The sequence below is a fragment of the Salmo trutta genome, chromosome 13 (assembly GCF_901001165.1).
Source record: "Salmo trutta chromosome 13, fSalTru1.1, whole genome shotgun sequence".
Lineage (NCBI taxonomy): Eukaryota > Metazoa > Chordata > Actinopteri > Salmoniformes > Salmonidae > Salmo > Salmo trutta.
The window spans coordinates 64553191-64623994 of NC_042969.1; the positions used below are offsets into that span (position 1 = coordinate 64553191).

Consider the following 70804-nt stretch of genomic DNA (forward strand, 5'->3'; position numbering starts at 1 on the left):
TGTAGCAGTGGTAAGGAGTCACTCCATGGTGCTGAAAGAAATATCTGCTTTTGGGACAGCTTTATGTAGGCCCTAACAGTGTGGGCACTGTTTGTCACCGTTATAGTGTAATTCATGTATTGTTTAGTGGCTTTGCTGGCATGCATATTTGTTGTTGTTGTTGAGTTTGCCCCTTGCCACTGGATCATGCATTGTTATCTCATCAGTCAACAAGCTCAACTGCGGGGTGAGTCTTTAGCACTGTTTGTCTTCTTGAGAGAGCTAGTGGGACCATGCAGATTCAGGACCAATCTAAAACAAATTTGGACCTTAACAGTCCGTTGAAAAATTGTGCTCCACTGAAAGAGAAATTGTTGTTAAAGACCGTTAATCTGACACTGGAGAAATCAATCAAATGTATTTATAAAGCCCTTTTTACATCAGCCGATGTCAAAGCGCTATGCAGAAACCCAGCCTAAAACCCCAAACAGAAAGCAATGCAGATGTAGAAGCACGGTGACTAGGAAAGACTCCCTAGAAAGGCAAGAACCTAGGAAGAAACCTAGAGGAACCAGGCTCTGAGGGATGGCCAGTCCTCTTCTGGCTGTGCCGGGTGACAATTACAACAGTACATGGCCAAGATGTTCAAACGTTCATAGATGACCAGCAGGGTCAAATGATAGTAATCACAGTGGTTGTAGAGGGTGCAACAGGTCAGCACCTCAGGAGTAAATGTCAGTTGGCTTTTCATAGCCGATCATTCAGAGTTAGAGTCAGCAGGTGCGGTAGAGAGAGAGAGTTGAAAACAGCAGATCCGGGACAAGGTAGCACATCCGGTGAATAGGTCAGGGTTCCATAGCCGCAGGCAGAACAGTTGAAAGTGGAGCAGCAGCGCGACCAGGTGGACTGGGGACAGCAAGGAATCATCAGGCCAGGTAGTCCTGAGGCATGATCCTAGGGCTCAGGTCTTCCGAGAGAAAGAGAATTAGAGGGAGCCTACTTAAATTCACACAGGACACCTGATAAGACAGGAGAAATACTCCAGATATAACAGACTGACCCTAGCCCCCTGACACAAACTATTGCAGCATAATTACTGGAGGCTGAGACAGGAGGGGTCGGGAGACACTGGCCCCGTACGACTATACCCCCGGACAGGGCCAACCAGAAAGGATATAACCCCACCACTTTGCCAAAGCACAACCCCACACCACTAGAGAGATATATTCAACCACCAACTTACTATCCTGAGACAAGGCCGAGTATAGCACACAAAGATTTCCCCCACGGCACGAACCCGAGGGCGGTGCCAACCCGGACAGGAAGATCATGTCAGAGATTCAACCCACTCAAGTGACACACCCCTCCTAGGGATGGCATTGAAGAGCACCAGTAAGCCAGTGACTCAGCACCCGTAATAGGGTTAGAGGCAGAGAATCCCAGTGGAGAGGGGGGAACCGGCCAGGCAGAGACAGCAAGGGTGGTCCGTTGCTCCAGTGCCGTTCCGATCACCTTCACACCCTTGGGCCAGACTACACTCAATCATAGGCCCTACTGAAGAGATGAGTCTTCAATAAAGACTTAAAGATCGAGACCGAGTCTGCGTCTCTGATATGGATAGGCAGACCATTCCATAAAAATTGAGCTCTATAGGAGAAAGCCCTGCCTCCAGCTGTTTGCTTTGACATTTTAGCGACAATAAGGAGGCCTGCACTTTGTGACCATAGCGTACTTGTAGGTATGTACGGCAGGACCAAATCGGAAAGATAGATTAGAGCCAGCCCATGTAATGCTTTGTAGGTTAGCAGTAAAACCTTGAAATTAGCCTTAACAGGAAGCCAGTGTGGGCTATACTCGGCCTTGTCTTCGGACGGTAAGTTGGTGGTTGTAGACATCTCTCTAGTGGTGTGGGGGCTGTGCTTTGGCAAAGTGGGTGGGGTTATATCCTGCCTGTTTGGCCCTGTCCGGGGGTATCATCGGATGGGGCCACAGTGTCTTCTGATCCCTCCTGTCTCAGCCTCCAGTATTTATGCTGCAGTAGTTTGTGTCGGGGGGCTAGGGTCAGTCTGTTACATCTGGAGTATTCTCTTGTCTTATCCGGTGTCCTGTGTGAATTTAAATTTGCTCTCTCTAATTCTCTCTTTCTCTCTTTCTTTCGGAGGACCTGAGCCCTAGGACCATGCCTCGGGACTACCTGGCATGATGACTCCTTGCTGTCCCCAGTCCTCCTGGCCATGCTGCTGCTCCAGTTTCAACTGTTCTGCCTGCGGCTACGGAACCCTGACCTGTTCACCGGACGTGCTTGTTGCACCCTCGACAACTACTATGATTATTATTTGACCATGCTGGTCATTTATGAACATTTTAACATCTTGACCATGTTCTGTTATAATATCCACCCGGCACAGCCAGAAGAGGACTGGCCACCCCTCATAGCCTGGGTCCTCTAGGTTTCTTCCTAGGTTTTTGGCCTTTCTAGGGAGTTTTTCCTAGGGAGTTTTTCCTAGCCACCGTGCTTCTTTCACATGCATTGCTTGCTGTTTGGGGTTTTAGGCTGGGTTTCTGTACAGCAGTTTGAGATTTCAGCTGATATACGAAGGGCTATATAAATAAATTTGATTTGAGTGTAGAGGCTACCACTGGAGTAAAATGATCAAATGTTTTAGTTCTAGTCAAGATTCTAGCAGCCATGTTTAGCACTAACTGAAGTTTATTTAGTGCTTTAGCCAGAAAGTAGAGCATTGCAGTAGTCTAATCTAGAATTAACAAAAGCATGGATACATTTTTCCTGCATAATTTTGACAAAGTTTCTGATTTTTGCAATGTTACGCAGATGGAAAAAAGCTGTCCTTGAAACAGTCTTGATATGTTCGATCTCTTTGTTTCTTGGGACCTAGAACCAGCATCTCTGTTTTGTCCGAGTTAAAAAGTAAAACATTTGCCGCCATCCACTTCCTTATGTATGAAACTGACTTCCAGAGAGTGAAAAAAATTGTGGCTTCACCATGTTTCATAGAAATGTACAGCTGTGTATCGTCCGCATAGCAGTGAAAGTTAACATTATGTTTCCGAATGACATCACCAAGAGGTAAAATATATAGTTAAAACAATAGAGGTCCTAAAATGGAACCTTGAGGAACACTGGAATTTACAGTTTATTTGTCAGAGGACAAACCATCCACAGAGACAAACTGAGATCTTTCCGACAGATAAGATCTAAACCAGGCCAGAACTTGTCCATGTAGACCAATTTGGGTTTCCAATCTCTCCAAAAGAATGTGGTGATCGATGGTATCAAAAACAGCACTAAGGTCTAGGAGCACGAGGACAGATGCAGAGCCTTGGTCTGACGCCATTAAAAGGTAATTTTACCACCTTCACGAGTGCAGTCTCAGTGCTTTGATGGGGTCTAAAACCAGACTGAAGCGTTTCGCATACATTGTTAGTCTTCAGGAAGGCAGTGAGTTGCTGCATGTTACGTACACCTCTTGGAGGATGGAACGCAACACCCCACTTGATCTCAACTCCCTGTGGAGTGAAAAAAGTATGTGATCGCAGGTGCGGGGAACGACGACAGAAGCAGAGAAAAATACCATTTACAGGGAATTTATTATTCCTAACACACGGTAATGTGGGAAAAGGGGCTGGACGGAACCAAAGCAAAGAAGGATAAAGTTAAGGAATCCCCTTTCCTACCTTACCTGCCTTCCCACTTCTTACCTAACCTTTAGCACCACCTGACGCGCTAACCAAAATACAGAGGGTGGTCTGCCCAGGTCTTACCTAGTGTGCATAGACAGATTAAATACTATGGGTTATGTATGCCCGCAGGCCTCTTGCCTAAACACTCCCAAGGTGTGTTCCCCTTCTCCCCTGGGAACAAATGAAACACAGAATAATTTACCAATACTCTAAGTGTGAAATTTCAATTACCACAAACACTAAATCCTATTGTCAAACACATACCTCTGAAGGAGTGGCTACAAAATAATAGCAAAAAACATTCACTGACCGCCACAACCAACACAGGACATAAAAAGAAGCTCTCTCTGACCAAGGAACACTGGCTTTTACCAAGCTGGAGAAGGAGTTGGTACTTGAAGAAACAGCTGACGAGAGGGAGGGGTCAGAGCTCCAATCAGCAATGGAGCCGACCAAAAGCTGCTTTAGGAATCCAGGAAGCCATTGCCTGAAATAGACACACATACAAACCCACAACAACACAGAAACTGTGGAACGTAACACTGTGCAACAGCTTTTTCTAAAATGTTTGAGAAGAATGGGAGATTTGATATAGGCCGATAGTTGTTTATATTTTCTGGGTCAAGGTTTGGGTTTTTCAAGAGGCTTTATTACTGCCACTTTTAGTGAGTTTGGTACACATTCGGTGGATAGGGAGCCATTTATTATGTTCTACATAGGAGGGCCAAGCACAGGAAGCAACTCTTTCAGTAGTTTAGTTGGAATATGGTCCAGTATGCAGCTTGAAGGTTTAGAGGCCATTACTATTTTCATCAATGTGTCGAGATATAGTATTAAAAAACTTGAGTGTCTCCGTTGATCCTAGGTCCTGGCAGTGTTGTGCAGACTCAGGACAATTGAGCTTCAGAGAAATACGCAGATTTAAAGAGGAGTCTGTAATTTGCTTTCTAACGATCATGATCTTTTCTTCAAAGAAGTTCATGAATGTATCACTGCTGAAGTGAAAGCCATCCTCTCTTGGGGAATGCTGCTTTTTAGTTAGCTTTGCGACAGTATCAAAAATTAATTTTGGAGTGTTATTATTCTCCTCAATTAAGTTGGAAAAATAGGATGATCGAGCAGCAGTGAGGGCTCTTCGATACTGCACGGTACTGTCTTTCCAAGCTGATCGGAAGACTTCCAGTTTGGTGTAGCGCCATTTCTGTTCCAATTTTCTGGAAGCTTGCTTCAGGGCTCGGATATTTAATGTATATGTTACCCTTCCAATGAGCTTATCATATAAACTACAACGCCAAAAGTACGGTTTACTTCACATTTAATCATGTCAGCACAGGTAACAGCCATTTACAGTCGTTCTTTAGTTTTTCATTCTTACTCTTCCCAATTCACTTAAACTATATTTCTTTATTTCCCATGGGCTTCACCAGAGTACCCCCTAGTGGCTGGAATACAACTGTATTAAGCCCCTTACAACACCCCCCTGCAAAAACTAAATGTTGTCCCAAACATTTCACTGGCCTCAAAACAAACAGAAGATGTAAGTACTGGTCATGAGAACAACAGAGAACACTGGCCTAACAGCCATATAACTATCTAGACGTGTCCTGTCTACCTTTATGGGCAACGACGCAACCCCCACTAAACATTATCACACTGTGATTAGTAAAGGTAAACGAGAAAATATATACACATCAGAACATCTCTAGTTGGTATCCTGATAAGAGCTTGGCAGCCCAAAAGTGTTATAGGTTAGAATGTCTCTGGGCCTCCTCTGCCGAGCTGAACGCCGGGGCATGGTCATGGGTGACCCCAATGAATCAGTGTCCACTTCATCATGAAATGATTGAGTCTCTGAGCCCTCAGCTGTTTCCATATTTACCTGATCTCTCTGAGGACTGGCTGGCACTCCTTCACATTGAAGTTTCTATCAGTCTGACCCCGTTCCTCACTTATCTGATACTAGTTGTGTGCTACTCTGTCTGCTCTCTTCATCCCTACGTGACCTATTGATGAATACTGGATAAGAATCCTCATCTGAGCTCTGACTCAGTGCTCTCCCCATTTTGCTGCTTTTGCTGGGGTGGTTCCCTTCTCCACAGACCTCTACCGGGTGTTTCAACAGGTTCCTCAAATGGTAGGGAATTACATGACATGAGCATATTGCGATGCAGGCCCTGCCTGTACCCCTCTCGGGTTTGACCTCATAGACAGGGCTGTCATCACCTTTCCTGGTTACCACCACATGTATTTGGTCCTCCCAGTGTGATCTTAGCTTTCTCGGCCCCCCACGTTCTGACATGTTCCTCACCAGTACACGATCCCCTGAGACCAGAACCGAACTCATTTTCTTCCGATTGTAGTAGGCTTTTCCCATTGCTGTTGATTTCTCCATGTTTCTACTGGCGACGTCATAGGCTTCATCCATCTGTTGCTGCCACTTCTTAGCATAATCCTGGTATGATTTCTCCTGTTCCTTTATCTGTAACCCAAAGACAAGGTCAACAGGTAGCAGAGGAGCCCTTCCAAATAGCAGGCCAATAAATGCGCAGCCAATAAAAGTGTTCTCGTGCTAAGTTCAACACTCTTTCTGTTCCTAGATGGGCCATTTCAGTGTGTAAGTACTTGTAAATCAGTGTTCTATACTGACTTGGTACCACAACTTGTGTCCTTTTTGCTGTTTTCCTTTGTAATAATCCATCTGGTGAGACATGGAGCCTGTTCCACTCTTGCAGTAACTGTTTGACTTTGTATGACTCTTGTTGACATTCTGTTGGTTTAGCCTTAATCCTTTGACTTTTTTGATCCAAGATTCTCCATACTGCCGCATTCTTTATCTGAGCCTGCATGATATCGTGTGGAGACAGTCGGTCTGTAACTGTTCCCCCCCACCATGACAGCTCATCTTGCACTGATGGCCTTAGTGTGACCGTGGATATCCACGTTACAGTCATTCTGTTGTGTCTGAACATTATTGAGTGTTGCTTTTACCATTTCAGGGGAGTGTTTCTCTGTGCATTCTTCCATGTAATGTTCAGCATGCAAAGGAGAGTGTGACAGAGAGTCTGCATCAGTGTTTACCTTTCCAGGATGATACTTCAGTGTAAGATTAAAGTCAGACAGCTCTGCCACCCAGCAATGACCGGTGGCATTCAGTCTTGCTGTAGTTAGTACATATGTCAAGGGGATATTATCACTGTACACTGTCACAGAGGGAGCATAAAAAAGCTAATCTCGGAACCGCTCAGTCACTGCCCATTTCAGGGCCAAGAATTCCAGTTTCCCTCAGTTAAGGTGATCGTTTCTTTCTGCTTGAGTTAGGGTGCGGAAGCCATATCCAATGACTCTCAGTTTGCCACTTTGTCGTTGGTATAACACCCCTCCCAATCCCTCTTTGGAGGCATCAACATGTAGTAGGATAAAAGGGTCCTTGAAATCTGGGTAAGCAAGCACAGGTGGATTAGTCAACACACTCACCAAGTGTTCTAATGCTCTCTGGACTCCTCTCCCACAATGCCTTGGTGGTATGCCTTTCCTTGATCTAAAACTGTAAACCATGAGTTTCCTCCCAAACCATCAAGTATTTCCTGTATACGGGGAATGGGATGCCTGTCCAGAACAGTCTTCTTGTTCAATCCCCTGTAATCAACACAGTCTTAAACTCCCATCCCTTTTCCGTACACAGACCACAGGTGATGCGTATGATGACGTTGACTTCCTGATGAAGTTTTTGTTCAGGAGCCCCTGAAGGTGGCTTTTCACCTCAGCATACAAGGGGCGTGGCACACCACTGTATCTCTTTGCCACTGGTATGTTATCAGTCAATGTTATCTCCATTCTGAGATTTTCAATACACCCTATGTCCATGTCATCTTTGGCGAAAACAGCTGATTCCTCTCTGAGCATCCGTTTGACTAATTCTTGTTGTTCTTGGCTCAAGTGCTGAACCTCTACAGGTTGGTCCCACCACTCTATTTGACTGTTGTCAGGGCCAGGCTCCGGTGGGGTTCTGTCCTGAACCTGTGCTACAGTAACCTTTTCTCCACTGGACACAGGAACCTGGTGACACGCTACTACTCTCTGTAATGTCCCTATCACTGTTTGTCTTGGTAAGGTAATGTCATGTTTGGTAGTATTCACTACTGCAATGTCAACTTTTTGAGATGGCCGTTTTGATGTTTTCACAACCTGACTTTGTAGGTCCAGGCCCCAGATCACTCTCACGTCTGGTTCAAATAACACAATTTCATCATTGAAGGGAGCCCCTCTTGGGATACAGGGATGAATCCATTTTGTTTGTCCACCTGGAATGACGTCCCGTCTGCCTGCTGTAAACAAGCATTCCTCCATGTACTCTGAGTGCTGAAGCAGATTGAGTAGAGTCTTTGCCTGTCCCTGTCCTAGCTTAAGTGCATTTCTAAGCATCTTTTCTGTATACATCAGCTCTGAGGACTCCTTGTTACCTTTTTGTTTTAACTATTTCTTCAATTACATTAAACCCAATGATTGGTTTCTCCAGTCTTTCATTTGTCACTAATATCGGAACCCTTAACTGTTTTCCTGCAATGACCTCAGCTTTGGAATCAAGCAAACTAAAGCAAATGTCCATCCAACCCAGAAAGAGAATTTCAGTGCCATTGGCTGCCCTCAGATCCAGTTTCTCTGTATTGCTCATGATTTCTGCCAGTGGTCTAATTTGTGTGCGTGGCAAATTACGTTTTCTCCATTCCTCACTTATGATGGATACCTGAGCCCCTGTGTCCGATAGTGCTAGTCTTTACACCCTCCATATAACACCACACTTGACATTTTTTACCAATGTCCTGTGGTAGCTGGGGTAGTTGACCTCCACTCTCGCTGTGTCATGGGACAAGGGGAGATGTGGTCAGTCTTGCGGGCAGTCTTACATGTAGGTTGGTGCTGTTTCCAATGATCCTGTTGGCACACTTTGTAACAATAGGCAGCTTTATGACACAATGAACACAACTCCAACTCTGAGATTCTCTCTACCTTTGCACTGCAGCACTGGATGGAACTAGATGTATCTGAGGTCACTCCCCGTTCCATGGTTGTGACCCCCCAGGCTTTTCCCGATGGCTGTTCGTTGCCCCTGATCCTACATCCTACTACCCAATGGCTATCACTGCCACATTTGTAGCAATGATGGCAAGTCTGTTGACCAGTCTCATAACAACTTTTGCATTTTCTTTTCTCCCTGTTGGTTGGACTTGGTTTTCTGTTGGAGCGATTCCTAACTGAACTGTCACCCTGGCCCTGCACTGACTGTACTAATGAGGCAACCTGACAGGTCAGTTCTTTGATTGCTTCATTGCTCGCATCAATTTTACTCAGGAGAGGATTATATTTGTTTTCGTACTGTGGTCTGTGAGGGCTCTGCCTGTGCACATTCCTCTCCGCTATCCCTGTTATCCTCACTCTGTACTGCATTCACTCGTGTGGGTGTGAACTTATGGGAAATCCTGGCCTTTTGTATGCGTTCGCTTTCATTGCCCCAGGCAATTTGCATTTTCTCAAGCAACAGTTCATCACTGGTGTTAATATTCTGGAGATGCACTCTCATCTCTGCCCTGACATTATAATTTGTTAATCCTGTAACAATGGCCTGCAGGCATTGACCCTTGACTAACACTGTGCCATATTTCAGTCCTGATTGGGCACGAGCTGAGGCTGATAACACTTTCTGTCTCAGGTCAAAGACTCGGACTAGGAAGTCCAAGGCAGACTCCCAGCTCTTGTGTTGCTTTAGTCAACTTGTGATACAGTTCAGTAGCATCCTTCTCTGCATAATGTGTCCTCAAGATTTGCCTTAGTGTGTAGTGTCATGTCTGTTTTTCCCTCCAGATAACTCCTCATCTTAAGCCCTGGGCTCACAGCTCTGATTACTGCTTCTATGATTTCTAATTCATGGTACCCTTTTCTCCGTCCATTTTCAATCTGATGTTCTAGGCTGCTGAAGCTGAGCTTATCTTTTTGATTCTGATCTCCGATCTGTCCACAAATTTTAAAGTCTTTATAATTGGACATACTCACTCCATTCTCTCTCTGTGGCGGGTGCCTTTCTGGAGCTGAAACCACTTCTCTGCTGGGCTGAGAAGCCCCTCCCTCTTCTTTTCATTCTGCCGCAGCTCCCGTCTCTGCGCTGGGTTCGCTGTCCACTTGCCTTGTTGGCGCCGACTGACTGGGACTTGTAGGCAGACTTTTCACAGTATCCTCAGAGTCCGATATTCCTTTGATTTCGTCTTTCAGTTAAAGCAGCCAAGACATTCCCTCATCCTCTAATTCCATTAAATCCTCCTTCTCACAGTAATCTTCCATCAATTTGCGCCGCAAAGCGAGATGGCTCTTTCCTTTTACTTCAGAGTCATCTACACCTCCTATTCCACAACGTACACACAAGTGCCATAAATTGTCCTCAGTTAAAGTCCATAAACTCTGTTCGATTTCATCCAACAACGTTTCCCTCTCTCGACTCATATTGTCCTACTCAGGTGGCAACAACGACAATGCAGGTAATGGCAAGATAGCTACACTCCGTTTGGTGGTTAGCCTGCTAATGTTAGCTAGCTAGCTACTCTCCCAATGTCTCTCACTCGTTGTCTGTTCCAGGAATATGGGCCGGTGCTCACATGAAAATAAATATCAGCGGTGCCTCCAAATTTGTTACCCTTCCAATGAGCTTATCATATAAACTACAACGCCAAAAGTACGGTTTACTTCACATTTAATCATGTCAGCACAGGTAACAGCCGTTTACAGTCTTTCTTTAGTTTTTCATTCTTACTCTTCCCAATTCACTTAAACTATATTTCTTTATTTCCCATGGGCTTCACCAGAGTACCCCCTAGTGGCTGGAATACAACTGTATTAAGCCCCTTACATATACCAGGGAGCTAGTTAATTATGACAAATGTTTTTTGGTTTTTACGGGTGCGACTGCATCTATGTTATTACGCAAGGTTAAATTAAGTTCCTTAGGTGGTTAACTGATTGTTGTACTCTGACGTCCTTGGGTAGGCGGAGGGAGTCTGGAAGGGCATCTAGGAATCTTTGGGTTGTCCGAGAATTTATAGTACAGCTTTTGATGATCCTTGGTTGGGGTCTGAGCAGATTTGTTGCGATTGTAAACGTAATAAAATGGTGGTCCGATAGTCCAGGATTATGAGGAAAAACATTAAGATCCACAATATTGGGAGCACGTGATGCCGCGGAGCTGAACAGACGTTGACAAACCGAGCTCTTCAAAGTTATCCTATTATTACCTAAATAACAACGTTGAAACAATATTCTAACATCGGCTGATAAATTGTCAAGTACTTACCTTCCCAAAGAGCCATGGACCTCCGACCGAGAGGCAAGAAGGACGACCAAAACGTTGTTGAATCCCAAGATAACGATAAAGACACAGCTAGCAAGTTTAGCATTAGCCCTCATAACTCAGACGACAGTTCCAGACTGTTGCTCTCGGCAGCCTCTTGCGAGCCTGCCGACATGCTGGCTACTCTCCTCCGGGAAATTCAGGATGGTAACAAAGGTCTTTCTATGAAAATTGACAAGAAATCGGCTGAACTCCATTCTTCCATCGACGACCTGAAATCCTCCATGAATGATCTCCTTCTGAGAACGACTGAGGCCGAGATGCGCATTAGCACAGTTGAGGATACCATCGCTTGACATGACCAGGCTCTGATAGAACTGCAGAAGGATAATGCCTACCTCAAAAACAAAGTATACCAGATGGAGAACCAGAGCAGACGCAGTAATACCCGTGTGGTGAGATTGAAAGAGGACAGCGAGGGCCGTGACCCGGTCCGCTTCTTCACTCAATGGATCCCGGATGTCCTAGGCATAATCAACTTCACCAAGCCGCTGGAAATCGAACGCGGCCACAGAACATCAGCGCCGAAACCCCGACCAGAGGAGCCCCCACGTGCCATTCTGGTCAGGTTCCTCCGTTTCCAAGACAGAAGATACTGCAACTCGCAAGAGCCAAAGGGGACATCACCATCGATGGCAAGAGGGTCAGCCTTTTCCCGGATATGAGTGCCGATCTCACCAGATGTCGCAAGCAGTTCAGACCTGCCACCAAAGCACTGAAGGAGAAGAACATCACCGGCTACCTCATCCACCCTGCGCGGATGAAAGTTCAGTACAAAGGCCGATGCCACATCTTCAACACACCGGGAGAAGTGTTCACTTTTCTCAAAGAACCGAACCGCGTCTGAAAAACGGTCTCTCTGGGGGATAAGTTTCAATTTGTTTGTTTTCTCTTATCTGGACTGAACTGCTGATATCTTCTTGGATTTTGGATCCGTTTACCCCGCTATCCGGTCGCTATAATTGATTTGCACATTTTCAACTAACCGTTTTTCCCCGGGGTGAGTTCTATTACATTTACAGGAGAGTATATTTTGGTTTAGTCAATATCCACTGGGCGACGCAAATAAGTGGGCTTAGGCCCACCGCTTCCCCTCCATTTATGTTTCTCCTCTCCCGAAAAAAGACTCAAGCAGCCCTTACCGTGGGCAGTAAATAATCAGCCATAAATGTCTATTCACAATGTTTGTTTTCAACTTAGAGAGCTCGCAGGTTTTAGTTTACGCCAAGGTTTAGCTAGTAAGAGTAAGGTGGAAAGCGAGCAGCAACGTATCTCTACAAGTGTATTCATGTTTGATTGTTGGGATTGTTGTTTTAGTCTGACAATCGGGGTGGGTGGGATTTTTTTCTCCCTTTTTTTCCATGTTTATTGTTGTTCCCTTCCTAAAGAGACACATAGGTCACTTCTGTGTTAAAACCAAAGTTGAAACATTTCCTGACTATTTACATATGAGAGATTTCCATTCGGTTACATATTTGAAACCCAACCGATGCTTAATCCACTAAAATATGTCACATTCAATGTAAAAGGTCTTAAGGAAAATAGTCTATACATACCTTAAGAAATTAAAGGCTGACATTGTGTTTCTACAAGAAACACATCTTACAGCCAGCGAACTCAAGAAATTGAAGAGGGAATGGGTAGGACAAGTTTTTGCGTCCTCTTTTAACTCCAAAGCCAGAGGAACTGCAATTTTGATAAGTAGACACATCCCCTTCTGCGTCAACAACACCATCTCTGATCCCTCGGGCAGGTTTGTTTTGGTGCAGGGGCATAGGTTTTCAGAGTCTTGGACCCTGTTGAATATTTATGCTCCTAACTTCGATGACCATATGTTTATACAGAATGTCTTCCTTCAGGTCGCTCAAGCACCACCAGGATGGCTACTGGTTGGAGGAGATTTTAATTTTTGTTTAGATACAGTTCTTGATAGGTCCTCTGATGAACCCAAGCTCACCATGTCATTCATGAAAGATCTTAATTTACTAGACATCTGGAGACAGTTGCACCCACAGGATAGGGACTACTCTTTTTATTCACACCCACACAAGACACACACACACGCATAGACAACTTTTTACTATCGACCCAACTGTTTCATAGAGTTTTAGATATCGAGTATCTCCCCAGATTGCTTAGTGACCATTCTCCTCTGGTATTATCAATCTCCATTCCTACCAAGGTAAATGGAGCATATAGATGGAGACTAAATTCTACACTCCTAAAGCAACCTGAATTTTGTGCATTTGTCAAAGAGCAGATCAATATTTTTTACTTTGACAAACAAACCCTCCGCTCCTGACAGTTTCATTCTTTGGGACACATTGAAAGCCTATCTGAGGGGACAGATCATTTCCTATACTAAAGGGTTGAAGAGAAAACACGGTGCGGAACTGAATGTCCTTGAATCTGAAATCTCTGAGCTAGAGAACCTACCAAAGAGGCCCGACTAAAGATCTATACAGGCTTTTGGTAAATAAAAAACTGAAATATAATATTCTGAACACATATCAAGCTGAGAGGGCCATCACTAAATCAAAACAGCGTTATTACGAGCTTGGAGAGAAAGCTCACAAAGTACTGGCATGGCAACTGAAAGCAGAGGAAAGTAAGAGGACAATTAATGCTATAGAAACTCTTACTAATGAGATCTTTCGAGCCTACCGAAATTAATAATACCTTTAAGAAATACTATGAAGACCTCTACACTTCCCAATCAAGCGATGATCTATCAGAGATCGACTCCTTTCTCTCCCCTCTCAACCTCCCATGCCTGTCAGAGGAAGACAGAGAGCGCCTGAGTGAAAACTTCTCAGTTCCTGAATTGTTGGAAGCCATTAAATCCTTACCTTCTAATAAATCTCCTGGGGAGGATGGCTTCCCTCTGGAGTTCTATAAAGAATTTAGGGAGCTGTTGGTCCCCTACCTTATGGAGGTACTTAAAAAAGCCGGGGAAGACAACTGCTTTCCAGAGTCTTTCTCTCAAGCAGTGATTACTGTAATCCACAAGAAAGGGAAAAACCTGCTAAAGTGCGCCTCCTATAGACCAATCTCTCTCCTTAACACAGATGGTAAACTGGTCACCAATCTCTCTCCTTAACACAGATTGTAAACTGGTCACCAATCTCTCTCCTTAACACAGATTGTAAACTGGTCACCAATCTCTCTCCTTAACACAGATTGTAAACTGGTCACCAATCTCTCTCCTTAACACAGATTGTAAACTGGTCACCAATCTCTCTCCTTAACACAGATTGTAAACTGGTCACCAATCTCTCTCCTTAACACAGATTGTAAACTGGTCACCAAGACGCTATCTAAGAGACTGGAGTCATGTCTTCCCCTGCTGGTCAACCCAGATCAGACTGGCTTCATAATTAAGACTGTCCTCCAATAATCTCAGAAGGTTCTTTGATATAATTCACCTTGCTAACAAAAACAAAATACCTAGTGTTGCAGTCTCCCTCAACGCTGAAAAGGCCTTTGATAGGGTTGAATGGCAATACCTCTTCCGCGTCTTGGAAAAGTTTGGTTTAGGTACTGTGTTTGTAAATTTGATAAAATCACTCTACAAATCTCCTAAAGCTTGGATTGCTACCAATGGGATTATTTCCTCCTCTTTCCCTCTCTATAGGGGGAACAGAGAATGTTGCCCAATTAGCCCCCACCTCTTTGCACTCGCCATCGAACCGTTGGCTGAGGCTATTAGATCGTGCCCTGACATACATGGCTTTGAGGTGGGCCCCCATACCCATAAATGATCACTCTTTGTGGACGACCTTATCTTATTTCTAACAAACCCAGAACACTCCCTCTCTCACTTGCAGATCCTACTATAGTGTTATAGTTCTTTCTCTGGATATAAGGTTAACTTCGATAAAAGCGAAATCTTACTGTTGTCTGTCTTTGACCATCATACCATCAAGCACAAGTTTCCTTTTCGATGGTCGCCTCTGGGCTTCACATATTTGGGCATAATGGTGGATGGTAACCTGAACAACCTCTATAAACTCAATCTGGCCGGCTTGTTGCAAAAGGTGGAGGGTGACCTGTGTAAGTGGATGGACTTGCCTCTCACTCTACTGGGTAGAATCAATGTGATTTAAAATGAATATCCTGCCCTGATTTCTATATTTGTTTCAATCTCTCCCTATCCCTGTGCCCGCAGCATTCTTTTCCTCTCTCGACAAGCTGACCAGACGGTTTATCTGGCATGGCAAAACCCCGAGGGTTAGCCTGGACAAACTGACCCTGGATTACGGTCAAGGGGGCTTAAAACTCCCCAATTTTAGAATGTACTACTGGGCTGCACAGTCTAGGTTTCTGGCTCAGAGGTTTGACAATGGTCCCTCTCCCTCATGGTTGAACATTGAAAAGCTTGAGGTGAATGATGACACGGGGGCAGAATTGTTTTACAAATGGGACAGAAAATCTATAAAAACCATCACAGACAACCCTTTAATCATACATTCTGTCCTGGCATGGTGCAAACTGCATGAGCTGTTCAGACGAGGGGGATTTCTTTCCCCTAAAACCCCTCTATGGAACAATAGATTGATCCCTATGTTTTTCCAGAATAGTAACTTTAGACCATGGTCTGATAAGGGGATCACTCTTCTGGAACACTGTTATGAGGAGGGAGTTCTTATGTCTTTTGAACAGCTGAAACAGAAATACCACTTGTCTAACAGGGACTTCTTTAGCTACCTACAACTACGAGACTTTATTAGGGTGACTCTCAAGGGACAATGGAACCTACCTAAGATGTCACCTATTGAACAACTCTGCCATGCAGACCAACCACTATTCAAGACCATTTCCCGTGTTTACGATGCTCTTATGTCAGTACTAACACTGCCTGAGCTAGATAAACCCCGACTTAGATGGGGAAAAGATCTGGCTATTGATATTGATGAGGGCCTATGCAGGGATGGTGTTACATCCACATTGAACTCCAGATACAGACTGATCCAGTTTAATTTCCTCCATCAGCTCTATATCACCCCATCTAGACTGCACAAGTTCAACCCTGATATCTCCTCCCTATGTTTTAGATGTGGCTCAGATGAAGGAACATTCCTCCATTCCACTTGGCAGTGTTCAAAACTACACGGTTTCTGGCAGGGGGTATGCGATACCATATCCTCAATCCACGGGGTTGCATTCCCTTTAGACCCCGAGGTCTGTCTACTGGGTAACTATACTAACACCAATCTTAGGCAAAGTCATACTATAAAGCTAACAGAAATATTGCTAGCGATTGTCAAATGTATTGCCTTGAAATGGAAATCGGATTCCTTCCTGACAGTTGCAATGTGGCTATCGGAAGTTAATAGTTGTATCCCACTGGAGAAAATCACTTACTGCTTGAGGAATAAGTTAAAGACATTTTACTGAATTTGGCAACCTTTTATTGACTATATGGAGAATCTCCCCTCGCATCACATTGATTGAATCTCTATATAATTCTTATATAATGTTTCACACGTAATGTATAATATGTAGCTTACGGCAGGTGACAATATGATTCAATGTCTCATTATTTTTTATTTTACTCTTTATTATGACTTAAGTATCATGTATGTTTTTTATGTATGTCCGTATATATAATTTGTTTTTTTTTATTACGCTCGTCTGTTACCGTCACGTTGTCTAACATATTTTCACTTTTGTTTTGAATGTTCTTAATTGGAAAATGCAACAAAAAAAAGATCCACAATATTTATTCCACGGGACAAAACTATGTCCAGAGTATGATTGTGGCAGTGAGTATGTCCGGAGACATGTTGGACAAAACCCACTGAGTTGATGATGGCTCCGAAAGCCTTTTGGAGTGGGTCTGTGGACTTTTCCATGTGAATATTAATATTCAACTTTTTGGTGAATTTATCTGCCATGACTACAAAGTCCGTTAAGAATTCAGGGAAATCAGTGAGGAACGCTGTGTACGGCCCAGGAGGCCTGTAAACAGTAGCTATAAAAAGTGATTGAGTAGGCTGTATAGATATCATGACTAGAAGCTCAAAAGATGAAAACGCAGTAAAAAAAAAAATTGAAATTGAAATTTGCTATTGCAAATGTTAGCACACACCTCCACCTTTGCGGGATGCACGGGGGATATGGTTACTAGTGTAACCAGAATTGAACGCAGTAAATTCATCAGGCTTAAGCCATGTTTCAGTCAGGCCAATCACATCAAGACTTTGATTAGTTCATTGACTATAACTGCTTTGGAAGTGAGGGATCTAACATTAAGTAGCCCTATTTTGAGATGTGAGGTATTACGATCTCTTTCAATAATGGCAGGAATGGAGGAGGTCTTTATTCCAGTGAGATTGCTAAAGCGAACACCTCCATGTTTAGTTTTGCCCAACCTAGATCAAGGCACAGACACGGTCTCAATGGCGAAAGCTGAGCTGACTACACTGACTGTGCTAGTGGCAGACTCCACAAGCTGGCAGGCTGGCACTTACTATTGGAAAACAAATGGAAGTTTCTCTCGCTGACCTACATAAACTACAGTGTGCATCTCAGGGGGCGGGGCTTCACACACTGGCTGGGGCACCAGTGCAAAATGCGCAGGAAACCACTGGGGGACGACATTGTTCTAATTGTGGCTCCAGTGGGCATGCTACAAGGGCATCTACATGTCCACCAAAGGGGCAACGCTACAAGAACTGCAACAAATACAATCATTTTGTCCGTTGTTGTCGTTCATTAGCGGCAGGACAGCGTCCAGCAGATGCAGGTCGAAGTTCACCAGTCTCCATTAACTCTGTACATGATGACTCAGTTGCATTCAAGCAATGTGACTGCTTCATTAAGGGTGTTAAAACCTCCCTGGTGATTGACACTGGAGCAAAAGTGTTACTTTTGAACAAAGCCACTTTTGACTCATTCTTCTTACATGTACCACTGCAGAGACCAGCAGTATCCCTCTACAACCACAAGTCGATCTCAGTCATTAGGACTGTCTGTTAAAACAACAAAACTACAGCAGCCACCCAGTTCTACGTTGCAACAGATGGCGCTAACATCCTCAGACTGGACTTATTTCAAGCTGTCAGATTCAACTGGTGCACATGTGCAGCACTTGCCTAGACCAGTGCCTACTCACAACTGTTTGAGGGGGCTAGGTCACCTTAGAGGTTTTGTCAATGAGAATTGAGATCTCATTGCAGTCATAACACACAGGGGGCTGTTCAGGTACAAATGCATGCCATTCGGACTCAGCTCCACGCCCAGCTGTTTCCAGAAGATTTTGACTCTTCTTCTGGCAGGCATACATAGTGTCAATCTATCTGGATGACATTGTGGTGCACGATAGATCACAGACAGAGCATGATTCTTGCTTGTAGCAGGTGTTTCGTCAGCTCTTCGAGAACGGGTCTCGACTCAACACAGAAAAGTGTGTGTTCGGGTGTCAGACGTTGAGTTTCTTGGATACAGGCTTTCCAGCCAGGGCATCACCCCCACCCTGTCCCAGTTGGATGCCATTCTCACCTTACCTGAGCCTCAGTCCGCAGCACAGATGGAGTCATTCCTCAGCATGGCAATATACTACTTACGGTTTCTTCCAAACTACGCTTCGCATGGCACATAAGGGGCACCTGGGCATCATTAAGGTGAAGCAACGGTGCAGGGACATGGTCTGGTGGCAAAATATTGACAAAGACATTGAGTCCCTTGTGAAGGACTGCACAGCATGCCTGATGAGTGGGAAATCGGACATACCCACATCAGGGTTACCAAACACACAACTGGGGTGTCTCCTGCCTCCCTGATGATTGGCAGGGAACTGAAACTCCCTTTGGACTGCCTCTGCCCAAAACAAAAGAACAAGCCTGCTGCAGCAAGGCAAGCCTATGTTGGAGCAGCACAGCAACAGATTAAATAATGTTATGACACGTCTCACGGAGTGAAACAACCAAGCCTGAAGGCCCAGGACTGGGTGAGGATCAAAACTGACAACCGCCAGAACAAGCTCTCCTAATTTTGATCCAAGTCCCTGAGATTGTAATGGCAGCTAGGGCCTGCAACATTCCAACTTCAGGATGGATCTCCCAGTCCCTGCCGCTGAAAAACATCCCCACAGCATGATGCTGCCACCACCATGCTTCCCCGTATGGATGGTACCAGGTTTTCCCTAGACGTGACATTTGGAAATTCAGGCCAAAAAGTTCAATCTTGGTTTCAGCAGACCAGAATCTTGTTTCTCATGGTTTGAGAGTCCTTTAAGTGCCTTTTGGCAAACTCCAAGAGGGCTGTAATGTGCCTTTTTTACTGAGGAGTGGCTACTCAACAATAAAGGGGGTGGCAGGTAGCCTAGTGGTTAGTGTTGGACTAGTAACCGAGAGGTTGTAAGATCGAATCCACAAGGTGAAAATCTGTCGATCTGCCCCTGAACAAGGCAGTTAACCCACTGTTCCTAGGCCGTCATTGAAAATAAGAATTTGTTCTTAACTGACTTGCCTAGTAAAATAAAATAAAAAGGCCTGATTGGTGGAGTGCTGCAGAGATGTTTGTACTTCTGGAAGGTTCTCCCATCTCCACAGAGGAACTCTTGGAATCTTGTTCACCTAACGGGCCAAGGCCCTCCTCAGTTTGGCAGCCAGCTCTAGGAAGAGTCTTGGTGGTTCTAAACTTCTTCCATTTAAGAATGATGGAGGCCAATGTGTTCTTGTGGACCTTCAATGCTGCAGAAATGTTTTGGCACCCTTCCCCAGATCTGTGCCTAGACGCAATCCTGTCTCTGAGCTCTACGGACAATTCCTTCGACCTCATGGCTTGGTTTTTGCTCTGACATGCACTGTCAACTGTGGGACCTTATATAGACGTGTGTGCCTTTTGTAAATCATGTCCAATCAATTTAATTTACCACAGGTGAACTCCAGTCAAGTTGTAGAAACACCTCAAGGATGATCAATGGAAACAGGATGCACCACGGCTCAATTTCCAGTCTCATAGCAAAGGGTCTAAATATTTATGTAAATAAGGTATTTATGTTTTTTTTTTGTATTTTTTTTTTTTTATATATAAATTTGCAGAACTAAAAAAAGAAACCTGTTTTCGCTTGGTCATTATGCAATATTGTGAGTAGATTGATGAGGGGAAAAAATAATTTCATCCAATAAGGCTGTAACGTAACAAAATGTGTAAGAAGTCAAGGGGTCTGAATACCTTCCCGAATGCACTGTACATGTGTTTTTGTATCCAACTGGCCGCCTTTTTGTGTTCTTTTTGGATTACCTGCCTTTTAGGCGCCTAACTTCCACTGACCTTATCACACAACATTGTCATATTATTAAAGAGTTGTTAAAAAGTTAATTACTTAATATGCTGAAAGAAATTAGTACCAAAATTAAGCATCTATATTCAAGAGCGCGCATCAACTTACGCGGTAGACTCCTTATCAGGACTTGTTTCGCTGATAAGTGGTTTGTCCAGTTCATTTGGGTTGTCCATTGAGGTCCAGCCCTTTGAGTGTGGTACACTGTTAGGCTTGGGGTTAGATAAAGCAAAGGGGAGGGCCATACTGAACGGGAGGAAGATGTCTGTCCCACTCACTCACTAGACAAGAGGAATGGCATTGTTGTTGATCTAGAATATTTATTTTCCTGTTTTTCATGATTAAAATAAAAAAGCCTAGGTCATTCGTACAGAATGATACCTGGAGCATTTCATTTGTATATTATATAATATTTTCGGTGTGTAATGTACAGTGTCTATTTTGTGTGCCAGTATTGTGTGCCAAATACAATTTACTCCTCAGGGACATTAAAATTCATCCTATCCTAAGTGAAATAGTTTAATATTGATACCTGTAAGGTTACTTGAATATCTTCATCTAACACTATCCTCATATGTAGTCTATTGGTGTGCCATCATCTTTCACTAATTCGGCTAAAAGAATGATAACTGAGATTTTGAAGTATGTCATAAGGTGTTACCTCACAAGTGATCAGTGACCAGACAAGAAATACATTTGCTCATTCACTCGTTTCTTGTCTAATCTTGATTCTAGATAGAGCACGCATCCATTGCAAAACCGTTCATTAGCATATGATACTTTATGGTGTTCTATACTGTACCTTTCTATGTATGTGTTGCCATAGTTATCGTACTAAACCCTTATATTGCCCTAACCAACTCTGATATGACCAACTGATCTGCCCCCAGAACCATACATTTGCCTGATTCATGTGGGCCTATATGTCTGCCAACGGCAGTGAATGTGGTTTTTGTCATTAGTCCCATAATTCAAACACACAATTAACAAATTAAGATTACGTTTAAGAGTAATACATGTGCTTAAATGAAACAAATATTTTTATTAGTAAAAAATCATGAAATATTCAAACAATAAATTAACAATTTTTAAATTAAATGAAATCATACATGGTCATGAAGACTACAGTTGTAACTTGAAAGGAGGACAAAATTAAAACAGATTATACAGGTTAACAGCAATTACAAAAAATTGCAAACTATGTATGCTAAATCACACTATTCAGTGTGAAAACAAACAATGGTAAAACAAATGTGATAAAACAAACTATCCATCAGTGAATAACACAAGAATAGTTCTACAGAGGAAGCCTATATGCTGTCACGCATGAGGTTGAGTTTAATTCCAAAAGGAGTTGGCACTTTCAGCGAGGTCGAAGGAACCCAGAAACATCCGGTTTTAAGGAGATATGGCCCACTTTTGGACGTGCGCCTCGCTGTTTACAGTCCTGGTGAAACATATAGCAGATGCCTATAGATCAGTGGAAGCTGGTGAGAGGAGGACAAGTCATAATAATGGCTGGAACAGAGCAAATGGAATGGCATCAAACCATGTGTTTGATGTATTTTACAAGAGGTTGCCAGATCGAATCCCCGAGCTGACAAGGTACAAATCTGTCGTTCTGCCCCTGAACAAGGCAGTTAACCCACTGTTCCTAGGCCGTCATTGACAATAAGAATTTGTTCTTAACTGACTTGCCTAATTAAATAAAGGTAAAATATTTTTTTAGATATTTTTTTTATACTATTCCACTGATTCCGCTCCAGCCATTACAATGAGCCTGTCCTCCCCAATTAAGGTGCCACCAACCTCCTGTGCTATAGATAGTGCCTGTCTTTCCTCAAGATTAAGTCCTTGCCACAAAGTTGACAGACACCACATACCAATTTTGTTGATGTTAACTTTGTCAGAGTCCATTATCGCTAGATAACGCTAGCTAATATCTGTGTAGTAGCTAGCTATGGCACGTGCTTGCTTGCTCTTTACATTTGTTTCAATCTGGAATATCAACAAGGCAACACTCCATCTTAACTCCTCCTCTACATGTACTGCACTCTTAGGAAAAAAAGGTGCTATCTAGAACCTAAAAGGATTCTTCGGCTGTCCCCATAGGAGAACCCTTTGAAGAACCATTTTTTGTTCTACATGGCACCCAAAAGGGTTCTGCCTGGAATCAAAAAGGATTCTACCTGGATCGAATGTAGCTAGTCCTGTAGGATTCTACAAAGAGTGTGGATTAGTTGAACAGTGAAGAAGAGAACCTCCCGACAGTTTTTCTCTCTCTCCTCATGACCAGAATGTGTGGCATCCCGCTCAGGCATGTCTTTTACTTCGGCTTCTTTTGTTTTTGTATTTAACCATTATTTAACTGGGCAAGGCTAAGTGAGCTGCTGCCATGATTAAACCATAAGTGATAGGTCAGTGAGCTGCTCCCATGGTGTTAAACCTCAGGTGATAGGTCAGTGAGCTGCTGCTATGGTGTTAAACCTCAGGTGATAGGTCAGTGAGCTGCTGCTCTTCTGGGGTTTGTTTTACATCCTCTGTAGTACTGCTATGGTAAAATGGGAGAGTGAAAAATAACATGACATTTTATAACAAAAGTCTCTCTTAATCTCCATTACCAGAAAAACATATTTCCAAATGTCTTGTAACTCAGACAAATATTTATTGTAAATGCCGTACTTCTTCACATTTTCAAACTTCCAGTCCTTATAGAACTCCCTATTTTTCATCAGGTAGAGAAGAATCCAGTCACAGAACCAGGCCCCCTGCAATAAAATGAGATCCATTAACAAATATAATATAATCGTATATAATAAAATATATAGAATATACTACACTGCTCAAAAAAATAAAGGGAACACTTAAACAACACAATTTAACTCCAAGTCAATCACACTTCTGTGAAATCAAACTGTCCACTTAGGAAGCAACACTGATTGACAATACATTTCACCTGCTGTTGTGCAAATGGAATAGACAACAGGTGGAAATTATAGGCAATTAGCAAGACACAGACCACTTCTCAGTTCCTATGCTTCCTGGCTGATGTTTTAGTCACTTTTGAATGCTGGCGGTGCTTTCACTCTAGTGGTAGCATGAGACGGAGTCTACAACCCACACAAGTGGCTCAGGTAGTGCAGCTCATCCAGGATGGCACATCAATGCGAGCTGTGGCAAGAAGGTTTGCTGTGTCTGTCAGCGTAGTGTCCAGAGCATGGAGGCGCTACCAGGAGACAGGCCAGTACATCAGGAGACGTGGAGGAGGCCGTAGGAGGGCAACAACCCAGCAGCAGGACCGCTACCTCCGCCTTTGTTCAAGGAGGAGCAGGAGAAGCACTGCCAGAGCCCTGCAAAATGACCTCCAGCAGGCCACAAATGTGCATGTGTCTGCTCAAACGGTCAGAAACAGACTCCATGAGGGTGGTATGAGGGCCCGACGTCCACAGGTGGGGGTTGTGTTTACAGCCAAACACCGTGCAGGACGTTTGGCATTTGCCAGAGAACACCAAGATTGGCAAATTCGCCACTGGCGCCCTGTGCTCTTCACAGATGAAAGCAGGTTCACACTGAGCACATGTGACAGACGTGACAGTCTGGAGACGCCGTGGAGAACGTTCTGCTGCCTGCAACATCCTCCAGCATGACCAGTTTGGCGGTGGGTCAGTCATGGTGTGGGGTGGCATGTCTTTGGGGGGCCGCACAGCCCTCCATGTGCTCGCCAGAGGTAGCCTGACTGCCATTAGGTACCGAGATGAGATCCTCAGACCCCTTGTGAGAGCATATGCTGGTGCGGTTGGCCCTGGGTTCCTCCTAATGCAAGACAATGCTAGACCTCATGTGGCTGGAGTGTGTCAGCAGTTCCTGCAAGAGGAAGGCATTGATGCTATGGACTGGCCCGCCCGTTCCCCAGACCTGAATCCAATTGATCCAACATCTGGGACATGCTCCATCCACCAACGCCACGTTGCACCACAGACTGTCCAGGAGTTGGCGGATGCTTTAGTCCAGCTCTGGGAGGAGATCCCTCAGGAGACCATCCGCCACCTCATCAGGAGCATGCCCAGGCGTTGTAGGGAGGTCATACAGGCACGTGGAGGCCACACACACTACTGAGCCTCATTTTGACTTGTTTTAAGGACATTACATCAAAGTTGGATCAGCCTGTAGTGTGGTTTTCCACTTTCATTTTGAGTGTGACTCCAAATCCAGACCTCCATGGGTTGATAAATTGGATTTCCATTGATTATTTTTGTGTGATTTTGTTGTCAGCACATTCAACTATGTAAAGAAAAAAGTATTTAATAAGATCATTTCTTTCATTCAGATCTAGGATGTGTTGTTTAAGTGTTCCCTTTATTTTTTTGAGCAGTATATATACCTGTATTGCAGAGGAGGCTGGTGGGAGGGGCTATAGGAAGACGGGCTCATTGTAATGACGTGAATGGAATAAGTGAAATGGATACCATTCAATTTATTCCATTACAATGAGCCCGTCCTCCTATAGCTCCTCCCACCAGCCTCCTCGGCTGTACTGATACTCATAAGTCCATAAGTATAGCCTATACAAATGTAATCTTTAAAAAATTATACGTACACCACCAATACAAGCTAGTCCTGAGCCTATATGGATAATGGTGGGGATGATACAGAACTTTCCAGCCTGTAGGAGAAAATAGAAGGAAGTAACAATAAGGGAATCAAAACATCAGGAAACAAAATAGATGCATTTATCCTAAAAAGCCATTGAATAATATATATTTCTCATACCTTCCCATGCACCATAATGTTGATGCGTATACCATACACTTTGAAATGTGTTCGGTAGCTTTCTCCAGACTCAGATTTAAAATAGCGAGCATGTCTGTTATGAGAGTACCAAAGATGTGAAAGATTAAAGTACGACTTCAAATTAAGTATTATGTATCAACTTCGTGTGTGTTACCTGAAGTTGAATCCTGAGGACTCTCTGGACACATTGACGTCAATGCTAGTAAAGTTGTACCGTGGCTGGCATTCTGAGGGACCTCTGTCAAGGTCACACTCCCACCCAATCAGAATTCCAATTAAACCACCCTGGAGAGAGGGAGAGAGGTATTGATAGCAAAATGCTATATTATTTACATTATTTATGTATTTTGTTGGTGGCTTACTCTTTGATGGTATGGACATCGTACAGAGTGTCCATTTAACTGCTTAAGATAATTGAAAACATCATCAATAACAACAACAACAAATAAACTTTTAAATTGTGAAAACTGACCTTCAAAGCCATGTCCTGAAAGCTGTGTCCAGTTTGGTTAACAATGTCTCCCAGACGGAATATGGGGCAGTAGGGTTCAAGAGCCTCATCGTAGCGACATTTCTTCAGATGGAAATTATCAGCCGTGTCCTGAACGTTGGCCCTGATAATTGGGTGAAACATTTCAAAGTTTTTATTTATCAAAATGTAGACAGCAAACACATTCTGAAATACGTAATATTAACAGATTAAGACTCCAGCTCGTTTATACATTTAAAGAAAACCATCTGCCTGTCAATTGTTTAGGTGGTGTTAATATAGACAACTTACTTTGAGAAACTGAATTTGGGAAATCGGATGACATTTTTTATGTAGATGGTGAAGTTTTCAGCTTCTCTTAACATATTCTTGTGTTTATGTCTATCCCTGAAGGAATAAAAGGGAATGAAGATTAATACTGCGGACACATGCTCATGCGTGTGTGTGCATGTATGTGCCTGTGTGTGTGTGTGTGTGTGTGTGTGTGTGTGTGTGTGTGTGTGTGTGTGTGTGGCTACGAAAGTAAAAGTGTGTGAGTGCACTTACTGTGTTTGGCATCTACTCTCAACGGGGCACCAGCTATATATCTCACATGTACCATTGGATTTCCCATTGTCTCTCAAGCAGTGGCCTGTCCTAACTCCTACAGAAAATTATATTTCACAGTATGTTTGTGAGGAGACAGTATATGTAATTTCTTGTTTCAATTTGTTTGAATTCAATTGAGTTTTCAAAGATTCCTACCATGGCCAGCTACCACCACCTCTCCCTCTGCACAGTCTTCATCTCCCTTACAGTGGCCATCTGGCACATTGGGGCTCTGTGAAACAATACCACACAAACTAGTATGGTTTAACAAATACGGACCAAATACAAACACTTAAACAACACATCCTAGATCTGAATGAAAGAAATCATCTTATTAAATACTTTTTTCTTTATATAGTTGGATGTGCTGACAACAAAATCACACAAAAATAATCAATGGAAATCCAATTTATCAACCCATGGAGGTCTGGATTTGGAGTCGCACTCAAAATGAAAGTGGAAAACCACACTACAGGCTGATCCAACTTTGATGTAATGTCCTTAAAACAAGTCAAAATGAGGCTCAGTAGTGTGTGTGGCCTCCACGTGCCTGTATGAACTCCCTACAACGCCTGGGCATGCTCCTGATGAAGTGGCGCATGGTCTCCTGAGGGATCTCCTCCCAGACCTGGACTAAAGCATCCGCCAACTCCTGGACAGTCTGTGGTGCAACGTGGCGTTGGTGGATGGAGCGAGACATGATGTCCCAGATGTGCTCAATTGGATTCAGGTCTGGGAAACGGGCGGGCCAGTCCATAGCATCAATGCCTTCCTCTTGCAGGAACTGCTGACACACTCCAGCCACATGAGGTCTAGCATTGTCTTGCATTAGGAGGAACCCAGGGCCAACCGCACCAGCATATGCTCTCACAAGGGGTCTGAGGATCTCATCTCGGTACCTAATGGCAGTCAGGCTACCTCTGGCGAGCACATGGAGGGCTGTGCGGCCCCCCAAAGAAACGCCACCCCACACCATGACTGACCCACCGCCAAACTGGTCATGCTGGAGGATGTTGCAGGCAGCAGAATGTTCTCCACGGCGTCTCCAGACTGTCACGTCTGTCACGTGCTCAGTGTGAACCTGCTTTCATCTGTGAAGAGCACAGGGCGCCAGTGGCGAATTTGCCAATCTTGGTGTTCTCTGGCAAATGCCAAACGTCCTGCACAGTGTTGGGCTGTTAGCACAACCCCCACCTGTGGACGTCGGGCCCTCATGCCACCCTCATGGAGTCTGTTTCTGACCGTTTGAGCAGACACATGCACATTTGTGGCCTGCTGGAGGTCATTTTGCAGGGCTCTGGCAGTGCTTCTCCTGCTCCTCCTTGCACAAAGGCGGAGGTAGCGGTCCTGCTGCTGGATTGTTGCCCTCCTACAGCCTCCTCCACGTCTCCTGATTGTACTGGCTTGTCTCCTGGTAGCGCCTCCATGCTCTGGACACTACGCTGACAGACACAGCAAACCTTCTTGCCACAGCTCGCATTGATGTGCCATCCTGGATGAGCTGCACTACCTGAGCCACTTGTGTGGGTTGTAGACTCCGTCTCATGCTACCACTAGAGTGAAAGCACCGCCAGCATTCAAAAGTGACCAAAACATCAGCCAGGAAGCATAGGAACTGAGAAGTGGTCAGTGGTCCCCACCTGCAGAACCACTCCTTTATTGGGGGTGTCTTGCTAATTGCCTATAATTTCCACCTGTTGTCTATTCCATTTGCACAAAAGCATGTGAAATGTATTGTCAATCAGTGTTGCTTCCTAAGTGGACAGTTTGATTTCATAGAAGTGTGATTGACTTGGAGTTACATTGTGTTGTTTAAGTGTTCCCCTTACTTTTTTGAGCAGTGTATATTGCCGTTTTAAAAGGGTGATTAAAGGTGACAACATAAAGAAATGAAAGGGAATTTCCTTACCTCAGCACAGTTGCCCAACTTCTGGTTTGGTGTCTCTATAAAATTGGTAACAATGAAAAAATCTGCTTCCCCCTATAGTAAAAAAATAAAGGGGTGTTAAACCAGCCTGATATCAACTGATAAGCATAAGTGTGTCACGCATTTGCAGAAAGATGTGCATCACAAGACGTGACACATAAGTCAATACATTGCATTCAGTCAGCTTTAATATTGCAGATTGTCGCTTCCATCAATGTAATTTCCAATCCCCCTTATTTTATTTGTAAATATATACAGTACCAGTCAAAAGCTTGGACACACCTACTCATTCAAGTTTTTTGGGGTGATTTGGGATGAGTTGGACCGCAGAGTAAAGGAAAAGCAGCCAACAAGTGCTCAGCATATGTGGGACCTCCTTCAAGACTGTTGGATAAGCATTCCAGGTGAAGCTGGTTGAGCAAATGCCAAGACTGTGCAAAGCTGTCATCAAGACAGAAGGTGGCTACTTTGTAGAACCTCAGATATATTTTGATTTGTTTAACATTTTCTTTGGTTACTACATCATTCCATATGTGTTATTTCATAGTTTTTATGTCTTCACTATTATTCTACAATGTTGAAAATAGTAAAATAAAGAAACCCTTCAATGAGTAGGTGTGTCCAAACTTTTGACTGGTACTAAATATATATATATATATATATATATATATATATATATATATATATATATATATATATATATACGCACTACCATTCAAAAGTTTGCCAATTTCTCGCATTGAATAGCCATCATTTCTCAGAACAAGAATAGACTGACGAGTTTCAGAAGAAGTTTCTTTGTTTCAGGCTATTTTGAGCCTGTAATCAAACCTACAAATGCTGATGCTCCAGATACTCAACTAGTCTAAAGAAGGCCAGTTTTATTGCTTCTTTAATCAGAACAACAGTTTTCAGCTGTGCTAACATAATTGTAAATGAGTTCTCTAATGATCAATTAGCCTTTTAAAATGGATTAGCTAATACAACGTGCCATTGGAACACAGGAGTGATGGTTACTGATAATGGGCCTCTGTACGCCTATGTAGATATTCCATTTAAAAAATCTGCTGTTTCCAGCTACAATAGTCATTTACAACATTAGCAATGTCTACACTGTATTTCTGATCAATTCGATGTTATTTTAACGGTAAGTTTTTTTTTAGCTTTTCTTTCAAAAACAAGGACATTTCTAATTGACCCAAAACTTTTGAACGGTAGTGTATATGTTTTCCTTGATTATTTTCCCCTAACCCTACCACCCCTCCCCTAATTGGAGTAAACTAATGGACAATGACACTTAGGCTTCTACTTCCAGCTTATACAGTACATATTATATACATTTACCTTGACCGATATCTTTTTCAAAAGCATCCCAGACTGACGCTTATCAATAATACCATGTTAATTAAACCAGTTAAACAGGGCTGTCCTTTAACTCCTTTTTGTTCTACACAGTGGCTCCAGTTACAAATTTTCTGGAAGCCTCATCACGATAGCTAAAAATCTGAAGCTTCATAACTTCATATCAAGAAGATCTAAATGCATATTCCCATGAAACTGACTGAGATGCTGCATGGACATTTCACTATTCATGACTGACAGTGAGAAATGTGAAGGGAGGGTTACCACAAAAATGTGTGTTTAAAGGCACAGGACGGGGCCACAACAGGACGGTTACATTCAGAACCGCAGCCTCCGCCTTTATTATATTTAAGCAATAAGGCCCGAGGAGGTGTGGTATATGGCCAATATACCACGGATAAGGGCTGTTCTTACGCACAACGCTACGTGGAGTGCCTGGATACAGCCACTAGCCGTGGTATATTGGCCATATAACACAAACCCCTGAGGTGCCTTATTGCTATTATATTGGCCATATACCAAACCCCCTCTGAGGTGCCTTATTGCGATCATAAACTGGTTACCAATGTACTTAGAACAGTAAAAAAAATGTTTTTTTCATACCCGTGGTATACGGTCTGATACACCAATCAACATTCCGTTTAAAATTATAATTATTCTAGCAGTCAAGCACAGTGGATTAGATCAATCTTATTTTTAACATTAAATTACTTTAAAGGGGATTGTGGTTAGTCTGACCTGGGGTGGAATGACATAGTCCACAGGTCCCCACACCATCCGTCCGGACTCTGATGTGTTGGTGACCGCCACTCCCTTCAGTTTGGTTATCACAGCACTCTGGATAGATTCCTCTTTGGTCTGGTAGGACTTCTTGCTCAGGAATACATACCTGTGTAGACCAGGAGGACAATATACTGTAACTATCTCAATGGGGATAATCTGCTTAAACTTGGAAAAAGTGGAGGTTACTGTCTTATAGGGGTTTAAAATATTGGTTGGAATATATTTTTACATGTTAAGTTTCTGTGAACTACAAATAGATGGACTAGATTGTATTTTATTAATAACATTTCATATGCCTTTAGACTGTTATAAGGGCCTATATCTTGAAAATGTGGAAAGGTATTTGTTGAGACCCTTACCCAACAAGGTATCCAATGATGGATAATTGTATAACTCTGTACAAACTGCCGACTCTCTTGCTTCCTACAATGATGAATTTTCCTGTCTTGTAGTCAAGATAGGAAAGCACATTCAAAAGAACTTTGCTTTTCCAGCTATTGGAAGCCATCCCACGGTGATGATACTGTAAATCTGAAGACAACAGTCAGTTGCTTATACAGCCAATGCAACCGTTGAACCCACAGAAGCCATCACAGAGCAAATAAACTACTTTGGCAAACGTTCTGTTGATTTCATCGTAATTTCAGTATGCTAGTGTAACACTCATTATATTCTATATAAACATTCAAACTCGCATAAAAAAAAATATTAAATGAGATCATAGTTTAGTTTCTTACCTTGGTCTACGAGATTATTGAAATCTGGAATCAAATCTTGTCTCTACCCATCAGCTTTTATATGAACAGCAATGTAATGAGGACATTGTTTCCCTAGGTCATATTTCAATTCAGGCAATGAGTTTCAAGGGGCATGGATTTTAAATCTTCTGAAGAGACAGTTTGTGCATATATTAACAACAAAAAGCATTCAGTTGACAACCAGTTGTCCAATAGGGGGAGAGATTAACAGCATACTGTAGAGCAGAGTGATTTACAAGAAATGTGTGGCAGACTTAGAACAAATCACATGATGTAGATGTGCATCTGCAGGTCACAGGTGCAAGTTGATGCAACATTTTCCCACATCCTAGGATGTTCTGTACAAAACAACAGTACACAATAGAATGTAAATGATTTCTGCTTTTGCATGAGACCCACGTTTTGAAAGGCAGGGATGCTTTTGTTACTGGTTTTACTGGCGATGACATGGAGGGGAAACACGAGTCAGTAAGATGTGAATAAACAGATCAGTAGGCCTATGTGTGGGTGTCAATCCGAGGCGAAGATGTCAAAGCTGTCAACAGTTTGCAAAATGTAAAAAGTTTGAAGTATGTAACTCCACCACAAGGTCACAGGTGTAGGTTATTATTTCCGTTTTGGATATATAGTGAAGAAAAGCCTTTCTCTATGTTCTCACTGATCAATCTCAAAAGAACAAAAATAAACTTTAACAGCAGCTGAGACTTTATTTAACCTTTTTACAAAGCATGTTGAGATTTATAACAGGAAAATCAGGTTTTGCTTTCAAGATAATATTTTTCATTTAATCTTTGTATTTAGTTCTTTAGAGCAAACATTTTAAAACAAAAACATTGAGGCAATTTACACCAAGGTAAGCAAATGTACAGTAGAAATATGAGTAATATTTTATAGTAAACCTTACCGTATAGAATACTTTAAAAACACAGACATAGTGTAAGTCAATTATCTCTATGTAGAAATATGCAATACATAACAAAATAATTAACAAATTCAAAACAATGATGTGGCTTTGTCATATTTCAAAGTTCTCATCATAATACAAACATCCATTTTAAAAAGTGTGCTATATTCTAATTGAGTAATATTTTGTATAAAACCGTACAATATAAAATATTTTAAAACAGTCATCACAGTAAGTCAATTATCTGAATATGTATGAATGTACAATACTCAAAACAATATTTAACAAAATACTCAAAACAAAGCGATCACATGGCTTTATCATATTTCAAAGTTCTCATTAAATCACTCAACAATGCAAATTTCTTATGGGCATTTTGGCTGCTAAGGCTAAAGTTCAGTGGAACACCATGCAGATCCAGCGTGCAGTTGGAATATTTATTTATGGTAAAATCCCCCAAGTTACACAAGGCTCCAGCTTTCAAAATGCTAATTTAGCATTTAGCCCTAATCTTACCAGTGACAGAGCATCACTCAGCATCCATTGCTATATCCTTTTGATGGCGTCGTTTGAAAAAGCCACACTGCAAGTTCGAAAAGGAAAGATTAGAGTAGTGATGCCTTGATGCTTTAACCGAAATAATGTACTGCAGTCAGACCTGGGTTCAAATTGAAATCTTTCAAGTAGTTTTAGTGTTTGATTTAGCCTGTCTTGAGTGCTAGATTGGCAGGGTTTGCACTTCTACGATTATTCTATTGGTTCATGCAAGCTCAATCAAGCCCAGCTAAAGTAGTTGAACATGTATTCAATGTACAAAAACATCAAAAACACTCATTATTACCTTAACGAGTATGACAATGATTATGGCTAGAAATAGAAAGCCTCCAATGGAGCCACCGATGATGACGGGCAATGATTTCTCCACTGCCAGTTTGATAATCATCACCTCCACCTAGGAAGCAGAACCACAAAGCAGAGCAGACAGAGCAAGATCGTTTCCAATAATGTACGTAAATGAATAAATATAATTTTTCAATTATTTAAATCTGACATCTCTATTATTGAACGTTTAACCCACTGATTCCATCGATCTCAATTCCAGTGCTTCGAATCGGTCTTCATCAAATCCCAGAGTGGCTTTAGCTGTAATCTTCTCAGATTTACCCTGTAATGATTGATGATGGATGGTCACAACAAAGCCTTTTGATCATAAAATGTGTAAGGATCTTCATCTCTATATTGCAGAGGAAGTCAATAAACGTGCATCTACCAACCAAAACGTCTCTGATTGAAGCCTCAGCCTCAACCGTGATTTCCTGTACATCTGTCACTGAACACTGAATGAGATACTCCCCGAAGGCCTGGAAGAATAACACATATTTACTACTCAAAATGCAACATGTTCTCATTATGTCAAAATAGTGACATTTAACCATTGTAGATATGTTACTTTGGCTAATATACTTCTTATTTGTCATTTCTTGCTGACAAATTAAGACAAATATGCTGCATAATATTTTGATTTCATGAATCATTTTATATTATAGGTGTAATGGGAAAGGATGGAACTCACATTTACTTCTGGATTTCCACATCTCCCCTGGAATCCAAACCAAATGATTGTCAGGGACCGAATACTGGGTACCAAATATTATAACAATAGAAATGTCTGGATGTTTTTAACATACCTTAGGTGTAATACTCTTGATTGTAATTTTGGTGTGACGTGCCTGTACTGTTATTGTAATGTTAACGCGTATAGTTGCATTGTGTTTGTTCTCACCGTGAAGCTGGAAGGGAGAAAATATTTGTAGAAAGATGCAAACACACACATTATAGAACTAGAAAAGTACATTTCCTGAAGAAAATGTGTGTGCTTGCTAGCTTGTCTTGAAGGATCATTTGATTGATAGGATAGCCTGAACATGTGAAAGTTGGTTTGATGTCTGTAGCTTGGACGGTTCAAGAGTTACTATTGTTGTTGGTGGGTTATTTTATGCTAATTTGATCTAATTTGAATTGTTATCGTTTATAACGTTTTGAAAATGTTAGTTTTTTTATGTTTGTATTTGAAATGGTTAACGAGCAGTAGCACTTGAAGTGTCACTGTGTTCTTGTGGTTGACATCGGATTCATGATGATTTATGCAAATGTAGTTATGCTATACAAAGTATAAATAGCATAAACAATTATTTTATATGTTGGAACAGTCTGGACATTCTAAAGTTTGTTTGGTCTCGATAGCTACGCTCCTGTGGTTTAAGCACTAGTGGGCGGAATAATAATATGTATGTACAATTCTAGAGTGGTCTTGCTTTCAGCAAGCACATTAAAGACGCAAACATGCTTTTGTCATGCTTTTGTCACTTCTAGATTAGACTACTGCAATGCTCTACTCTCCGGCTACCCCGATAAAGCACTGAATAAACTTCAGTTAGTGCTAAACACGGCTGCTAGAATCTTGACTAGAACCAACATATGTGTACATATTACTCCAGTGCAAGCCTCTCTACACTGGCTTCCTGTTAAGGCTAGGGCTGATTTCAAGGTTTTACTGTAAACCTACAAAGCATTACGTGTACTTGCTCCTGCCTATGTTTCCGATCTGGTCCTGCCGTACATACCTACACGTACGCTACGGTCACAAGACGTAGGCCTCCTTATTGTCCCTAAAATGTCTAAGCAAACAGCTGGAGGCAGGGCTTTCTCCTATAGAGCTCCATTTTTATGGAATGGTCTGCCTATCCATGTGAGAGATGCAGAATCAGTCTCAACATTTTAAGTCTTTACTGAAGACTCATCTCTTCAGTAGGTCCTATGATTGAGTATAGTCTGGCCCAGGGGTGCGAAGGTGAATGGCAAGGCACTGGGTGGACGAACCGCCCTTGCTGTCTCTGCCTGGCCAGCTCCCCTCTCTCCACTGGGATTCTCTGTCTCTAACCCTATTACGGGGGCTAAGTCACTGGCTTTCTAGTGCTCTTCTATGCCCTCCCTAGGAGGGGTGTGTCACTTGAGTGGGTTGAGTCACTGACGTGATCTTCCTGTCCGGTTTTGCACCCCCTCGAGCTTGTGCGGTGGAGGAGATCTTTGTGGGCTATATTCAGTAAGTTGGTGGTCTGTTGACTCTCTAGTGGTGTGGAGGCTGTGCTTTGGCAAAATGCGTGTGGTTATATCCTGCCTGGTTGCCCCCCTCCCCATCTCAGCCTCCATTATCTATGCAGCGAAAGTCTATGTGCCAGGGGGCTAGGGTCAGTCTGTTATATCTGGTGTAATTCTCCTGTCTTATCTGGTGTCCTGTGTGAATTTAAGTATGCTCCCTCTAATTCTCTCTCTCCCCTCCCAGAGGACCTGAGTCCTAGGACCATGCCTCAGGACTACCTGGCCTGATGACTCCTGGCTGTCCCCAGTCCACCTGGTCGTGCTGCTGCTCCAGTTTCAACTGTTCTGCCTGCGGCTATGGAACCCTGACCCGTTCACCGGACGTTTTTGCCTTGTCCTGGACTGACTGACTCGACCTCTCTCTCGACCTCTCATTGCTTGGCTATGAAAGCCAACTGACATTTACTCCTGAGGTGCTGACCTATTGCACCCTCTACAACCACTGTGATTATTATTTGACCCTGCTGGTCATCTATGAACGTTTGAACATCTTGAAGAAAAATCTGGCCTTAATGGCCATGTACTCTTGTAATCTCCACCAGGCACAGCCAGAAGAGGACTGGCCACCCCTCAGAGCCTTGTTCCTCTCTAGGTTTCCTCCTAGGTTCCTGCCTTTCTAGGGAGTTTTTCCTAGCCACTCTGCTTCTACATCTGCATTGCTTGCTGTTTGTGGTTTTAGGCTGGGTTTCTATATAAGCACTTTGTGACATCGGCTGATGTAAAAAGGGCTTTATAAATCAATTTAACTTGATTTGAACACATTATAGAAAGAAGAAAACATACGGAAACATAGCAAGCATACCTGAAACTTAAATGTCAGGTCTTTTTTCTCAATGGTTTGGTCCGTGAATTTTACAATGTTCGGTGTGGCCTCCCTGTAAACAACAAGGTAGCAGAAAAATAAAGATGAATTGAATGGAATTGAAATCCAACATTCAACAGCATTAAGTAGGATTTATAAAGACATTCTTTGCCTTGAAATCATCCCTCTCTTACTATCGTTCAGTCTTAACTCACCCAGTCAGTTGGACCTTTAAAGCATTCTTTATTCCAAAGTGGTACGTCTTAAAATCCAAAACCTGGGTGCCACTATTCTCACTAAAAACAATGATAGGAAGGACAAATGTAGACAACTTCATTAAAATAAAATACAAAAATGCTACATTTTTACTCAACACGAAGATCATTTAAGAAGTATCGGTATGGAAAGCTTCAAACCATGTTAGGTTTGCTGTGATCTCAGCCTCTCGCATCTCTGATTTCTTGTTCACAAGCTGCCAGGAGATGGAGAAATGTACCTAGGGTATCAAAATAAAAAAAAGGTCAGAGAAAAAGGACATTTTGATGGGAGACATTTAGCATGAGCAATGCCACTAGGCTGTATTAATGAAGTCATGGTGGGTATCGGTACCTGGGTATTTTTCTTGAAGACTGGATGTAAGAGACGACACTTCAAATAAGAAATATTCTCTTTAACTTGGTTCTCACAAACAGACCCTTCCATTTTCTGTGAATGATGACCAGAACAATAGTCAGTCAGTTGCTGACTCCTTTGTCAGTCAATGCAACAAAGCTGATCTAATATTTCCAACCTCAAATCTTGTTCTAAGCACTCAACAAAATCATTTTTGTTTCAGTGAGGAGAAATTACCATTGTGAACTTGTTAAAAAGGAGCATGTTGGGATATGCCAGGACAAGTGTTGTCATGTAGGCACTATCCCCAACGTTGGTCAGATTGAAGTCAATCATCAAGTTCTGGGTCGTTCCGATTATGACCATGTCCTTGCTGTTACACAAATGATAGGATAAAAAGGACAATAAATCATCTGTTTGGGTATAAAATCAATGACTTATTATTTTCACCTTGTTAAAGATGTTTGTAGACAGGAGAAGACACGATATAGAAAAATAATGGCATTGTGATTGAAAACTAATTTACCTCAGCCTTGAATCAGATAGGGGTATGTTTTCCCTGCATTTGTCTTTCACCTCACACTCCTTCTCAAATTGAATCTGAAGATTTCAATTGACAGCACATACGATAGCATAATAATAATTATAATTAAAAAGGACTCTTGAACAGTTTTTCACAACTTTGTTGAGTAGGCTACCAAATGCTCACCTTTTCTGTGAACTCTGTGGGAGTACAGAAATCCAGAATGCGGAGAGGTGGTTCAGTGGTATTCAACTTGAAGTTTAGCTTGATCTCTATCGGTGAGAAGCAGTCATAGCAACCCTGAAAGAGAGAAAAAAACTACATGTGTCTATCCCTCTCTCTCGTGTGATTAAGTATCATCAGTAAGTCTTACTGGAGACTGTTCATACTTTAAAATAGAGATTTAAAGATAATATTTGTAATGAATGTAGACGCCTCAGAAACCTACCGTAAAAATCAATTTGATGGGGTTAAGGCAGTTTGTATCATGAAATATAGTGAAGATGCCTTCCCCATTTGCTTTGTCATCAAAAGACAGGCGCTTTTTGTTTTGACCTGCATCCAGATCTATGTTGTAAGATATGGGAAGTTCTTCATGAGCTGAAAAACAAGCAAATCATGGATCAAAATAAGTGATTCAGTAGTTCCGAACAAATACATCTACATTTTCTAGTTTATATCAACTGAGACGATGGGTGATGAGAACTGTACTGTACATACAGCCAATATTTCCCCTTTGTGCTTGGAAGCAGATGGCCAGGGTGACCTGCTCCATCTTGGTTTTTGAGTTTGTCTGTGCGGATGTGGGGATGGTGTTAGGCTTCATGGTCAGCTTGGGTTTAAACACGATGACAGGGATTGTTCTGGTAGAAATTCAGAGTTTTGAGATTATTCAGTAAATGAACAGTGCATACACTCTTTAAACAAGCTGCTACCTAGAACTGTAAAGCGATTCATACGGGGACAGCCGAAGAACACTTAGGGGTTCTAGATAGCACCTTTTTTTTAAAGAGCATTCTACTAAATGAAACCGTATACACATCTGTGGTGGACATATACAGTACAGAGCTTCCTGGACATATATTCCTGCTGTCTATACTCACTTCAGGACAGTGACAGTGCCTTGGCTCCCGACACTGATGTAAAGCTGTCTCCTCCCGTCAGCACTTTTTTTGTCAGAGAAGGCACTCACAGACTGGCCAAAGTGGTGGAGTTTCATCTCAAACTCTGCAGCTTTAATTCTCTAGAAGTAAGAACAAGAACAACACTATGTGTGATGTTCTGTATAAAGTCCTTTCACTGCAGGCATCAGGATCATAGCAAGAGGCTCTTTGTCAGCAAGCTAGACTTCTACTAAATCACCTGAGAGTGGTCCCTCTGAAGTCCTTCTTGGACTCCGTTATAGATATAGATGCTCCCAGAACAGCCACATATCTCATCGTCCTCCAGAGGAGCTCCAACTGCCACGTCATTGTATCCGTTTCCGTCCAGGTCTCCAACAGAAGAGATGGCAGAACCGAATCTGGCATATATGTAGCTGTCCAGCCCATGCCACTCCCAGGACTCCTTATCAAACTTACCCTGGGCCTGGGACACAACCCTCACAATCATCAGAAAAGTACAGTTATGAGCACTGAAATACAATTTTATGAATGCATTTCTACTGACCTGGTTTAGCTTGAAGATGATCACTCTGCCCTCCTCTCCTCTCTGGTGGAAGTACGGTGCTCCTACAAGCAGGTAGTCTGTCTTAGTGTCCCCGTTAAAGTCCAGGGCACATAGCACAGAGCCAAAGTAAGAGCCCACCTGTAGAGTGGAGATTTGGGTTATTATTTGTAACCTCCACACGATGGCAGTAAGCATCAGGTTGTGTACTATTAAAAGTGGAACCAAAGATGGATACAGTACCTGTCCAAGTTGATTTCTTGGATTTCACAATATATCTGTTATACACATAGACCTACCTGGTCACCCAGTAGTATTTCCTGCAGTTTGTGTGAAGTTGCAATAAAGACAAAGACCCCACCAGTCAGGTTGTGACGAGGGGCCCCTGAGATGTACAGAGTCCCTGAGGGGCCCATGGCAGACACAACACTGTAACCTGGGACACACAGACAGAAGTTAACAGAATACATTCAAGAAGGACTGCCAACTTTTGAAGAAAGCTTGGAGTGAGATATGCTATGTGAATTTCATTGCCCTTTGGCACAACCCCAAGAAAGGGCACTGAGAGTCCTCCCCCAGGAACATTGTACTGTTTTATAGCTAAGTTCCTGCAATTCTACATATTTTGACATGGCTTAGGCCTATGACTAGGGTGGATTTTTTTTCAATAAAAACCACAGGTCAGGTGTATTCAGGATGCTTTGAACATTAAATGAACACTCCAAATTCGACAACTTTGTTACTTTTAGATTTTTGGGGGATGACATTTAAAGCATGCTAATATTTTTTAGGTGGTTTTACACTTTATTCAGGCGATAATGAAATGAGATTCTAGAAACAGCGGGAAGCTTGGAAGCAGGGACTGATCTCTGTTCTCAGGTGGAAAGTTGTATGTGGCACGTCCTGGGGAGTGTTTTCACTACACCAAGGCTCTGCAGAGGAAATGTTAATATTAATGGTTGATGGCAGTGGGTAACCAAATTATATTTTGTAATTTGGGTCAACTCTCACTTTAAAATAGGGCAAATTTCGCAAAATCACCCAACCTTCAAGGAAAATCTAATGAATATAAATGTTCAGGTGGTTTATGCCTACTAGTTGAAGATCCTTGCCATCATCTTTCTTTACATAGACAAAATATGGTGCTTTGAGAGTCCCCTCACCATTTCTACCTAGCATGTGCACAACATTAAAATGTCAAAAATTATATTTGATACCTGGAGCATTTAATATCCCATGCTCATTTTTATGACTATTCAAAACTGTCCATGAATGGCTGCAAAAATACAAGTAGGCATATCAGATTTCAAGTATGTGGTTACACTTTCAAAATTTGGAAGAAGTGGAATAATAAAATGAGTGTGGGGAATAACAGTTGTGTTCCTGTTAGATTACATAAATCTGTCCCTACACCCTAACCAAATCATTATGTCTTGTCCTCGCACTAGAATCGAACTTACACTTTTGGGTTCAAAATATGTTTGTCAAAATGATTTTCAGAGTTACAAATCAGGTCACCCTACCAAACATACGCAATAGGGACAGGAGTAACATTGTTCATAAAACAGCGCTACCATGCTGCTCTTTTTACTGTTTATAAACTCAGCGAAGAACGTTCTCTCTCCTGCTGTGGCAAGACAGGACAATGATAGAGGTTCCGCTTGTGATGTTAAATTGCAGGCGCAGATTCTCTGATTTCAAAACGATTTGGAGCACAGTTGAAAACTTAACACGCTGTCTATTTAATGGACTAATTTGAAAAATAAATGCAGTAGTTTTCAATATTTGAGATATAAGAGGTGTGGCGTGAGAAGAGGGACACATTTGTGTGTCTCATGGCCAATGCGTGAGAGTTGGCAGCTCTGACCTTCAGTTATGGCCTCGGGATGAGGATGAGGAATACAAAACAAAAACCTTCAGAAACTTTGTGTGTGAAACGGCATGTCCCATAATCTGTTGTGGACGAATTAAACTTTGCGAGAATTTTACTTCTGGGTAACCGAGATTACATGTCCCATAACGTACCTAAGTAGGAGAACCTTGACTCTGAGGATGACTCATTTAAGAAGGTGACCTTATTGTCCTTGGGGTGTTTTAAGATCACTCCTCCACTCCAGTCATTGGCCCCCACAGCGCCGAACAGTAAGGACCCCTAGGAAGAGGAGGGAATGGATGTTATAGCCAGATGCCAATAAAAAATAGAGAGTGGATAGAGATACTATTATGATCCTCAAACTGCATCTCATATATGGTCAGACTGCAGACTTTGGTCTTAAACCAACTAGAAAACCAGTGTGTAAAAAAACTAAGTTGAAACCCAAACAACTTACATCTAGTGCAATGTGATTACTGAATCCAGCCTCGGCGAGTTGAAATTGAAAGCCATCCCCCTGCTTGATTCCTGGTTCATAAATTGGAGCAACACAAACATTTTGTTTTAAAGTGAGTCAGAAATAATATTTCTCATGGAGTAGGACGCAAACTGCACCTTACAGCCTGTCAGTGTTAGACTACCCTAGACCTCCTACATTAAACTGCACACATACAGTATATGACGATAATGGGACACAATGTAAAGGTTACACTGATGATTACAGCCTTTTAGTGTTACCTTCGATTCCTTTGATGATACTGGTCTCTAGCTTGGAGAGGATGCCCTCCAAGGCTTTATAGTCACCAACCAAGAACAGGTTACTCTCACTGTTGCTAATAATCTTCAACTCGTCTATTTTGGTTTGATTACCAACCTGTGATTCATAAATGTACAGAGAAAATGTATGTCTTGACATACCAGAATATGAGCTAACTTTTTCATTGAATCGATTAAACCTGTTACTTTAGTCAGGAAGATTAATTAAAAGATACACAATAGTGAAAACTCACCCCAATAGCAAATCTGGTGATATTTTTTGTTTCAAGCAAGTTCTTAGCTTTTTCCAAATGTTCCTTATCCCAATGGGATATTGCTCCATCTGACACCACTATCATGATTTTCTTGGAGTCCTCTTTGGACCCATTCTCAGGAACAAAAACATGTTCACTGAAAATACAAATTTAAACAAATCTCAACAATGTAATGATATTTGCAATCTAAATTATATAAAATATGGGCCTATAGTATGGTACTTACATTGTATAGATAATATTATGGTACTTACATTGTATAGATAATAGCTGAAGCAGTTATTGTGGCATTTTCGATCTGTTTAATGTTTTTGACCGTTTCAATAGCTTTTGGCCCGTCTTTCTCCTTCAATGACAGTTCAGTTCTGATTTTCGATCCATACTGAACAACAGTAAATTCACACTAAAAAGAAAAAACAATTAATTTTGTTATCACAATAAAGCATTATCATTCATTTTATTTAATGCCAATTCAAGAGAAAGCACAGTTTTGTGGCCAAATCTTTTGTTGAAGTGTGCATTAATGTTGATCAATACTTACATTGAAACATTTCTCCCAAACATTTTTCATCACAGTTGTGATGAAATCTTTTGCCCTTTTAAAGTCTTCGCTTTCAATGCTACCAGATCCATCAAGTACAAATGCAATCTCAGTCCCGGGATCTAAAAACAAAACAGCGATATTGTACATGAACAAAAAATCAGACATGAACATCACTTCCCTGTATTTGTAATAAATGTAGACCCACCATCCTTCTCATCATCCTCATCACTGTTGTTGTTGTTGTTATTGTTGTTGTTATTGTTGTTATTGATGGAGATGTTTCTTTCCAGTTGATCTACAACTTCAATTCAGAAAATGTAGACATTCGTTACTAACTTTACACTCCATATATGGCGCGGATGTACAGTGTGTTTCCATAGTCTACATTTCCCTATGTTCATCTGAGATCTAACTTTTTAACAGCTGTTTCCATTGGTTCAATATCATAGGAATGCCTACCTAGCGTGGCAGGATAATACACCTCATGCTTCAGAAGGCCAGACAGGAGTGTACAGTTTGCATTAAGATCCTCATTCATGTTCTTCTTCTTCCTGACCTGTTGACAGACCTGGTGAGAGGAGAGCAGAGCAAGTCATCAGGCCACATGGCATACTGTTGAGCAGGATAACTCTATGGCCTGATCAGTTTGGTAGTGTACAAGATAACTTGCTTACTGACTTAATCCTCTTAATTCCTGGAGCAACATAGGGCCCAAGATAAAGACGATTTGAACTTTATTTAATTCGCTGGACAAACAGGGCAGTGTATGGTATTTCCTACACCTTGTGCTCAAAAAGCGGATGTGGATGCCTGCGTGCATGCAAGTGTCTGTCTGAATGTGACCACAGTGACACTTAATGGTGAGAACACAACTAATATCTGCAGCAGACACAGTCAGAGAACACTCTCAATAATCTTATCAACAGAGTTTGAGGAAGCATTTCTATGCTAGACTTACAGACAATTATGTATTGTTTTAGACCAGAGATGTGGTCCTTCTCTGTGAGTCTATCTAGCAAAAACAATCTAACAGTAGCAGAAAATAATCAGTTACATCGGAAAAAGTTTTAACGGGAAGAGTGGGACCCATTGATCATGCTGAAAGGGAAGTCATGTGAAAGGCAGACGTTACTAGCATCTGACGCCTACAAAGGAGGAAGCTGTGGCTTTGCTGAGAGACAATTGACGAGGCGACGATTCTGCTGCTACTCTTATGTGATTTACTGCTGTTACTGCTGCTACTCTTATGTGATTTACTCCCCCCCCAATACTTCACTCCTCACTCCCCCTCTCATTTATACACAGAAATGAAATACAACACAGCTCTTAGTAGTCTTGAACTACTATAACTATTTGTCATACAGCCAATATACTGTGTCATCATGTACAAATCATGGACAAATGTCATAAAAATTCATGACACTTTCATGAGTGACTTATTGTGAATGGCAAATTAAATGGCTCAATAAAAGGCAACACAGCAGGTTAAATAGGTTATCTCTATGAATGTAGAAAACTGTTGTAGAATAAATACCATGTGCTGCTCCATCTCTCCAGTCAAACTGTTGGTTACTGCCACGATGGGTCGGAGTCCTTTACCTGCATTGGCTACAAAACAAGTTGACTTGGATTCAGCATATGGTTAACAAAAACAAGCCCTGAAATGTACTGGAATAACTGAACCTACTTCTGAAATTTGGATTAGCAAGAGTGGCATAGTTTACCTGAGATATTGACTTCTGTGCATTTTTCCAGACCACAACTGAATACTTTCTGGTGTCTAGAATTTGGTGATGTAACCAATACCCTGTTGAATTACATAAGAGAACATGGATAAGGAGAACAAAGTCTAGATGTAATACAGTACTGTAGGTCTATATGACATGAACACAAATTCATTTGACATAACATATAACAGATGATGCCATAGTGACTTACCCAGCTTTGGACTGAACAGTAGTTTGCCCAAATAGTTTATCATCATTCTGAAAATGCTTTACTGGTTTTGTGAAAATGTTGAAGCCTGCTACTGTGCATATCACTGTAAAACAAAGAGATGTCAGGTCTGAAGTGACGATACAGACCTTTTATCACTCTTTACATTAATTGAATGAATGAATGCCTAATGCTCAAAAACAGAATACATACCAGTCAGCAAAATGTGTCCTCGAATCATGTTTCTAGTGGAACATGTTAGGTCTAAATCAAATCAAATCAGTTAGTAACGAAGGTCTAAGAAAAATAAACTGCTTAAACCAAATCAGTCTGATCGTAACTTGCTTGTAACCTATCAAAAGTTTTTGATAACTTCTCATATATGCTCTTCCGTACACTGCACATGAAAAAAGTTATTCTGGTGTGCTCAATGCTATGAGGTGATGACATCACAACCTCACTGTCAGACAGACAGACAGTGGGGGTTGTGGGGGGTGGTGGCTCTTGCCTTGTTGTCATGTAAACCCTTGGGTTGTGTAAAAGTATGAGATCAATATCATGCCGAATGTTTTGTGAACACACAGCATGCATTTTGTGGTCATGTATCATGATCTGTACAAATAAGTACCAATCCACAAATGTAAATCACTTTCCACAAATGTAAATCACTATCCACAAACAAACACCTTTTGATTTGTATTTGTAAATCGATATATTGCATTAGAATGTTTTTAAAACTGCAGATATGCAGGTCATTTCCAAGGGCCTTAAGTAAAATGAGAGCCATAAAGATTTGTACCTAGGAGAGATATGGCAAACCTGCAACTCCATATTTGGAAGCGCTTAGGTCACCTGACTTTTGGCAGGGATTTGACTACAAGAAAAAAACTAAAAGTTGTCACGTGTCGAAAGCAATTTGTAGTCGTAGAAAAAAGTTATCACACGCAGAAAGTGATTTGTAGTTGTAGAAAAAAAGTTTGTACCCGTAGAAAGTGATTTCTATAAATCGCTTACAGCCTCTCATTCGGCCATGTTGATGCCTGCCTTTCAAGGTTGCAGCAATTATAGTATGTGTCACACCCTGATCTGTTTCACCTGTCCTTGTGCTTGTCTCCACCCCCCTCCAGGTGTTGCCCATCTTCTCCACTTATTTCCTGGGTATTTATACCTGTGTTTTCTGTCTGTCTGTGCCAGTTTGTCTTGTTTGCAAAGTCAATCAGTGAGTCCCCCTCTCCCCCTCTCCCAGTGGCTGTTCACATAATCACTTTGAGGATGGAGAGGAGGAGTGTGGGTCTTTTACATACCCAGCCTCTCACACATGGTGGCGAACACACGGGACTCAAAGATTCTGCCTTGGTTGCTGTGGATGAACTCCGCAGCTCCGAACCTGCTGAAAAACCCTGCTGTCAGGGTGTCGACAATGGTCTCTGCCTCCTGGTCCCAGGCCATTTTGTGAAATAGTCCATGGCCATGAGCACCCAGAGGTTTCCACTGTCTGTGGTGGGGAATGCCCCAACTACATCCACTCCCACCCTCTCCATGGGAGCCCCCACCGGGAACTGTTGGAGCTGGAGGGCCCTTTTTTGCTGTGCAGTTGTCACAGCGGCGGCTAAAGTTGCCCCCAGTAAAAGCCCTGACGGAGGTGGCGGAGTGTTTTTGTGACCCCAAAGTGTCCAGTCCCCACCCCCCCATGAGTACTCTGGAGCACAGCCTCTCGCAATGCTTTTGGGGCCACCACCTGCCACCTGTCCTCTCCCGTAGCTGTCTCCTTCCATGCCCACTGTAGCACACCATCAGCCAGCCGCAGTCTCTCAAACTTTGACCACAACCCTGTGGTCGCGAGTGAGAGCGCTGTCACCTCTTCCCATGGTGGCCTCACCTGTGCCTCTACCCACTGTAGCACTGGCTGTAGGTCTGTGTCCCGTCCCTGCTGCTGCTTCCGTTCACCCACAGCGGCAATCTGCAGCTCACAGCAGACAAGCCTGCTCGCCCGACACACTGTGGCACAGACCCTCTCCACTGCACACAGCTCCCTCTCACGGCCCTCTCACAGTGGCGGCACCCGTCTGCAGTACAGGGCTGACGGGACTTGGAGTGGCGTGCCCCTGCCCTGTGCACCACTGTGAAGTCGTATTGCTGAAGCTCCCGAACCTGCAACTATGGAGTTGCAGGTTTGCCATATCTGTCATGTTTGCGCATATCTCTCCTATCTGCAAATCTTTATGGAAGTCATTTTACTTAAGGCTCTTGGAAATGACCTGCATATCTGCAGTTATAAAAAAATTGTAATGCAATATATCGATATACAAATCAAAAGGTGTTTGTTTGTGGATAGTGATTTACATTTGTGGATTGCTACTTATTTGTACAGATCATGATACACAAATACAAAAGACATGCTGTGTGTTCACAATACATTTGGCATGATATTGACCCCATATGAAAGTGCTTGACATGCAATACATTACATTACATACAACGTATCATTACAATACAAAATACATTACATATAATACATTTAGTGTGAAGTGGAAACAGTAGGTGTGTATTTTCAGTTCTGTTTTTGTAGGGAGCATTTGTAAACTTTAATTGATATTTTGATATGTTTCCTGTAACTGCTCTCTCTCCCTTGTCTCCAGCAGACCAGCAGAACTGAAAGTGGGTTTCAGCTGTATCCGGTCTGGACCAGAGACAGTGACATTACTCTAACAAAGGTGACAAGAGGCCCTCTGTGTACCTCTACAAAGTTGCTTTCTGTCACCAGGGTCAACTATGAGAGCACATGTCTAACAACTTAGATTAAACAACAAACTAGATTGACAAACATTCCCCATTTTCTATTTAAATTGATAAAAGGAGTTGCATGAGATGTCTGATAGGAGCTACTCAAACTGTGTTGGCAGATGTAGCATGGCTATGAAGGTTTTATGATTTGCAATGCATGAACCAGGTTGGAAAAGAAATTCAACATAGAAACGATTTCCTGGTTGTCTTCAGTGTCAGTCTTTGGTTTTAACCACAAAGTTATGTGTCACATCAACAGATGATTTGTTTTTCCTTGTTAAAAAGGAAGCAAGTTGCTTGAGTTGTCATGGTGAATGTATTTTGTGACAACACACACAATAGTTACAAAAACTATAGTGACAAGACGAAGAGAGAATCTCCATTGGTTTTGTTCGACTCCTCGCGTCCTCTCCTCTGTCCTCTCCTTGCCTGCTTTTGAAAAAGGTCAAAGGTAATCGCGGAGTGGAGGCAAGGAGAGAAAAGTGAAAACAAATGCGCTTCTATGAAATGAGACTCTCCTTCTCCACTCATGCGTCATCAAGCAAAAGACATCTAGAGGGGTGGAATCCCCAAATAAATGTGTAAAGTGCAAAAACCAATTGAACTTGTTGTATGCAAGACATTATAGATAAAAGGATAAGTAGCGTATCGTTTTTAAATGTGTGCATGCTTTTCTCCTTCGAGAAAACAGCAGCTGATTCAAAGGGGGTGTGTATACAGTGAGTGAAAAAAGTATTTGATCCCCTGCTGATTTTGTACGTTTGCCCACTGACAAAGAAATGATCAGTCTATAATTTTAATGGTAGGTTTATTTGAACAGTGAGAGACAGAATAACACCAAAAATTCAGAAAAACGCATGTCAAAAATTTTATAAATTAATGAGGGAAATAAGTATTTGACCCCTCTACAAAACATGACTTAGTACTTGGTGGCAAAACCCTTGTTGGCAATCACAGAGGTCAGACGTTTCTTGTAGTTGGCCACCAGGTTTGCACACATCTCAGGAGGGATTTTGTCCCACTCCTCTTTGCAGATCTTGTCCAAGTCATTAAGGTTTCGAGGCTGACGTTTGGCAACTCGAACCTTCAGCTCCCTCCACAGATTTTCTATGGGATTAAGATCTGGAGACTGGCTAGGCCACTCCAGGACCTTAATGTGCTTCTTCTTGAGCCACTCCTTTGTTACCTTGGCCGTGTGTTTTGGGTCAATGTCATGCTGGAATACCCATCCACGACCCATTTTCAATGCCCTGTCTGAGGGAAGGAGGTTCTCACCCAGGATTTGACGGTACATGGCCCCGTCCATCGTCCCTTTGATGCGGTGAAGTTGTCCTGTGTTCTTAGCAGAAAAACACCCCCAAAGCATAATGTTTCCACCTCCTTGTTTGACGGTGGGGATGGTGTTCTTGGGGTCACAGGCAGCATTCCTCCTCCTCCAAACACGGTGAGTTGAGTTGATGCCAAAGAGCTCCATTTTGGTCTCATCTGACCACAACACTTTCACCCAGTTGTCCTCTGAATCATTCAAACGTCATGTATATGTGCTTTCTTGAGCAGGGGGACCTTGCGGGTACTGCAGGATTTCAGTCCTTCACGGCGTAGTGTCTTACCAATTGTTTTCTTGGTGACTATGGTCCCAGCTGCCTTGAGATCATTGACAAGATCCTCCTGTATAGTTCTGGGCTGATTCCTCACCGTTCTCATGATCATTGCAACTCCACGAGGTGAGATCTTGCATGGAGCCCCAGGCCGAGGGAGATTGACACTTATTGTGTGATTCTTCCATTTGTGAATAATCGCACCAACTGTTGTCACCTTCTCACCAAGCTGCTTGGCGATGGTCTTGTAGCCCATGTGGTGGATGAATCAGAATTAGTTGGGTAACATAGATAATTAAGATGTTTTATTAGTATAATGTGCTTATGTGAGATACTTGTCATTAGAAAGTGTCCTTTGGACTCTGGTGTCTTTCAGTTGCACGTTTCCCTTAGCTGGGGCTCAGTCACATGGGGCCCAGAGAGGGGAGAGGTCAGTGTTATGTATGGTACGACGTGCTGTACGTCATACTATACGTTGTTATGGTTTACGACAGTGTGCTGCTTTACGGATGAATGGGTTGTCAGGATGAGTGGCACATGTCATTAAACGACAGAGTGATGTACAATGTGAAACCGTGCAGACGTGTGTTCTTCTACAGCTAGGCTAGATATAACATTGGCGACGAAGATGGCTGAATTCAGTTTACCACCGCCGGCACCATTCCTCGCCGTGCCTGGCGAACCTCCAGTCCCGTGGAATAACTGGCTTGATAGCTTTAACACTTATATCGAAGCTATGGACCTTTCTACAATCTCCGACAAATAGAGGACAGCACTGCTCCGTCACTGCCTCGGTACAGAGGGACAAAGGATTTTCAGAGCGCTTGGATCGGCTCCTACATTCACTGCTGCAGTCAGCCTCCTACGGAACCACTTCGCCGGGAAAGAGCGAGTGCTCCTCCGACGCTACCGGCTACGGAAGAGACACCAACGGCCGGGTGAGTCCATTCAAAGCTACGTGGCTAATCTGAGGGATTTGGCTAGCTCTTGTAACTATGGGACACTTCAGGACGAGATCATCAGGGATCAGTTGATAGAGGGGACGTTATGTGAAAAGACAAGGGAGAAACTGCTTTTGGAATCGAATAATTTACAACTAGATGGAGCTATTAAAATAGCACTCCAGGTTGAAGCGGCGTTGGAATGCTCTACTATGCTGACAGACAGATCTGCAGCATACACTCGGCCCCCAGCCATTCTCACACAGCAGCTTCAGCCCGAGCAGGCGCACTACAACGATCACGCGCTGTGCATGGCCTCCCACGTTGATAGCTGCATGGACACAGACACAGGCATGCCCGTGCAGCAGGCACACAGACAAACGAACAGAAGTAGCTGTGGCAACTGTGGGGCTAGCTCTCACAATTCAAGGGCTTCAAACTGCCCAGCCCGTGGGAAAATATGCAAGAACTGTTCAAAATACAATCACTTTGCAAAAGTGTGTCGTTCTGCCCCAGCTACTAGCTCCACCCAGCACAGGCCCTTAGTTTCATCTCACTCTCAACATGAACGCACGGAAATTCGAACTGTCTCCACCAACCATGTGTCATTCAGGACATGCACTGTGCAGCTGGGTGAGGTGGGTTTGCCTTTACTGCTGGATACTGGCGCTGCGGTGTCATTGCTCAACCTTGCAACTTACTACAAGTTTTTCAGTCACCTACCACTCCAACAGCCCTCCACTGCCCTGTGTGGCTACGGTAGATCCAAGATAGACATTGTAGGCACCCTCCAGGTCCCAGTACACTACGGCACCAAGCATCTGCCATCATTCACATTTCATGTTGCAAAGCGGGGTGCCAACCTCTTGGGCCTCGACCTCTTCACAGGCTTGGGATTCACGCTGAGAGATGACAGTGGGTCAGCTATCCACCAGGTTACCTGCACATGGCAACAGAACTGGCCAACTCTGTTTGATGGGCTGGGCTGCCTCACAGCCTTTATTCACAGGCCCCTAGTGAATCCGGAAGTGACCCCAGTCATGCAGCCCCTGCGGCGCATTCCCTTTGCACTGCGTGATGACGTCACAAAAGATCTCCAGGCACAGTTGGATGCAGGCATCACTGAGCCAGTCAACGCTGCCCCCTGGATTTCAAACTTAGTCATTGCAACCAAAAAGTCAGGTGGAATCCGGACCTGCGTGGATCTTCGTGCTGTGAACAAGGCCGTTGTCCCGGATAAGTACCCCTTGCCTACAGCTGAGGAGCTGACCGCACAATTCCATGGCTCCACGATCTTCACGAAGCTTGACCTTCGTCAGGGTTATCTTCAGGTACCCCTCCACGCAGCTAGCAGAGATCTCACTACCTTTGTCACACATGCTGGCGTGTTCAGATATACACGCATGCCTTTTGGACTTAACTCCGCCCCCAGCTGCTTCCAGAAGGTGATGAGCACCATCCTCGCTGGAATACCTGGGGTGGCGGTTTATCTGGATGACATCGTGGTCCACGGTCCTGACCTCCACATCCATGATTCTCGACTCCACAGAGTATTCAGCGCTCTACTGCAGAACAACCTGACCCTTAACGGTGGAAAGTGCACCTTTGCAGCTCCAGCCGTCGAGTTTGTGGGGTTCCGCCTGTCGGCCAAAGGCATTGCCCCACTCATGTCGAACATTGAAGCCGTCCACAGGATCCCGGAACCGACCTCAGCCTCTCAGGTGGCATCATTCTTGGGCATGACAGCCTACTACCTCCGGTTTCTGCCCCACTACTCCCAGACCAGAGCGCCCCTTCGCCAGCTCCTCAAGAAGGATGAGCCATGGGCCTGGACGGCAGCCTGCTCAGACGCGGTCCGCTCACTGAAGAGCCAGCTCTCCACAGCCCCAGTCTTGGCTCACTTTGACCCCGTCTGCCCCACCATTGTCACATGTGACGCCTCAGCTGGAGCACTAGGAGCTGTCCTCTCACAGCTGCAGAATGGCATTGAGAGGCCCGTCGCCTTCGCCTCAAGGGCCCTGAGCACCACAGAACAACGGTACTCTGTGGGCGAACGAGAAGCACTGGCCTGTGTCTGGGCGTGCGAAAGGTGGCACCTCTACCTCTATGGCCGTCTGTTCACGCTCCGAACCGACCACCAGTCCCTCACAACGCTACTGTCGGCATCAGGAACTGGCCACAAGCCACTTCGGCTGCACAGATGGGCCGACCGCCTCAGACAGTACGACTATCAGCTGAAGTTCACTCCAGGGAGGGATAACGTGGTGGCAGACCTCCTCTCACGCTCCTTTGACGCTTCTACTCCGACCGTCTTGCCAGACGACAACGAAACAGACCTCGTACAAATGCTTTACGCTCCTCTTCAGTCAGTCGTCTCACTGGAAGAGCTGAAGCAAGCATCGGAACAGGATCCCACACTGTCTACCCTGCGCACCTACATACGCACTGGATGGCCAGCACACGTGCCGGAAGAGCTTGTGACTTTCGCCAGGGTGAAGCACGAACTGTCTTGCTGGGAAGAAGTCTGTGTCTCTCGAGGGTTTTGCACTGTGGTCCCAAGTGGTCTGCGTGCGCGTGTTCTATCCATGGCGCACGAGGGGCACTTGGGCATAGTGAAGGTCAAACAGAGATGTCGAGACCTTGTGTGGTGGCCAGGCATCGACCACGACATTGAAGCCCTGGTCAGGGATTGTGCTGCATGCCTCCTCAGTGGGAAAACAGGACAGTCCGCCCCACCCCCCCTGCAGCCTCTCGCATGGCCGTCCCGCCCCTGGGAGCACATCCAACTGGACATCTGTGGCGAGATCCATGGTCACGCAGTCCCTCACCATCAGCGCTTCCTGGTGGTGGTGTATGACCTCCACTCTAAGTGGCCAGAAGTGGTTCCTGTCGGAACTGTCACAGCACAGGCCATCGTGGACATCCTAGACAGCCTGTTCACAAGGTGGGGCCTGCCCCTCACCCTTACCACGGACAATGGGCCCCAGCTAATCTCTGCCGAGTTCTCCTCATATCTCAGCAACAAGGGAATCAAACACATCCGCACGGCCTACTACAACCCACAAGCTAACGGAGGGGTGGAACGCTTCAACCAAACGCTGAAGAACGGCATCAGAGCGCACCTGGTCCAGGGGTGCACGTTCCAAACTGCTTTGAATCAAACGCTAATGCACTACAGAGCAAGCAAACACACAACAACACAGGCCTCCCCGGCATCTCTCATGCTAGGTCATGAGATGGAACTGCCACTGGACAGACTCAGAACACAGAGAGTTGCAGAACCGGCGACTAGGTGCACCCAAGAAAAACAGGCAGTGACTAGGCACCAAAGAGAAATGAAACAGCGTTTCGACAAGGCACACAGGGTGAAGAAGTCGATCATCCAAGTGTCTGACTGGGTCCGAGCCCGACGGCCTCAGCGGTGCAACAAAATGGCCTCATTCTGGTCGGACCCCCTGCAGGTCAGTCGACAACTGGGGCCCGCCACATTCATGTTGAGCAATGGATCACGCTGGCACGCCAGCCTACTCAGGAAAGTCCCTGCTCCTCAAGGAATACGAATGCACACAGAACAGACATGCAGGCCAGAGACGCCACCGGATGGACCTCCCCACCACTACCACCCGAGCCCCAGCCTCTGTGGGCTCCCCAAGGGCCAGAGCCACAAGCGGTGGCGGTTGAAGAAAGGCCTATGCGGGCACGAACTCGCCCTGCTCATCTGGGGGACTACTTAACCTCTTTTCATTCTTAGGCTCCGATAGGGGTCTTAGTCAACCTCCAGGTTAATGGACTGAACTGGTTAGTTTGGAGGGTCCTTCCGTTTTAAAGGTTAATGTTTTATTTCTTACAGTTATCACTCTAGGTTCTTGCCCTATGGACATTTTATATATGGTACCAGTCCCTGGTTTTGGAAAGGGGGGGGAAATGTTATGTATGGTACGACGTGCTGTACGTCATACTATACGTTGTTATGGTTTACGACAGTGTGCTGCTTTACGGATGAATGGGTTGTCAGGATGAGTGGCACATGTCATTAAACGACAGAGTGATGTACAATGTGAAACCGTGCAGACGTGTGTTCTTCTACAGCTAGGCTAGGCTAGATATAACAGTCAGACTTGTTTTTTACATGTCTCTGTTGCTATGCAGAAAATCAGCAAGAGAGGAGGACAGAATGAAACATTGTCTTCATATGTGAATATATGTCAATGTGTCTTTACCTATTCTTAAACCATGTGAAGGGATGGCGTGATTAATGGGGAACCAATTATTTGTCTCCACAATGTCTGTGTGCAGGTCACTCCCCTCAGTGAGCTTGTCCAGGAGTGGGAACAAGAGGTGTCTTACTGAGGATGGGCCTCTATGAGATAGCACTGAGATTTATGGTGTATTTTGATAAGAATGCCTAAAAAGCATTCCAGAGGACATGAGCTAATGGTTTTGTACTATACCGTACCAGGGAGGGACGGTTCTAGGGAGACCAAATACCGGTCTATACAATGACTCTGTTGATATAGCAGTGTCTGTCTGCTGTGTTGTATAGATATCTTTTCATACAAAACTTAACCATTGTGAACTGTTCCTAAGATTTGTGGTTCTTCAATGTACGTTGAAGGGGTGGGTTCTTGGGTATAAAATATCTCAGTAGCCATTGTGTTGGAACCTTCCTTTTTCAATGGTTCATTCGAGAGAGTGCATTATTGAAGGTCAAGTGCTTTTGCAAAAGTTTCTTAATTATTAAATATGTAGTTTAACTCAGACTGGTGTGTTTGTAACTCTCCTCATTTGGTAATGCAGAAATTAGCCACCACACCCATTCCAGCCTTATGTAGGTCTACAATCTTGTCCCTGACATCCTTGGAGAGCTCTTTGGTCTTGGCCATGGTGGAGAGTTTGGAATCTGATTGATTGATTGCTTCTGTGGACAGGTGTTTTTTATACAGGTAACAAGCTGAGATTAGGAGCACTCCCTTTAAGAGTGTGCTCCTAATCTCAGCTCGTTACCTGTATAAAAGACACCTGGGAGCCAGAAGTCTTTCTGATTGAGAGGGGGTCAAATACTTTTTTCCCTCATTAAAATGCAAATCAATTTATAACATTTTTGACATGCGTTTTTTTATTTTTTCATTCTGTCTCTCACTGTTCAAATAAACCTACCATTAAAATGATAGACTGATCATTTCTTTGTCAGTGGGCAAACGTACAAAATCAGCAGGGGATCAAATACTGTTTTCCCTCACTGTACACTCTTGAGTATTCTCTGCCAAAGTAGTTAATCAAGGGGGTGAGCAGACTCCTCTGTTCGCCTTCTAACGAATTGAGTTCATGCAGGAGAGGAGGACGGAGGAATCGAGGAGAGGATTGACTTTTTCCAATTGAGATCCTCCAAAAGACCCAAATAATAATAAATACATTTATAATAATAATAACAAATAAATGGTTGATCTTAGTAAAATTTCTGCCTCTTTTATTTCCATGATCAGTCTTTACAATATTAATTTGTATGCATTTATTTTGTATACCTTTTCTCTAGTCAACATTGTGTAGCACACAGGGATTCATATTGAAGGTGTGTTCATTACAACCTCTACTTTCTTGTCAAAAGACATGTTAACATGAGGACTAGAATAAAAAAATACTTTCAACCAAATGTTCATTTACAGTACATATGCTTGTGTCTCACTCTTGACTATCAACCCACCCCACGCTGCATCCATCCAACAGACAGAGGCCTTGTTAGAGAGTGTGGTTCACCACTGCATATAACTTGCAACTGAAGGCCCCCTTCAACAGGAAGGTACTGTGGTCTTCTGAGTAAGAAGACCACATTTGTGCTACTGCTCAGAACTTTGTTCCATTGGCTGCAGCTACAAATAGTATTGGGGTGAATACAGTAAAATAAGCATTTATGAACCTAAATTAACTATGTGTCATGCACATAAACCAGGTTATTTTAGTGCATGAATATGTTTCATAGTTGTTTATAATCACAGAAAAAGCTGTCTACATGAACATAAGCTAAGTACTTGAGATTGTTATAACATGTGAATAACATGTAATAATGTTTTTAATAAACATGTTATAACATATAAAATAAATCAAGTACCAGTTAAAATGTAACACTAAATTAAATGTTTTCAGATATGTATAAAATGAAATGGGAAGAATTGAAAGAGGCACAGCTGCTCAGACAGGAAGTGACCTAATCGATTGCCTCTGTGTCTGAACTTAGTTGCAGAGGTTTGGCATTTACCTTGCTCATATAGGAGCTACTGGATGTATGTGCCTGATACTTTCACTTACATTTCTGATACCACTCACTACCATATATTAAAATACAGAAAATGTTTTTGGTCAAAACTGATGGCTGTTTTTTCTGGATGGTATTATGTTATACCTCTGTTGCTTCAATGGGTAAGTGCTTAAGATAATGATAATATAGATATAGCATTTTATGTAGAGATATGAGAGAATGCATGTAGAATAGGAGAGCAGAAATTGAAGAGAAGCTTCCTGTCGTGAATGTGTTGTGCATCAGGAAAATAATGGTGTAATTTTTCAAACCCTATTTTTAGCTTACAATAGAAAAATGTATGTATGCTGCAGAGAATTTAACATAAAATGCCTGTATATTTTAACCATTACATTGCAACGTTTTGTCTATGAGCCTGATAACCGTCCAAACCCAAAACTCCTCCTTTAGGTAACAAACATTGCCATGACTCCTGTAACACATCCACCCTCCAGGCTACACTGGGCTCTGTGGTGCTCTTGTCATGCAGCTTTGGGTCTACCTCTCTGGGCATCAGCCCTGGCCATGTATGGGTGGTGTGGAACCAGATCTCTGGTTCTGGTGCCAGCCTGGTCAACATCACATCCTCTGGGAAGGTTGTTGCCTCCTTCAGTTGTCTGCATATCATATACAATACTAGCCTTATTTTTTAGCTTTGAGACTTTAGCCTTGTAAAAGCATTTTTAACCTTATTTTTAATGTACAGCTTTGTAATTTCTGCATGTAATGAAAAGCGCTCTTCAAATAATATGTTCATAAAATATGAATGTATTATTATCAGGTGGACTTTCTAGACCCTAGGCAGGGCAGAGTGAAGGCTTTCCCCAATCAGGGAGGTCTGGGGAACTTCTCCATCCGCATCGATGACCTTCAGGCCTCAGACCTGGGTTCCTACTGCTGTGAGCTACAGAGTAATGACCAGTGTCATCGAGTGGAAGTTGAGGAACTTGATCAAGGTAACACTATGCTAGTATCTACAGTAGAATATTGTTCCAGTGGCTCAGTTGGTTGGAGAATGGTGCTTGTAACAATACCTGAGTTGTAGGTTTGATTTTTCTTGTGACCTCAACCAAATATTTGTATCAAGAGAAAGTCAGTTTATTGTTACATTAGAACAATAATCTCTTATACTGTTGTATTCGAAAATCTAGGACCCTTTCAAGTCATCAGTAATGAGTCAAAATAATTGTTGCAGGCTTCATACTGTGTATGCAAACTACAGAAATGCACTCTGTATGCACAGCATGTGGTTGGTATTTCCTTACACAATCACTTTATGTAAAGGCCAACCTATTTCTGGTCGGGTTAGACCAAGCAGCCCTCTTGCTTAATGTTTCCTGTAAGGTACATGTAAATAAACCACCTCTTCCTCTCTTCAGACAGTACAGATCTCCAAGTGTTGTTTTTCTGCGTCGGTGGTGTGGCCGTCCTCATAGTGCTCCTGAGTGTCTGTTTCTGCTGGGTGAAATGGACACGTGAGCACCTCCATGTTCCTCTTTCTGACTCCCTCAGTCTTACTTCTGTACTGGAATGATATTGATGAAGCAGCTAGCATGGCATACTGCACAGTATAGAGTACGCTACACTGAGTACATTGACAGTTATTCAGGCTAATTTGAATCTTCCTATGAGCATTAAGCAGCATCCTTTCTTTCTGATGTAACTGTTATGATGCTGATTGGGCAACTTTGCAAGCTGCTCTCATGTGTCACATGAATTGACGCTGGAGAGACGAAGCAGGTACGGGGAATCAAACGTTTACTCAGGAACGGACATGGAAGGGGACAGGAACAGATTCAGCACAAGGGTAACAAAGACAAAACAATTAATGCATCAGCAGGGAACAGAGCAGGGGAACTGACAAATATAGAGGAGGTAATAAACAGGTGATGAGTGAGTCCAGGTGAGTCCAATATCGCTGATCCTTGTGATGAGGTAAGGCAGGTGTGCGTAATTGGTGATGGCAGGAGTGCGTGATGCAGGGCAGCCTGGCGCCCTCGAGCGCCAGGGGGGAAGAGCGGGAGCAGACGTGACACCATGTCAGTTATGTAGCTACATATCCTACTAAAAATATGTACATTGCACAGTTTAAACAGGCCTACATGCTACCCAATATGTGGCACTAAGCGGTGGAACATTTCAAAGTAGCTTAATATGTTTGTGAAATGTGATGTACTTGTACTTTCAATAAAGACATAACTCCTGAAAAAATGATAATCTTATAGCAGTGCCTTTTCTTGTTTTATTACCTCTATGGCATTTGAGCACCCCTTTCAAATCTGATTGAAACATGAAATTAATGTAGAATTCTGTATAATTTGACAGGATCCATTAAACCTCCTAAGGACGTTGCATGTAGTGACGATGTTGGGAGAGACGTGGCACAGAAGAGAGGTAAAAAACGTACGCACACGTAGGCCACACACACACACACACACACACACACACACACACACACACACACACACACACACACACACACACACACACACACACACACACACACACACACACACACACACACACACAGTCTTATAATGTCCATGTGGTTAAGTTTATGCAACATTACATAATTCTATATTTACCAAAACAAGACCACAGTACAAAGTCATGGTGCATTTACAGACTGATGCTCACATCTGTTTTTGTCTTACTTTAGGAGCCGGCAATGAGCGACCTATCTATGGTACGTTTATTATTTTATATTTACCATTTTCATTCAATGGACTGGAATGGAATTTTAATGTTGTTTTCTTTTCTACATGGACCTAGTTTGAACTGTTCTCTTCCCTCCTTTCAACAGAAAACAATGAGCACAATCCAACCAGAATGCAGCATGAACCGACCAGAATTCAGCATAATCCAACCAGAATTCAGCAGGATCCAACCACAATTCAGTATGATCCAACCAGAATTCAGCATGAACCACCAAGAAACCAGCACGAACCAGCTACATACCAAAATAAACCAGTGAGAGATTTGAGTGAGAAAAGAAGAGGGTTTCATAGAGGTGAGCTACACTTTATGTAACAGTCAACATTCTATAATCATTTTCCCTTGTTCAATGATACCAATATTTTCATCCTGCTTGGTATTCATGTTGCATTCAGAAGTAACTAAACTTAATGGACTTTCCTTCCCCAGAACTCATGAGCAGATTGCGCCAATCAAGTCTCGGACAGCATTACTATGGTAAAGTCAGAGCTTTTTAATGAGCAATTTACAGTATCCGCTTGCAGTGATCCTTTTATGAATTACATTGACTTGTCGTGAACTCTGACAGCAAACCAAGCAGAGATCAATGAGCAAGCCAGAGCTCAGATCGACAACCACCAAAGAGCAAACGAGGCAGAGACCAACCAGGAGGGAAGATTCCAAATGGACAACCGCCAAAGAGGTATCCTACGCACTATGCTTTACAGTAACCTCTGATACAAATCAATATGCACTCTAGCATTTTGTTATCAATGCCTTGTCTCCTTCTCATTGCAGGAAGCTTTTGGAGAAAGAAACCCAAAGAGAGTAAGTTTTTTTTTCTTCCTCACAACATACTGTATAATCATAATCATTATAACTTATCTTACATTGAGACCTCTCTCTCTCGCACTCTCTCCCAGAATGTGAATATGAAAACCCAATCTACAACAGGAATACAAACCAAATCAACAAATGATGGGTATACGAGAATGACGAGTATACTGGGTCTCAACACCTTGGTCTCATTTTTGTTTGGGTTGTATTTCTTTTTTTTTATATAAAGTACATAACATTGTCTTGAAAGTGAAACAAATATGAAATAAAGTAAAATCATTTTTGCTTCAATGGTTTGAGATTCTTTCATGCACCAATGAATCATCAAATGTGAATCAGAAAGGCTCTAATCAATGCAATTAACCCTAACGACCCCCAGCTGTGTCACCCCACCAGTGGACGGTCACCCAGGCCCAATGTCCACTGTTTGCTGACCATCAGAGATGAAGAGATCATTTGTTATTGTTACTCGAATCTGCGCGGAGCGAGAGGGATATAATCCATACTTTGAACTGCACTTTAAATAGACATAAATGACACTGTGAGTAGTCATAATGGGTATATGTCTCTCTACATTCCTAAAGAGCAATTCATCCATTTTCCATTTAATATTTATGTCCAAGGTAAGTAACTTATGTATTCAATCCTGATCAATCAAATGGTTTTGGCTAATTGATAATGTCCTGTGTATTCAAATTCACACAGATGAAAATGGTGGACACTACAGGGCAATAGATATTGCTCTTCAGTGCCACTATCTCATGGGAGTGTAATGGACGTCGTAGTAAGTGGACCAAAGCGCAGCGGGTTGAGTGCTCATTATATATTTATTTTCAACACTTAAGAAAACAAAACAAGAAAAACGTATGAACGAACAGGATCACAGCCTAAACACAGCTATGCAATCACAACTTCCCACAAAACCCAAACAAAACACACCCCTCTATATAGGACCTTCAATCAGAGGCAACGAGGAACAGCTGCCTCCAATTGAAGGCCAAATCAATAAACTAAACATAGAACTAAAAAGACTAGACTAGAACATAGAAATACACTAACATAGAACATAGCCCAAAAACCCCGGAAAACACTAACCAAACACCCCTCTACATAAACACACACCCCGAACCACATAAAAAAAATACCCCCCTGCCACGTCCTGACCAAACTAAAATAACAAATAACCCCTTTACTGGTCAGAACGTGACAGGGAGAGACAGACCGGTTCGTTGTCTTTTCTGTTCCCTATTATGGCTGTCTCGTCAAAAGACAAGTAGGCTAATTATTTCCGCTAATATCCCATCTCTTTCTTTTTTTGCTGTAGCACATAATGGCTGACGTTAACCTCGCTTGTATTCTAATGTGATATTGCCAGCTTGACAGTGGTCATCAAGGCTATGCTAGATGAGGGCCAAGTTGAGATCACCAAGAGAGTGCCTCTCATCTGTAAAATGCATCCTGAAAGGTAACAAAATCTTTGCCTTAATGTTATATAATGCAAAAGTTGCATTGTGGAAAGAATGTATTCAGCAGCATTATAGTGTGAGATTATATCAGTTATCAGCAGTCTGTAAACATTCCCTTCAGAGGAAATCAACAAGGTTGACAATCAACCATTGAGAAGTTCTCCTGGGCACTGCGACAAGGACAAGGTTTCTCATCACCATCTTCCAGAATGCCACTTTCCCCCATCTGAACCTGGACACAGTCCAGATCCCCTCCAGCCACAGTCCAAAACCATGGCTGACCACTTTGTTACCTTTCGCTTTCCATTCACCTACTGTGGCGCTCAATCACAGGTGTGTACCATATTGATGGTCTATTTCTCTATCAGATATCTTTCCCTATCAGGTCAAATTGATTATTTTTCTTGGGCCTACTTTCAGATTGTTGATAAAAAAATAATCTATCGGCCTATTCCACACTAGCGTAGGCTGATAATATTTTTGGTATCAAATTGTTCTGGCAATTCTCACAGAAAGTTAATTGGTAGGAAAATGTTTGACATGCCTTTTACATTTGTATTACACAAACAATTTCTTAGAAAATCATGATGAAAGTGGCAATTTTAGGCCCTTTACAGCCCTTTACATGCCTCCTGTAAGACTCTATGACCCTATTCTGGTGTCATCAAACTCCTTATAGTGTACTCTCAAATGTAGAGTATGTCTAGACTAAATTTTTCACAGTCATTTATTCAACATTTAAAATATTAATATCCTCTTACAGGTACTTCCACTCTCCCCGACGGGAACCGCCAGTGACTGTGTGCTCTTACATGTTTATTACCAAAACCAACAACTACAAGCCAATTGCAATTGTTCACAGACAATCAATCCCTATTGACTTATTTTTCAATGGTAAACCACTGGGTTCAGGACTTCTTGTTTCCATTGTCAGGTGTCCCTACAGTGGTGCCAGCCACAGGACTGTGTTTCTGCTAGTGGTCCGCAGTAAGGGAGTTAAGTATCCATTACATCACAATTGGTTTGTGGTCAGGCCATTCTCCTTTGTGAAATTCCATGAGTTTACAAAGTCTGAGTGCCTGTTAACTCATATACAACTCAAATTGCATTGTGTGAAAATTATTAGATACTTTTCAGTAACTGGGCGGTATTCGTCACCACTTTCTGGGCACAGAGGCTTGAATGCTCCTGTTTACAGTGAAAAGAATGAACTTATTGTGGACAAACACTTATGTCAGTCAATTAATAACACTATCCCCCAGGTATACTTTCATTATGATACAGAAGTCTGCAAAGGAACCAGCTGCTCAATGCCCTGTAACAGAATAAATTATCGTATGAGTGAAGTGTTTACAAAACAGCTTTGGAATAGGTCCATTCTCTGGATTCATGTCTTATCAATAAGTCCCATGTCTATTCTCCCTAGGGAGGAGGTGAATGGGAGTGCTGAGAGAACAGCAGAGGAAGAGTGATCTGTAGCACACCATTGTCTCTGGTGGACCTGTCATTCTTCGGGTGTAAATAATTTGGGACACAGTTACTCTTGTTTTATTTTATTGATGTATTTATGTTTGACTGATTTGTAGTGCTGGAGACTAGGGAGCTCCCCCCATGCTTCCAATGAGGTGCAGAGGGTCTACCAAGATGCTGTCCATGGTTCTGAATCAAATCAAATCAAATGTATTTATAAAGCCCTTCTTACATAAGCTGATATCTCAAAGTGCTGTACAGAAACCCAGCCTAAAACCCCAAACAGCAAGCAATGCAGGTGTAGAAACACGGTGGCTAGGAAAAACTCCCTAGAAAGGCCAGAACCTAGGAAGAAACCTAGAGAGGAACCAGGCTATGAGGGGTGGTCAATACTCTTCTGGCTGTGCCGGGTGGAGATTATAACAGAACATGGCCAAGATGTTCAAATGTTCATAGATGACCAGCAGGGTCAAATAATAATAATCACAGTGGTTGTCGATGGTGCAACAGGTCAGCACGTCAGGAGTAAATGTCAGTTGGCAGTTCTTAGCCGATCATTCAGAGTATCTCTACCGCTCCTGCTGTCTCTAGAGAGTTGAAAACAGCAGGTCTGGGACAGGTAGCACATCCGGTGAACAGGTCAGGGTTCCATAGCCGCAGGCAGAACAGTCGAAACTGGAGCAGCAGCACGGCCAGGTGGACTGGGGACAGCAAGGAGTCATCAGGCCAGGTAGTCCTGAGGCATGGTCCTAGGGCTCAGGTCCTCCGAGAGAGAGAAAGAAAGAAAGAGAGAAAGAGAGCATATTTAAATTCACACAGGACACCAGATAAGACAGGAGAAATACTCCAGATATAACAGACTTACCCTACCCCCCGACATGTAAACTACTGCAGCATAAATACTGGAGGCTGAGACCGGAGGGGTAGGGAGACACTGTGGCCCCATCCGACGATATCCTCGGACAGGGCCAAACAGGCAGGATATAACCCCACCCTCTTTTCCAAAGCACAGCCCCCTCACCACTAGAGGGATATCTTCAACCACCAACTTACCATCCTGAGACAAGTCCGAGCATAGCCCACAAAGATCTCTGCCACGGCACAACCCAAGAGGGGGCGCCAACCCAGACAGGAAGATCACGTCAGTGACTCAACCCACTCAAGTGACTCACCCCTCCTAGGGACTTCATGGAAGAGCACCAGTAAGCCAGTGACTCAGCCCCTGAACATCTCTTATTTGCACATTTACTGTAATAAAAGACTGACAAAATTGGCTCATTGTAGCAATCGAACCCTTGTGTGTAACCTGTTTGGGATAGGGGGCAGTATTTTCACGTTCGGATGAAAAGCGTGCCCAGAGTAAACTGCCTGCTACTCGGGCCCAGAGTCAAATATTTGCATATTATTAGTAGATTTGGATAGAAAACACTCTGAAGTTTCAAAAACTGTTTGAATGATGTCTGTGAGTATAACATAACTCATATGGCAGGAAAATTCAATCAGGAAGTGGGAAATCTGAGGCTTGTAGTTTTTCAAGTGATTGCCTATCCAAACTACAGTGTCTGTGGGGTCATTTTACACTTCCTACGGCTTCCATTAGATGTCAACAGTCTTTAGAACCTTGTTTCATGCTTCTACTGTTACTGGGGAGAGAATAAAAGCCCATTCAATCAGTGGACTGCCTGAGACCAATGAGTTCTTTACTGCGCGGTCACGCAGGCGCGCCGTTCCTTCTTTTTCCTCTGTAATGAATACGCTATTGTCCGGTTGGAATATTATCTAATATTTATGATTAGAAAGACCCTAAGGCTTGATTGTAAACATCGTTTGACATGTTTCTACGAACGGTAATGGAAATTTTTGACTTTTCGTCTCTGGTTTTGCGCTCGCGCCTTTTGCCTTTGGATAGTGATCTGAACGGGCGAACAAAAGGAGGTATTTGGACATAAATATGGAGTTTATCGAACAAAACAAACATTTCTTGTGGAAGTGGGAGTCCTGGGAGTGCATTCCAACGAAGATCAGCAAAAGTAAGTGAAGATTTATAATACTATTTCTGAGTTTTGTTGACTCCAGAACTTGGCGGGTAACTGTATAGCTTGCTTTGATGGCTGAGCTCTGGACTCAGAATATTGAACAATGTGCTTTCGCCGTAAAGCTATTTTGAAATCTGACACAGCGGTTGCATTAAGGAGAAGTGTATCTATAATTCTTTCAATAACTGTTGTAAATTTTATCAACGTTTAAGATGAGTATTTTTGTAAATTGATGTGCTCATTCACCGCTAGTTTTGGAGGCAATACATTATCTGAACATCACGCACCAATGTAAAATTGGGTTTTTGGATATAAATATAAACTTTATTGAACAAAACATACATGTATTGTGTAACATTGAGTCCTGGGAGTGTCATCTGATGAAGATCGTCAAAGGTTAGTGATTCATTTTAGCTGTATTTCTGGTTTTTGTGATGCCTCTCCTTGCTTGGAAAATGGCTGTGTGGTTTTTCTTGTTGATGTCCTAACATAATCTAATGTTACGCTTTCGCCATAAAGCCTTTTTGAAATCGGACAATGTGGTTGGATTAACGAGAAGTTTATCTTTAAAATGGTGTAAAATAGTTGATTGTTTGAGAAATTTGAATTATGAGATTTTTGTTGTTTTGTATTTTGAGCCCTGCTATTCCATTGGCTGTTTGCGAGGTGTCCCGCTGGCGGAACGGGGTTCCGCTAGCGGAACGTCTGTCCTCAACAGGTTTTAATGCAATTGTACGTTTTGTCATGAATTATTGCATATTATTCCATTTAATAGTAAAAAATTGTGCATAAAGGCAATACTTCTGCAGGGACTTTTCAGACATGGGGAGCGGCTTACAGTAAACGTCAGGGTATTTGGCCACGACAGGAACCAATGAAAACGTAGAATGCATTGTATCCGTAAGTCGCTGTGTTTCATCGTTTGCCAACAGAAACGTGTGTAACTTGGAATCTTTACGACCTAAAAGTTTGAATATTGTGGCGGAGAGTCAGACCTACAACTCTATATAAGTAAGCAGTTATGTGTTTACTCTTTGTTAGTGTATACGTGTAATATAAGTTATTGGAACCAGCTATTGTCATCATTCCCCTTCGCATAGTTGAACAACAATAGAGTCCATCATGTCGAAAAGGACGGAGTGGGATAGATACCAAGGGAGATTCAGACGAATCAAAGAACCTGCCGATCTATCAACATAAGGCCAAACTTCAACAGGCTGTCAAAGACAATTCATTCTTGGTTGTCACTGGCGAGACTGGCAGTGGGAAAACATAACAATTATTTTAAGAATTATAGATACAGAACTCCTTTATGCAATCGCGGTGTCAGATTTTAATATAGCTTTTCGGCAAAAGCACATTTTGCAATATTCTGAGTAGATAGCTCGTCATCACGGGCTAGCTAATTTGACACCCACCAAGTTTGGCGTTCACTAAACTCAGAATTACTATAAGAAAAATTGGATTACCTTTGCTGTTCTTCGTCAGAATGCACTCCCAGGACTTCTACTTCAACCACAAATGTTGTTTTGGTTCAAAATAATCCATAGTTATGTTCAAATATCCTCTGTTTTGTCCGTGCGTTCAGGTCCCTATCCGAACGGTGACGCGCGGACGCATGCGTGACAAAAAAAATTTCATTGTTCTCAGATCAACCACTTTGTTCTCAGATCAACCACTTTCCAAATGCGCTACTGTTTTTCAGCCAGGGACTGCAGAGTCATCATTCCCCGTTCTGGTGCCTTCTGAGAGCCTATGGGAGCCTTAGAAAATGTCACGTTACAGCAGAGATCCTCTATATTCCATAAAGAGGCTATAGAAGGCCAAGAAATGGTCAGAGAGGGCACTTCCTGTATGGAATCTTCTCAGGTTTTGGCCTGCCATACACCATTCAAACAGTTTTAGAAACTTTAGGTTGTTTTCTATCCAAATCAAACAATTATATGCATATTCTAGTTTCTGGGCAGGAGTAATAACCAGATTAAATCGGGTACGTTTTTTATCCAGATGTGAAAATACTGCCCCCTACCATAGAGAGGTTAACACTATTTTGGTTACTACATGATTCCATATATGTTATTTCATAGTTTTGATATCTTCAGTATTATTCTACAATGTAGAAAATAGTAAAAAAAGAAGAAAACCCCTAGGTGTGTCCAAACTTCTGACTGGTACGGTATATTGTCTCTACTGTATGTATGGGGAAAAATATGGGGGAAAACTTTGAGTATGAACAAACCTCTTGTCTGTGACAGGTTATCAAGGTGGAATTGGATGTGCACACAAGTGAGATGGCTGGAGATATCCTTGTGTTTCTAACAGGTAAACCTAATGATAATCTCCAGAATATTAATGTACTGATTACAGGTTCATATTTGTTCCTTTTTATAACAGGGCAGTCTGAAATTGAGAAGGCCTGTGAACATGCTGTATGAGAAGGCTGAATTCATAGACTACCGTTACGATGTGCAGGACCGTGAAGTGGAGGGGCTGCTGATCCTGCCCCTGTGCAGATCTATGCCCACTGGTAAGGTTTCCGGCACTGTCCGAGTACCCCTCACTGTGACATTCACATATAGAAAAACAGATGGAGTTCTCTTTTACACTTAAGTAGACACAGTTTAGCATGTCATTTGCTTGCTAAATCAAAAATATAAAGTCATGACATGACTGCATAGAGCTGTTTTTATCCATCACAGAATACAAGGCCTCAAATTTCATGACTGTAATTTGCTCACTGCAGGTATGTTGTCGACAGTGGGTTAGTGAAGCAACTCAACCATAACTCAAGGGTTGGCATGGACATCCTCGAAGTGGTTCTGATTTCAAAGTAAGTTCCGGAAGTCTCTGTTTGTCTGCTTCCTTTTGTTTTGTTCCTAATGAACAGGACTGTGATGTTGTATGGTGTTGTAGGAGCGAGGCCCTGCAGAGAGCAGGCCGGGCAGGGAGAACCTGACGGTTGACAATACAATCCAACAAGTCATTTGAGGCCATGGTTGCTTGGTGTGTCCCTCTTAAGGTTCTCTTACCTGGACCATCCAGAGGAGAGGTTCATCCTAGAAGCATTGAAACGGCTTTACCAATGTGACGCCATCGACAGGTGAGAGATATAGACATACTGTATATCCGTGTACATCTGTCATTGCTTATAATAATCTCCACCAGATACATCTACAACCACATAGGGATACAAAATACAGCTGTTTTCACCATCAATAACAGAGGGAACCTACCACATACAGTACTGGCAGTTCTTCATGACTATCACGACTCAATCTTTTTAATAGCTCTTGTTAGCTCTTATCAATATCCCCCTCCCCTGTGTGGTGTCTGTAGGAGAGATAAAGTAACCCAGCTGGGTGAGCTGATGGTAGAGTTCCTCCTGCCCCCAGGGCTGACCCGGGCCCTGCTCCAGGCTGCCTCCCTGGGCTTTGAGGACCTCCTGTTGCCTGTAGCCGCCATGCTGTCTGTGGAGAACATTGTCATCAGACCAGGTGGACAATAACGGCATGAGGCCTCGGTTTAGCCAATGAAGATGTGGTTATGTCAGAAATACACATGTATACATCATGGCCTTTACCGTTTTATTCCATTGGATTTCAGTCAGACATAATCCCAAATCATAGTTCTAATCTAAATGTTTGTCATTTCTCTCTCTGCAGGCCATCCAGAGAAGCAGAAGGAGGCAGATCAGAAGCACAGGCAGTTGGGAGTGCAAACGGGCAGCTGTAATCACTTCACCATGTTGCTCAGTGTGTTTGAGAAGTGCAAGGCCAGGTATACAACCTTAACTCCTCTTAATGTATTTAATAAGCTACATTATATTCACTGCATTCATGTTCATGGGTCTCCATCTAACGTGAGCTTGTTTTGCTACCTATTTGTTGTGATACCCCGTCAGCGTGATGTAAAGACAACTATATACACCGGAGGGCGCTTAAGTCAGCCTTCAGCGTGGAGACCCAGCTCAGAGAGATCCTTCTACGGATACAACAGGTCAGTTTGTTGTTTGTTTATTTACTTATCTTATTAGTTTTTGTGTAGCTAAAACTATGAAGTGAAGCTCTGAGCGTGTATGTACAGATTTATAATCTGGGTATGTCGGTGTTTCCAAAAGAGTGATTTCCCTATGGAGAAGTTTGATGGTAATAAGAGTGAGCTGTTCAGGAGATATCTATGCACTGGTTACTTCACCAACGTGGCAAGAAGGTACGGCTTTTATCCCAGCAATGATAAAAAGTCAAGATAGATAACTGAAATGTTGTGGTTTTCTCTCAGGTCAGTTGGGAAGGTGTTTTGCACAATGTATGGGCACGGATCCATGGTTCACATTCATCCATCATCAACGGTAAAGACTTCCAGGACTATATTCTGATCAATTCAGAACAATCCCCAAAATGTATATTACACATCAATCCCCATCTCTCCTGCATGTTAACCTGACTCCCCCTCCCACCTAGCTCTTTGACCAGCTGGACTGGTGATCTTCCATGATTCCTAAGCTCCATGAGGTGGATGTGTATGAGCTGAGCAGCGTGGCCAGAGAGGAGGTGGCCAAGTGGGAGACAAGGAAGCAGCTAAAAGGCAAACAGGTGTTTGATGGGCTCTGGTGATGAGCATGAATTTACTGGTATAGAAAGAATTGTATACCATTTGTATCTGTAGCTGCTCCTTTATTATATTCAGTACAGGTCTCATAAAAAAATGTCTAATGGGGGCAAAGGTTTTTTAAATGGAAAATGTAATTGAGCATTCCTATTGGACAAGATAAGTTACTGTAGTGCCTTTTCTGATCAAGCCAGGCCCCAAGGTGATTTGTATGCTTTGTATGCTTGTTTTGTTCTTGACCATCTAATAGTCATTATGTGTGTTCGGTTTATTCCAGAGGGGTCTGCTGAAGACGCATTCAAGAAACTGTAGAAATGGAACGATGAAATCTCAGTGAGCGATGCCCATGCTCGCTACCTACAGAAAAAACAGCAGCGGCAACAAGGCAAAGCACTGTGAGGGGGGAGGACATTGGACACTTATCCTCAGGGGAAGAAGGACTCCGTTATTGGACTGACCAGGACAGAAGAATCTCCACTCAGGGGTTAAAAGTCTGTCTGTTAAAATAAACTGCACAGGCAATGTTCAAACCAATGTTTTCCAACACAGGAGTCTGAGAGTTGAGGGTCAAACGTTGTCCTATGTAGCTCAGTTTGTAAAGCATGGTGCTAGTAACGCTAGGGTAGTGGGTTCAATTCCTGGGACCACTGATGTGGAAAATGTATGTATGCATGACTGTAAGTCACTTTGGATAAAACTGTCTGCTAAATATTATATTTAAATGTACATTAATAATGGACTAGGTGCAGATAATGAATCCTAGTCATATCAAATGTACTGCAGATGTTTTATGCTATGTTATCTTTTAGTGGTATATTTCTTTTTTAGTTTCATACCAATCAACGTTTTTGTCATGAGAGTACATTTTCCCAGTGGAGGGCCTCCATTCTCTTCTGGTTCTGGGACAGTTACAGAATTACATACAGTTTGTCAATATGTCAACCAACAGTGTTGTCAAATCAGCACATTAGAGAACAGGAGAACAATCACAGGCACTTTATTTTGTACTTCTCTGCCTTTTATATAATAAAGGTTCCTTTCGTAACTGCCATTGCTTCATGATTTTTTAAAACGTATTTTGGTGTCCTCCATTGGTAGTCATACAAATCAAATAAGACTCATGTCCCATCATCCTTTGCGGAGAGACTTACGTCATTCACATGCGCTTGTTTTGGTCCGTCAATGTGCGAGCCAAACGTGGCTTAACAAAAATTGGCAATATCCACAGATAACCTTCTAAACCTCCACATTTGATCGATTAAATTAAGTCCGTTAACATATCGTGTTGATAAGTCATCTGACAGGTGAGTGAAGTTGTCGTCGCTGTATTGGAATGAATGTTGCTAGTTGTTTTGACGTATGGCTGCTAAATACCATGTCTGATATAACGCTAGCTTGTTCAATCTAGAAGCAGGTTAGCGTTGATTTCATATTTTCTGGAATCTACTGCCATTACCGAAAATCACACTAGTCTAGAGACCATTTATTCTAATACATGTGCGTTCTTTTTTACCTGTTGACGTAATGCATTACCGTTAGTTACAGCGCTGGTCAAGCATGTTCGCTGAGGAGGATGAGTGGAACGATGACCCAGAAGCCAAAGCTCTGACCAAGACGGTCATCAGCAGTTTCAAACTGTCTGACAGCACCAATATCACGGTGAGCAGCCATCTCAATTTTCTTTATAATTAAATGTACCTATGTAGCTAGCAAGCCAGGCATAACTCACGTTTCCAGTGACCACATATTCAAATAGAGTGTTGAATTTTTGTTTTCCCATGGTATTTAATTTGACACCTTCACTCTCCTTTCCCGAACAGACAAAATGTGTTGGGAAGAAGAAGAGTTTGTTACGGACCCTCCAAACACTGGGGTCAGTGCCAAACTGGAGCAAGAGCAATGGTGCCCCTCGGGAAGCAGGCAGTGACAGCGAAACAGAGGCCATACTGACACCACACACCAAGAGGA

The 70804-nt window shown here is 42.8% G+C and overlaps 5 protein-coding genes across 9 annotated transcripts in view; 3 read left to right on the forward strand and 2 right to left on the reverse strand.

The window, feature by feature from the left end:
* Positions 1 to 22649: 22649 nt before the first annotated feature.
* LOC115206315 (P2X purinoceptor 5) lies at positions 22650 to 31653 on the reverse strand. 2 transcript variants are annotated; one of them, XM_029773109.1, is made up of 13 exons: positions 31042 to 31653; positions 30664 to 30835; positions 30260 to 30410; positions 28142 to 28213; positions 26389 to 26464; positions 26191 to 26287; positions 25936 to 26031; positions 25627 to 25768; positions 25309 to 25439; positions 25134 to 25227; positions 24961 to 25026; positions 23046 to 23131; positions 22650 to 22911 (listed from the first exon to the last, which is right to left on the reverse strand). In XM_029773109.1, exons 2-13 carry the CDS (start codon positions 30810 to 30812, stop codon positions 22845 to 22847), a joined length of 1227 nt encoding a protein of 408 aa, XP_029628969.1. In that variant the 5' UTR covers positions 30813 to 30835; positions 31042 to 31653; the 3' UTR covers positions 22650 to 22844. The 2 variants fall into 2 exon arrangements, with proteins under 2 accessions (XP_029628969.1, XP_029628968.1); XM_029773108.1 differs by having other exon boundaries at positions 22650 to 22914.
* A 166-nt stretch (positions 31654 to 31819) lies between these two features.
* Positions 31820 to 44540, reverse strand: itgae.2 (integrin, alpha E, tandem duplicate 2). The gene is made up of 31 exons (XM_029773107.1): positions 44324 to 44540; positions 44114 to 44216; positions 43900 to 43982; positions 43710 to 43783; positions 42635 to 42743; positions 42381 to 42476; positions 42173 to 42294; positions 41886 to 42034; positions 41611 to 41767; positions 41339 to 41474; positions 41058 to 41128; positions 40753 to 40879; positions 39027 to 39163; positions 38731 to 38868; positions 38425 to 38649; positions 38166 to 38305; positions 37783 to 37925; positions 37511 to 37662; positions 37249 to 37362; positions 37066 to 37139; positions 36777 to 36912; positions 36537 to 36632; positions 36344 to 36423; positions 36143 to 36223; positions 35928 to 36000; positions 33655 to 33756; positions 33540 to 33566; positions 33241 to 33327; positions 33045 to 33131; positions 32808 to 32918; positions 31820 to 32549 (listed from the first exon to the last, which is right to left on the reverse strand). The coding sequence occupies exons 1-31, from the start codon at positions 44349 to 44351 to the stop codon at positions 32496 to 32498; spliced, it is 3312 nt and encodes a 1103-aa protein (XP_029628967.1). The 5' UTR covers positions 44352 to 44540; the 3' UTR covers positions 31820 to 32495.
* An 11134-nt stretch (positions 44541 to 55674) lies between these two features.
* LOC115206316 (uncharacterized) lies at positions 55675 to 59547 on the forward strand. Of its 3 annotated transcripts, none has more exons than XM_029773112.1 (11): positions 55675 to 55847; positions 56137 to 56321; positions 56507 to 56681; positions 57105 to 57200; positions 58051 to 58128; positions 58385 to 58411; positions 58529 to 58735; positions 58870 to 58917; positions 59009 to 59122; positions 59218 to 59247; positions 59343 to 59547. In XM_029773112.1, the coding sequence occupies exons 1-11, from the start codon at positions 55778 to 55780 to the stop codon at positions 59396 to 59398; spliced, it is 1086 nt and encodes a 361-aa protein (XP_029628972.1). In that variant the 5' UTR covers positions 55675 to 55777; the 3' UTR covers positions 59399 to 59547. The 3 variants fall into 3 exon arrangements, with proteins under 3 accessions (XP_029628972.1, XP_029628970.1, XP_029628971.1); XM_029773110.1 differs by having other exon boundaries at positions 56181 to 56321; XM_029773111.1 differs by having other exon boundaries at positions 56181 to 56321; positions 58051 to 58119.
* Positions 59548 to 67019: 7472 nt separating this feature from the next.
* LOC115206317 (probable ATP-dependent RNA helicase DHX40) lies at positions 67020 to 68215 on the forward strand. Its single transcript, XM_029773115.1, has 5 exons — positions 67020 to 67058; positions 67248 to 67328; positions 67565 to 67722; positions 67891 to 68005; positions 68130 to 68215. Exons 1-5 carry the CDS (start codon positions 67027 to 67029, stop codon positions 68137 to 68139), a joined length of 396 nt encoding a protein of 131 aa, XP_029628975.1. The 5' UTR covers positions 67020 to 67026; the 3' UTR covers positions 68140 to 68215.
* A 1779-nt stretch (positions 68216 to 69994) lies between these two features.
* The window catches only part of LOC115206318 (ribosomal RNA-processing protein 8), a 3312-nt gene continuing 2502 nt past the window's right edge, over positions 69995 to 70804 (forward strand). The window contains exons 1-3 of one of the 2 annotated variants that reach the window (XM_029773116.1): positions 69995 to 70140; positions 70376 to 70495; positions 70657 to 70804. The exon at positions 70657 to 70804 is cut by the window's right edge and continues 144 nt beyond it. In XM_029773116.1, coding sequence (XP_029628976.1) covers positions 70394 to 70495; positions 70657 to 70804 — 250 coding nt within the window. In that variant the 5' untranslated portion in view covers positions 69995 to 70140; positions 70376 to 70393. The remainder of the gene's footprint in view (positions 70141 to 70375; positions 70496 to 70656) is intronic. The other variant, XM_029773117.1, reaches the window with a different exon arrangement.

Bases quoted from the DNA above. Each gene is read 5' to 3' on its own strand.
- itgae.2 (XM_029773107.1), bottom strand. From the start codon at position 44,351: ATGATTCGAGGACACATTTTGCTGACTG. The intron at 38,650-38,730 runs GTCAGTAGAAAT...GTTGTGTCCCAG, and splicing joins TCATCTTCAAGCTAAACCAG to GCCCAGGGTAAGTTTGATAA. The intron at 33,567-33,654 runs GTATGTTAAAAA...TTTGGATTCCAG, and splicing joins TCAAGAGTATTACACCTAAG to GGGAGATGTGGAAATCCAGA.
- LOC115206315 (XM_029773108.1), bottom strand. From the start codon at position 30,812: ATGGCTTCCAATAGCTGGAAAAGCAAAGTTCTTTTGAATGTGCTTTCC. The intron at 28,214-30,259 runs GTCAGACTAACC...TTTTTACTATAG, and splicing joins ACTATGTCATTCCACCCCAG to GGGGAAGCAGATTTTTTCAT. The intron at 25,027-25,133 runs GTATGAGAAATA...TTTCTCCTACAG, and splicing joins ACATTATGGTGCATGGGAAG to GCTGGAAAGTTCTGTATCAT.
- LOC115206317 (XM_029773115.1), top strand. From the start codon at position 67,027: ATGGACATCCTCGAAGTGGTTCTGATTTCAAA. The intron at 67,059-67,247 runs GTAAGTTCCGGA...GTCCCTCTTAAG, and splicing joins GAAGTGGTTCTGATTTCAAA to GTTCTCTTACCTGGACCATC. The intron at 67,723-67,890 runs GTGGACAATAAC...CTCTCTCTGCAG, and splicing joins GAACATTGTCATCAGACCAG to GCCATCCAGAGAAGCAGAAG.
- LOC115206316 (XM_029773110.1), top strand. From the start codon at position 55,710: ATGTATGTGCCTGATACTTTCACTTACATTTCTGATACCACTCACTAC. The intron at 56,322-56,506 runs GTTGTTGCCTCC...TATTATTATCAG, and splicing joins ACATCACATCCTCTGGGAAG to GTGGACTTTCTAGACCCTAG. The intron at 59,248-59,342 runs GTAAGTTTTTTT...ACTCTCTCCCAG, and splicing joins GAGAAAGAAACCCAAAGAGA to AATGTGAATATGAAAACCCA.